At 45.4% G+C, this 70765-nt stretch overlaps 4 protein-coding genes across 8 annotated transcripts; 3 read left to right on the top strand and 1 right to left on the bottom strand.

Moving 5' to 3' along the window:
- Window positions 1-6956: 6956 nt before the first annotated feature.
- Window positions 6957-10161, top strand: LOC100676374 (chymase-like). 2 transcript variants are annotated; one of them, XM_023540116.2, is made up of 5 exons: window positions 6957-7088; window positions 7713-7863; window positions 8804-8939; window positions 9164-9310; window positions 9831-10161. In XM_023540116.2, the coding sequence occupies exons 1-5, from the start codon at window positions 7010-7012 to the stop codon at window positions 9972-9974; spliced, it is 657 nt and encodes a 218-aa protein (XP_023395884.2). In that variant the 5' UTR covers window positions 6957-7009; the 3' UTR covers window positions 9975-10161. The 2 variants fall into 2 exon arrangements, with proteins under 2 accessions (XP_023395884.2, XP_003421056.3); XM_003421008.3 differs by having other exon boundaries at window positions 9164-9418.
- A 28366-nt stretch (window positions 10162-38527) lies between these two features.
- SDR39U1 (short chain dehydrogenase/reductase family 39U member 1) lies at window positions 38528-43239 on the top strand. The gene is given in 7 exon segments (XM_064292355.1): window positions 38528-40078; window positions 40365-40471; window positions 40555-40639; window positions 40642-40714; window positions 41019-41140; window positions 42044-42187; window positions 42481-43239. Coding segments are annotated over 7 exon segments (960 nt in total). The 5' UTR covers window positions 38528-40062; the 3' UTR covers window positions 42894-43239.
- A 1399-nt stretch (window positions 43240-44638) lies between these two features.
- KHNYN (KH and NYN domain containing) lies at window positions 44639-56463 on the bottom strand. Of its 4 annotated transcripts, none has more exons than XM_003420970.4 (8): window positions 56295-56461; window positions 55407-55624; window positions 53294-54387; window positions 53027-53157; window positions 52847-52943; window positions 47385-47492; window positions 47079-47180; window positions 44639-46035 (listed from the first exon to the last, which is right to left on the bottom strand). In XM_003420970.4, exons 1-8 carry the CDS (start codon window positions 56314-56316, stop codon window positions 45786-45788), a joined length of 2022 nt encoding a protein of 673 aa, XP_003421018.2. In that variant the 5' UTR covers window positions 56317-56461; the 3' UTR covers window positions 44639-45785. The 4 variants fall into 4 exon arrangements, with proteins under 4 accessions (XP_003421018.2, XP_064148424.1, XP_064148422.1 ...); XM_064292354.1 differs by having other exon boundaries at window positions 53027-53196; window positions 56295-56457; XM_064292352.1 differs by lacking the exon at window positions 47385-47492 and having other exon boundaries at window positions 53027-53196; window positions 56295-56462.
- CBLN3 (cerebellin 3 precursor) lies at window positions 56439-62821 on the top strand. The gene is made up of 3 exons (XM_003420969.3): window positions 56439-57850; window positions 58178-58297; window positions 58590-62821. The coding sequence occupies exons 1-3, from the start codon at window positions 57551-57553 to the stop codon at window positions 58785-58787; spliced, it is 618 nt and encodes a 205-aa protein (XP_003421017.1). The 5' UTR covers window positions 56439-57550; the 3' UTR covers window positions 58788-62821.
- Window positions 62822-70765: the final 7944 nt, after the last annotated feature.

Below are 70765 nucleotides of genomic sequence, written 5' to 3'. Positions count from 1 at the left end.
TCCGGCAGCCTATGATATTTTCAATATTCTCCACCAACCTCATAATAAAAATGCATCAGCTCTTCAGTCTTCCTTATTCATTGTCCAGCTTTTGCATGCATGTGAGGCAAGTGAAAACACCACGGCTTGGGTCAGGGACACCTTAGTCCTTAAAGTGATATCTTTGCTTTTTAATACTTTAAAGAGGTCTTTTGCGGCACATTTGCCTAATGCAGTACATTATTTGATTTCTTGACTGCTGCTCCTATGGGCATTGATTGTGGAGCCGAGTAAAATGAAATCCTTGACAACTTCAATCTTTTTTCTATTTATTGTGATGTTGTTTATTGGCTCAGTTATGAGGATTTTTGTTTTCTTTATGTTGAGGTGCAATCCATACTGAAAGCTGTAGTCTGATCTTCATCAGTAAGTGCTTCAAGTCCTCTTCACTACCAAGTAAGGTTGTGTCATCTGCATATCCCAGGTTGTTAATGAATCTTCCTCCAATCCTGATGCTGCATTCTTCTTCATATAGTCCAGCTTCTTGAATTGTTTGCTCAGCTTACAGATTGAAGAAGTATGGTGAAAGGATATAACCCTGAACCACACCTTTCTTATTTTAAACCATACAGAATCCCATTGCTCTGTTCAGATGACTGCCTCTAGGTTTATGTACAGGTTCCACGTGAGCACAATTAATTGTTCTAGAATTCCTGTTCTTGGCAAAGTTATCCATAATTTGTTCTGATCCACAAAATCAAATGCCTTTGCATAATCAATAAAACACAGGTAAACATCTTCTTGGCATTCTCGGCTTCCAGCCATAATTCATCTGACATCAGCAATGATATCCCTTGTTCCACACCTCTTCTGAATTCTGCTTGAATTTCTGTCAGTTTCCTGTTGATGCATTGCTGCAACTGTTTTTGAAATATCTTCAGCAAAATTTTACCTGTGTGTGACCTTAATGATACTGTTCAATAATTTCCACATTCTGTTGGATCACCTTTCTTTGAAAGGGGCACAAATATAGATCTCTTCTAGTCAGTTGGCCAAGTAACTGTCTTCCAAATTTCTTGCTTCAGCATTGCACCCATTTGTTGAAACATCTCAGTTGGTACTCCAATAATTCCTGGAGCCTTGTTTTTCACCAATGCCTTCGGTGCAGCTTGGACCTCTTCCTTCAGTGCCATCAGTTCTTGATCATATGCTACCTCCTGAAATGGTTGATGGAGCCCTCGTGGTATAGTGGTTAAGAGCTTGGCTGTTAACCAAAATGTTGGTGATTCAAATCCACCAGCTGCTCCTTGGAAACCCTGTGGAGCAGTTGTACTCTGTCCTGTAGGGTCAGTATAAGTCAGAATTGACTCAACGGCAACAGGTTTGGTTCTTTATTTTTGAAATGGCTGAACGTCCACCAGTTTTTTTTGGTACACTGACTCTGTGTATTCCTTCCATCATCTTTTGATGCTTCCTGCATGGCTCAATATTTTGCCTGTAGAATTCCTCAAGATTACAACTCAGGCTTAAAATTTTTCTTCATTCTCACAAACTACCTAATAAGCTCCCCCTGCTTGCTGAAAGAACCAAGGAAAAAATTCAAGTCTTGAGTTGCAATAGTGAAGGATTCTATAGGGAAAATATTAAATGGCCCAGGAACCATCAAAAGACGATGGAAGGAATACACAGAGTCATTATACCAAAAAGAATTAGTCGATGTTCAACCATTTCAAGAGGTAGCATATGGTCAGGAACCAATGGTACTAAGGGAAGAAGTCCAAGCCGCTCTGAAGGCATTGGTGAAAAACAAGGCTCCAGGAATTGATAGAATATCGATTGAGATGTTTCAACAAACGGATGCAGCACTGGAGGTGCTCACTCATCTATGCCAAGAAATATGGAAGAGAGCTTCTGGGGCAACTGACTGGAAGAGATCCATATTTATGCCTATTCCCAAGAAAGGTGATCCAGCCGAATGTGGAAATTATAGAACAATATCATTAATGTCACACGCAAGTAAAATTTTGCTAAAGATCATTCAGAAATGGCTGCAGCAGTATATCGACAGGGAACTGCCTGAAATTCAGGCCGGATTCAGGAATATCATTGCCGATGTCAGATGGATCCTGGCTGAAAGCAGAGAATACCAGAAGGATGTTTACCTGTGTTTTATTGACTATGCAAAGGCATTCGACTGTGTGGATCATAACAAATTATGCATAACATTGCAAAGAATGGGAATTCCACAGCCACTTTGGAAATCGATTTGGTGCTTCCTTAAAAAAACTAGAAATAGAACTACCATACAATCCAGCAATCCCACTCCTTGAAATATATCCTAGAGAAATAAGAGCCTTTACACAAACAGATATATGCACACCCATGTTCATTGCAGCACTGTTTACAATAGCAAAGAGTTGGAAGCAACCGAGGTGCCCATAAACGGATGATTGGATAAATAAACTAAATAAGAATTGGAGCAACAGTTTAAACAGAGAAGAAAATATTCTTTGATGGTTATGACAGGGGGGAGAGAGGTAGGGAGGGAGGGAAAGGGGTATTCACTATAGTAGGTAAGTTTTATTTTAGGTGAAGGGAAAGGCAATACACAATACATGAGAGGTCAACACAACTGGACTAAACCAAAAGCAGTTTCCTGAATAAACTGAACTCTTCAAAGTCCAGTGTAGCAGGGGCGGGGTTTGAGAACCATGGTTTCAGGGGACATCTAAGTCAATTGGCATAATAAAATCTATTAAGAAAACATTCTGCATCCCACTTTGGAGAGTGGCGTCTGGGGTCTTAAATGCTGCAAGCGGCCATCTAAGATGTGTCAATTGGTCTCAACCCACCCGGGTCAAAGGAGAATGAAGAACACCAATGACGCAAGGTAATTATGAGCCTAAGAGACAGAAAGGACCACATAAACCAGAGACTACACCAGCCTGAGACCAGAAGAACTAGATGGTGCCCAGCCACAGCCAATGACTGCCCTGTTGGGGAATTCAACAGAAAAACCCTGACGGAGCAGAAAAGCAGTGGGATGCAGACCCCAAATTCTCATAAAAAGACCAGACTTAATGGTTAGACCGGGACTGGAGGGACCCCGGAGGCCATGGTCCCCAAACCTTCTATTAGCCCAGGACAGGAACCATTCCCAAAGTCAACTCTTCAGATAGGGATTGGGCTGGAATAGGGGATGGAAAATGACACTAGTAAAGAATAAGCTTCTTAGATCAAGTAGACACATGAGACTGTGTTCATATCTCCTGTCTGGAGAGGGAGAGAGGGCAGAGGGGGCCAGAAGCTACCTGAATGAACACAAGAGAGAGTGGAGGGAAGAACTGTGCTGTCTCATTGGAGGGAGAGCAACTGGGAGTGTATGGCAAGGTGTACGTAAATTTTTGTAAGAGAGACTGACTTGATTCATAAACTTTCACTTAAAGCACAATAAAAAATAATTTAAAAAAAAAAAGGATGGGAATTCCAGAACACTTAATTTTTCTGAGGAACCTTTACATAGATCAAGAGGCAGTTGTTCGGACAGAACAAGGGGGTACTGATTGGTTTAAAGTCAGGAAAGGTGTCCGTCAGGGCTGTATTTTTTCACCATACCTATTCAATCTGTATGCTGAGCAAATAATACGAGAAGCTGGACTATGTGAAGAAGAACGGGGCATCAGGATTGGAGGAAGACTTATTAACAACCTGCGTTATGCAGATGACACAGCCTTGCTTGCTGAAAGTGAGGAGGACCTGAAGCACTTACTAATCAGAGACCACAGCCTTCAGTATGGATTGCACCTCAACATAAGAAAAAAAAAATCCTCACAACTGGACCAACGAGCAACATCATGATAACCGGAGAAAAGATTGAAGTTGTCAAGGATTTCATTTTACTTGGATCCACATCAACACCCACGGAAAAGGCAGTCAAGAAATCAAATGATGCATTGCATTGGGTAAATCTGCTGCAACGGACCTCTTTAAAGTATTGAAAAGCAAAGATGTCACCTTAAAGACTAAGGTGCTCCTGACCCCAAGTCATGGTATTTTGAATCACATCACATGCATGTGAAAGCTGGACAATGAACAAGGAAGACCGAAGAAGAATTGAAGCCTTTGAATTGTGGTGTTGACAAAGAATATTGAATATACCATGGACTGCCAAAAGAGTGAACAAATCTGTCTTGGAAGAAGTACAACCAGAATGCTCCTTAGAGGCAAGGATGGCGAGACTGTGTCTTACATACTTCGGACATGTTGTCAGGCGGGATCAGTCCCTGGAGAAGGACACCATGCTTGGCAAAGTACGGAGTCAGCGGAAGAGAGGAAGACCCTCAACGAGGTGGATTGACACAATGTCTACAATAATGAGCTCAAGCATAACAACGATTGTAAGGATGGCGCAGGAACAGGCAGCGTTTCGTTCTGTTGTGCATAGGGTTGCTATGTGTCCAAACCAACTCAAGAGCACCTAATAACAACAACAAGCTTTGTATATATAAGCCCTCTCCTACAATTCCAGCTTGTTTTTACCTTATACTTGAGTGCGACCCTGCATGTGGTCCTGCATCATGGCATGCTGCACCTCCTCGTCTCTGGGAACTGTGAGAATAATAAATGCAGTTACTTTTCATGGCCACCTTGACTCCTCTTTCCTGCATCCCACATGACTTACCATTCCACAAATGGTAAGAACAGAAAAGAAATTATGTAAATATAAAAGATAAGATAAATGTATATTTTCTCTCCTTTCTTCTCTTACCTGATTTAAAAAGCATTTGTATAAAACAATACGTACATTTGACAAAATCCAACACACTTTTATAATAAAAGTAGTTGGTGTCTTAGTCATCTACTGCTGATTTAATAGAAGTAACCACAGCCGAATGGCTTTAACCAAGAGAAATTTATTCCCTCACAATCTAGTAGGCCAGAAGTCCAAATTCAGGGCATCAGTCCAGGGGAAGGCTTTCTCTCTGTGTCAGCTCTGGAGGAAGGTTGTTCTTATCAAACTTCCCCTGGACTAGGAGCTTCTCCTCGAAGGAACTCCAGGTCCAAAGGAATCGCTCTTCTCCCAGCACTGCTTTCTTGGTGGTATGTGGTTCCCTTGTCTCTCCGCTTGCTTCTCTCTTTTTACATCTCAAAAGAAATTGGCTTAAAACAAAATCTAATTTTGTAGATTGAGTCCTGCCTCATTAACATAACTGCCATTAATCCCATCTCATTAACATCATAGAGATAGGATTTACAACACATAGAAAATCACAAAATGGTAGACAATCACACAATACTGGGAATCATAGCCTAGCCAAATTGATACACATATTTTGAGGGAGGCACAATTCAATCCATAACAGGTGGCAAACTAGGAACAGAAGGGAAATTATCCAACATGACAAAGGGCATTTATTTAAAAAAAAAAAAAATTTTTGCAGCAGGCATCATACTCAATGGTGAAAGGCTGAAAGCTTCCCCCTTAAGGTCAGGAACAAGACAAGGGTACCCACTTTCACCGCTGCTATTCAATGTTGTACAGGAAGTACTAGCCAGAGCAGTTAAGCAATAAAAAGAAATAAAAGGCATCAAAATTGGAAAAGAATAAATAAAACTCTATTTTTATGTAACATAATACTATATAGAGAGTATACAAATGAATACAGAAGAAAGTTATTAGAGCTAATAAACAAATTCAGCAAAGTTGCAGAGTACAAGATTAATACACGGAAATCAGCTGTGTTTCTATACACCATCAACAATCTGAACAGGAAATTAAAAAAAAAAAAACACTGTGAAGCGACAGTAATATTATTTCCCAGGATCGTTGAGGGAAAAAAAAGAAAAGTAATACCTCAGATACTGACACTGCGTATATCCTATTTCTGTAAAACCAAGCATTATTTGTAATGTGAGAGTAGGAAATCCCTGCCCCACTGGATCAAACCACCCTTCTCCTATATATATAAATTATCTGTTTCTCTTTCGTGGTAGAGCGGAAAGGGCATTTGATTTCTAATAAGAAAAATTTAAATCTGAACCATAGGACTTGATAGCCAGGTCCATAAAATTGTGATAATAATACCTATTTCACAGGGTTGTTATGAAAGTAATAATATATCTAAGAGTTGTGACAACAAAGTGTATGCATAGCCACATACTAGGCTCTCAAAAATGCTCATGAAAATCCCATTTGCTTTTGTGACAATGTATGTAAAATCCTATCATAGTGCCTGTCCCCTCCCCTGTCTATTCTCCTTGGATCTCTCTCCTTCTACCAATGAACATTTAGTTCAGAGGAAGAGAGAGATCCAGATCAATGTTTTTCAGATGTTGCTCACATTTTAACATGGAGTGGAATGGAAACTAACAAAGAGCATTGTACATAAACCCGTTGCCTTGAGTCAATTCCAACTCATAGCCACCCTGTAGGACAGAGTAGAACTGCCCCATAGAGCTTCCAAGGGGCACCTGGTGGATTCGAACTGCTAACCTTTTGGTTAGCAGCCGTGGCTCTTAACTACTGCACCACCAGGGTTACCAGCATTGTACATGGTAAGGATAAATATATTTCCTGAAATTTTGATTTGTGTATTTGTTTCTGCTCTTGTGCTCATACACGTACATGTATGTGTATTGGGTCATTTTGCTAAATGCATTTCTTAATGTAGGCCATAATCATAAAAGTTTGTATGCTTCAGATTCTGCCCTCCTCTCCCTGACACCACACCCATATTTCTGATGGGCCTTTAACCAGCTGCCCTAACTGGGTAAGACATGGTCCCTCCCCTTTATGGGACACCATGGTTGAGGGCTCATCCTGGGAACCAGCACTTGGGAGTTCAGGCTTCAACTTCACGTCTGGCAGAACAGATAGAAATTCTAGGAGAATTGCTAATCAGAAAGTCAGCCAGCTTAAAATGACAGACGAAAACATGACCAGGCAGTTCCTGTGGTTAACAGCCCTGCCCCTCCATCACTTGCTAGGAGCTATAAAACCTAAGACTGGAAAACAACACCAGCACTTGCCATGGATGGCTGCTCTGAGAAGATGCGTTTTCTTTCTCTTCTCCTGCTCGTCTTTCTCCTATCACCTAGAGCTGAAGCTGGTGAGTCCTGGGGTCCTTCTCTCTGGAATCTAGAGGATCACCCTCCTAAACCAAAAAAGCTTGATGTGAATATAGCTGACTATTAAACAGAGTCCCAGAATCTCCCTTTAAGAGTCCCAGAGTGAAGTCTCCACTTGGAATATGCCCACTCCTAGGCCTATGCCCACCCATGTAGTCTATGATAGTTCCCAGGAACAAGGAATTCCACGTTGATTGGGGAAAAGTTCAGAGTAAGTGAGAAGAAGGGTATCCCCGAGAAAACAGGCATATCCTCTTAATCTTCTGAGCTTCAGGATTACTTGTTATCTTGTGACTTGGTTCAGTGACATTACTCATGGGCTGTGGAGAAGTCAGGACAGGAACCTGGGGAGATAGTCCTGCTCAGTGACACAGGAGGGAGGTGTGTCTATGAGGGGAAAATGCCTAAATGACATTCAAGACAGGGTTAATTGTTGCATCCTGGAAGAAGGAACAAGAATTTATAAAGCAGATACTAGAGACACACGAGAGGGGAGATGAGTAGAAAACAGGGTGAGGATGAGATCCAAGGGAAGCCTCTCTCAACTTTAACCCAACTTGTGCATTCTCTGTATAGAGTATGTTGCCTGTGTTTCTCTGTTCCAGGGAAGATCATCGGAGGCAAAGAGTGCAAGCCACACTCCCACCCTCACATGGCCTACCTGGAAATTGTCACTTCTGGGGGTCAGCTGGGTAGTTGTGGTGGTTTCCTAATAAGACGGGACTTTGTACTGACGGCTGCTCACTGTGCAGGAAGGTGAGAAGATAGGTTCTTGTTGATCTTCAAGTGGGGGAGAAATGGTAGGAACCCATGGTGTGGCCTGAGGAGGGGCTCCTAGACCTGGATAAACTTTAAGGAGTAGGAGGAGTTGGGCTTGAAGAAACGAGCCTCATACTTGAGTAATGCCCTGAACCTCAGTCACTGGGCTTGAGGAAAGAGATATTCCCTTCAAGGGCCTCTCCTCTAAAAGTAGCACCCCTTCGCCCCCACCCCAACAAAAATACATGTGACTCACTTTGGGGGCCCTGGTTTACTAGGCTGCTTCCTCTATACTCTTTTCGAGAGCCATGGTCTTTAGCTCTTAGGGGCCAGAACTCATCTTATTTATGGGAAACAGAGAACAAGGTTCACATGGGGCTCCACCACTTCCCCCTTGCTTTGTTATCCCTAGCACAAGAGGGTTGGTCCTTATATAATGTCCCTGGATTAGGAAATGCTAACACCATCCCTGTCGTTCCTCCATGACCAGCTCAAAAAAACCAACCCCACTGCTATCGAGTCCATTCTGACTCATATCAACCCGATAGGACAGAGTAGAACTGCCCTATAGGGTCCCCAAGGCTGTAATCTTTGCAGAAGCAGAGTGCCACATCTTTCTCCCTCTAAGTGGCTGGTGGGTTCTTCCTACTGCCAACATTTCAGTTAGCAGCTGAGCATTTAACTACTGTGTCACCAGGGCTCCATGACCTTCTCAGTCCCCAGCAATTCCTGAGAGTCCTGGAAGTTGTCCCTGTTCCCTGGAAAAGCTGTTACCTAAGTAAACCTGAGCATTCCAAGCACCACAAGTGCCCCAGAAAAAGGCATGAGTAGAGACCCAGTGACAGAATCCAATCCTCTTTTCTCAAAATGGGTTCATCTCAGGAGAAGAGCCAAATCATCATGATTTCCCCTTGTCCTTCTTTCTCCATCACAATAGCTCTATAACAGTCGTGCTTGGAGCCCATAACATAAAAGAGAAACAAGACACGTGGCAGAAGCGCAAGGTCATAAAACAATTTCCTCATCCAAGATACAACAAATCTACTTTTCACAATGACGTCATGTTACTAAAGGTGATATCTTTCTTCCCCTTCTCTGCTTCTTGTTCTCTTAGGCTTCTCCTTTAGGTCCCCATTGCCCTGAAATTTCCCTGGCTTCACTCTAAACTGTACCCCCGCCCAGCTCACCCGTTTGAACTTAGCTCTGGTGGGAAGCTATTTGCCCTGATCCTCCCTGGTTGCCTCCAACTGTTCTGTGACTCATTTCTAGCACTGACAGCCCCCCATTCCCTTCACAGTTAAAGGAGAAAGCCAAACTGACCCTGGCCGTGGGAACACTCCCTCTCCCATCCCAATCCGATTTTGTCCCACCTGGGAGAATGTGCCGGGTGGCCGGCTGGGGAAGAACAGGAGTGGACAAACCTGCGTCCAACACTCTACAAGAGGTGAAGCTAAGACTCATGGATCCCCAAGCCTGCAAACGCTATGCAAATTTTGACCACAATTTCCAGCTGTGCGTGGGCAATCCCAGGAAGATAAAATCTATATTTAAGGTGACTCTCAAACTTGGGTTCTTCCCTATAAATCACTGGTTGAGTGCCAGAATTCTCCTGGGAGGAGATAGGGTCAGGAGGTTGTCGGCCAGTGAGAGGGTTTGGGATTGAAGGACAGAGAAAACTAGAACTGTCCCTTTGCAGATCCCTCCTCCCATGGTCCAGTACAGTCTCTGACCTTTCCTCCCAGTCTGCTGTATAGAGCATGTGAGCAACATGAAAAAGGCATGGTAGCTGTCCCAGGGAAGGAAGAGGGCATTGGACCTAAAATGTACAACCCCATGAGGAATCAAGGCTCCTGGGTCTAACTCTAGGTCTGATTGTAACTAGGAATTGGGTCCCACAGGCAGAAGTGGAGGACTTCCTTAACTCACCTTCTGCTCTATCTCTCTCTTTCTCTGTCCCTCCACAGGGAGACTCTGGGAGCCCTCTTCTGTGTGCTGGGTTAGCCCAGGGCATTGTCTCCTACGGACAGCAGAATGCAAAGCCCCCAGCTATCTTCACTCGAATCTCCCATTACCGGCCTTGGATCAATGAGATCCTGAAGAAGAATTAACCCCAGAAGCCTGGGTCAGCCTGAGAAAAAATCCAGACCTGGATCCAAGCCAAGTTCTCTGTGCCACTCACTCTGGACCTGCCTCTGGTTCCTACTGAAGCCTTGCCACATCCCTGAGCCTCAAGAAATTTCCTGAGGATTACAGAACTCTCAAAAAACTTCAATAAAGACCTGCTTCCAGACTTGAGTGTGTGTCTCCTCTCTCTGCTGCTCTCTTCTCCCTACACATAGCAACCTGATTCCTAGCACAAGAAGTCTGTAAGATTTGGAAGGATTGTGGGTGTGTGAGTGTGTGAGAGAGAGAGAAGACAAGGAGGAAAAAATAGAGAAAGAAGTGGAAGGGTTTCCCTACAGAGGCAGAATTCACATATCCAACTTTGACAAGAAATTACACCAGATCCTCCCTTGCCTTAATCATCAACCCTATACCAATTTTGACGTATCTTTAGTGATATTCAGAAACAATAAGAACATTCTGAATTTCAAATGAAATATAGGATGTTGAGCACCATCCCTGGCCTCTCGACCAGATGCCAGTAGCAATGCCCCCCTCCCCCAAGTTATGACAACTAAAAACATCTCCAGACATTGATAAATGTCCCCAGGGGTGCCAAATCACCTCCAGTTGAGAACCGCTGGTTTAGACATATGACATAAAAAAGGCCGTTGTTGCCACACAGGGCCTCCCTCAAAGTCCACCTAGATAAGAGAAGATCTAGCATCTGTGGAGCTTTGAATTTGTGTTGCAGAGAAGATTGCCTCTCACTCACAGCTGTAAAACAGATACTGGGAGCAGATATGAGGAGCAACAGCATCACAAGGTCAGCATGAGCAACACTAAGTCACAAAGGGCTTCACCCACACCAGCAGAAAGTAGAAGCCTAGATCCTGCCCAGCACAAACTCTTTCCAACTGCCCTGGCTGCAAGAGAAAAAGCAGGGCAGGACAAGGACAGACTACAGGAATCTGAGGCTGATAATACTCGCCACTTCCAAGGATGTGGTGAATCCCTTTGACCAAGTGAACTATTTCTAGCAATTCATCTTAAAGAAATAATCAGAGATATACACAAAGATTCATGTATGAAGATTTTAATCTCAGCATTTTTAATAATAAAAAGTGTTAGAACCACAGCCATGAAATGAAGTTTAAATGGTAAATTCATATGGTTGAATATTTTGAATTCATTAAAATTTTGTTTCCAAAAACATTTAATGATGTAGGAAATTTCAATATAATGTAACATTTTTAAAAGAAATATAGAAATCTTCCCAGAGTAGAATCTCCATTTTGTACGTATATATTTTATGTTTGCATCAGGAAAGACTGAAGTAAATTATACCAAAATAATTATGGTAGTTATCTCTAGGGGATGGGATTAATAGCTATTTTATTTTGTTTATATACTGGCTCCAAGCCCCAAATATTTTAACTATTGGGGACTTAGCACAGTATATCAATTGGGCAGAGGATTAGCACATATGACCATCTTTCACCTTCCATTGGTCAAGGTTTGCTCCAAGGGGAGTGAACATTCCTGCACTTCCAGACAAAGAAAGAAAGTCATATCTAAAGTAGATGTCAATACCAATAAGAACAAATAGCTGCTCCCTCCAAAGTAGAATAAGTCTGATGTAATCTCACTAGGTGGCTGCCTGTTCTCCCCAAGCAGAGTGTCATCTCAAGGGCTCAGCAATAGTCTATGCTACTGGGATATTGAACATTCAGTGTTGGCAGTAGCTGAATCAACCTTGGTGAGAGAAAGCTCATGCCAGAACTGGTGTGATCAAGAAAAAATATGGCTAATGTCCACAGGACATATCACCCTTCCACCTAGTCTTTGATACCGTCTGTGAGCCCAGTGGGCCAGGGCTCAGGCACAGCAATCTCTCCTTATCAGGCATCACTGTGCATGAGGATTCCTTGGTCTGTGCTGACAGCAATGACTAGGGATTTATGACCATGGGAACAATGTGAGCTGTCACTAGAGCTACTCCAGCCTAAACCCAAAGCGAGCCATCAACTAAGTGGGGTCCAGAGAATCTGAGGTAGTACACAAACTGGGCCAGGTGCACTGGCCCTTCCCCCAGAACTTTTGTTAGGGCTTCCCATGAACCAAGCTCACTTTTGCCCTATTAATAATGAGGCCATCAGCAGGATAAGAACATGACATCAAGTATCAATACAAAAGTCATGTGTTAGAGGGGGTGGGGCAGAGTTAGGGATGGGGTTGGAGAACTGATGTAGTGGGTGAGGAGATAATAAAAACTTCACAGTTGTCAGCTAAACTGATATTCCCAACTATGTTCTCAGAATATTAACCAAATTAGAACAAGACCCAGAAGGCCACAAAATTGATTAAACATCCTCCTCTACCAACTAACATGAGTAATCATTGCTTCTTTACTAAGAGCAACACTAAAAAACCAAACCCACTGCTGTCAAGTCTATTCCAACTCTTGGCAACCCCATGTGTTACAGAATAGACTGCTTCATAGTGTTTTCTTGGCTATAGTCTTTGACGACAAGGGTCATCAGGCCTTTCTTTTGCGGAGCCACTGAGTGAGTTTGAACCATCAACCTTTAGGTTAGTAGCCAATGTGCCACCTAGGAATCTAGGACAACTCTAGCTCATATTTAATCCCCCAACCTCCTAGATAAAACTAATAAGTAAAATAAAAAGAATTAAGATACCCAGTCAGGAGGCAGAGCCAAGGTGGCAGAATAGACAGACGCTTCCGGCGAGCCCTCTTTACAACAAAGACCCGAAAAAACAAGTGTAATGAGTATATTTGTGACAAGCTGGGAGCCCTGAGCATGAAAGGCAAGCTTAGACAATGAACTGAGGGGCAGGGGGAGGAAGAGACCTTTCAGAAGTGGAGAAGAGTTACCAGACCTGAATCATGGGGAGCCCTCAGGCACCATTCCCGGAGCGGCAGCGGCAGCAGCAGTGGTGGCATGCTGGTACTAGTGTTCGGCCACAGTTTCCTCAGGGAGAAGCAGACAGCCACACAGCCTACTCACACCTCTGGAGCCTGAGAAGAACGGCACTCTCGGCAAAAGCTAAGTACTGGAGTATATTTTACCATGCCCCGCCACCCCCAAGCTGGCTTCAGTGGCTGAATCTCTGGGCCTGAGATAGACCCTGCTGAGCACCTAGAGCCATTCTCCCAGGCTTGGGGAAGAAAAAAATTTGCAATTGGGGGAAAAGATAATTTGCTAGCTCCATTATCTGGGGGAGCTCAGGACAGAAGCGGCTCCTGTCCAGGCATAAACCATCCATGGACCTTAAGCACCTTTCTCTTCTGCATGGACCTGTGTGGGCCTATTTCGGGAGAACAGGCCCTTATTGGCAAACTCCAACCATTTCAGCTGTGCGGTGGAGAGGTGGGTGTTTGATGTTTGACATTGCTTTGCCTATTAAACAAGGTCCTCACCTACCCACATCGGGGATCTAAGGACTGATAGCTCCACTCAGGTCACCCAGCCACCTGCAACAGGGTTCCAAAGGTAACTGGTACCTCCCAGTCCTTATGACCAAAAACTTTGGGTGCCCATGGTCCATCTGCAGAACCCACCCACAAGCATGCTCTAGGGAACAGGGACGTGTTTTCCTCAGAGACACTCGGGGGTCAGTTCTCAGGCCCCTGCCTTGTTCAGAGCCTAACCCCCTGCTGCAATCAGATACCAGTAAATACACCAATCACCCCTGCCCTCTAAGACTGTAGGACAGAGCCTGTACCACACACTTGATGATCAGCTACCTGGAAACCTGAGCTGAATTCATACAAGAAAACTGATTGGACTCCTAGACTGATATACCTGATAACAGCTCTAGCCAGCTGGGAACAGGACACCAGAGCTCCAAAGGCAAAAATAATCAAGCTAGCTCACTCAAGCAACCCATAGGGGTATACCAAAACAAAACGAAGCAAGCAGCTACAACACAGTAAGCAAGCATAAACTAATACAATAACTTATAGAGGGCTTGGAGACAACAGTCAATACCAAGTCACATAAAGAAACAAGACCATGATCACCTCAACAGGCTCTTAAAACAAAGAATCCAGGGATCTTCTAGATGAAAGTGCATTCCTGGAATTACCAGATGCAGAATACAAAAGTTTAATATACAGAGCCATTCAAGATATCAGAAAGGAAATGAGGCAATACGCAGAACAAGCCAAGGAACACATAGATAAAGCAATTAAAGAAATTAGAAAGATTATTCAGGAACATAATGAAAAGTTTAATAAGCTGGAAAAATCCACAGACAGACAGCAATCAGAAATTCAGAAGATTAACAATAAAATTACAGAATTAGACAACTCAATAGAAAGTCAGAGGAGCAGAATTGAGCAAGTAGAAGCTAGAATTTCTGAACTCGAAGATAAATCACTTGGCACTAATATATTTGAAGAAAAAACCAGATAAAAGAATTTTAAAAAATGAAGAAGCCTTAAGAATCATGTGGGACTCTATCAAGAGAAATAACCTATGAGCGATTGGAGTACCAGAACAGGGAGGGATAACAGAAAATACAGAGAAAATTGTTGAAGATTTGTTGGCAGAAAACTTCCCTGATATTGTGAAAGATGAGAAGATATCTATCCAAGATGCTCATTGAACTCTACATAAGGTAGATGTTAAAAGAAAGTCACCAAGACATATTATAATCAAACTTGCCAAAACCAAAGATAAAGAGACAATTATAAGAGCAGCAAGGGATAAATGAAAAGTCAGCTACAAAGGAGAGCCAATAAGAATAAGCTCGGACTACTCAGCAGAAACCATGCAGGCAAGAAGGCAATGGGATGACATATTTTAAAAAATTGAAGGAAAAAAATTGCCGGCCAAGAATCATGTATCCAGCAAAACTGTCTCTTAAATATGAAGGTGAAATTAAGACATTTCCAGATAAACACAAGTTGAGGGAATTCATAAAAACCAAACCAAAACTGCAAGAAATACTAAAGGGAGTTTTTTGGTTAGAAAATCAATAATATCAGGTATCAACCCAAGACTAGAACACTGGGCAGAGCAACCAGAAGTCACCCCAGACAGTGAAATCCAAGAAAACAATGAAATCATACACCTTCTATATGGAGAGGAAGATATGGCGATACAAAGAAATAAAAGTTACATTTAAATTTAGAAAAATAGGGGTAAATAATAAGGTAACCACAAAGGAGACAAACTATCCCACTCATCAAAATACAATACAAGGGAAAAATACAGACTCAGTAAAATCAACAACAAATATGGGGTGGCCCAGGGCATTATTGCCTATGGGCAAAGTGATGGACAGCTACCAGTTGTTTTCACTCAAATCTCCTATCGCTGGTCTTGGATTGATCAAATCCTGGTGAAGAACTAACCCCAGAAACCTGACCTAGCCTGACCAGCAGGGGTTTCCTCGCAACTCACTGCTCTGAGGTGTCCCTACACCAACCACGGTCAAGGAGAGGCTCTCAGATGCACACAGAGACTCTTGATGGTTATGTCTCCAAAAATCCCAATAAATTAGTTTTTCCAGGCTTGTGTGTGTGTCTCCACTCTCTCCTGCTCACTTCTCCCTAAGTCATTCCCTGATCCACTCCCCCAGTGGACAGTGAGATTTGAATGAATTTCTCTGGACTGACAGAATCCACATTTATTATACTCACGCCTTCCTTGACTCATTCGTTTTCTTCAGAACTGACTACTTTGTTCCTTTCAGTGGGATCAGGATGAGTGAGGGGAACACTTTGAACTATACAACAAGAATTCTCAACACAAACACACACACGCACACACAAGTCAAAAGATGGAAAAATCATGACAATCTCCCCAGAGTGATCCCATTAAAATATCCCTGGGAATCAAACTTTTCTACCACCCCACTTGCCCCTTCATGGGCCCAGCTCCACCTCCATCCTAGCAGCCAGCCTAAGCTCCAGACATACCCTCAGGAAAAGCAAAAGGGATCTGCAGTGCCCCTGAGGGGAGAGGTTTTCTCACGTCCTGCTACCTCACTCCTACTCTACAAATAGCCCACAAGCCTACTTGACTTAACTTTGTCCCTGAAATACTATGACAGGCTTCCCATGAAGGAGCTGTTGGTGCTTCCTCTCTGTGTATACAGTGAGTACATGTGTCTAAATTTGGCAGCAACCAGGAACTCAATGAACACTGGTTGAAAGAATAAATAGAATATCTCCAAGGGTTGGGCCTCAGGCCAGGAGCTTATGCTTTGTGACCAATACTTGCGAAGTATACACTTTCCTGCTACATCATCCCCATCAAAACAGCCAAGATGTTATCTGTAATCAAAAAGGTGGAGGAATCTGCTGCCAGTAACAGGATTTAGATAGCAAAGGAAAGAATAAAATCTTTGCAGCCCTCTGAGGATCACAGTCTAGAGCAGTCACATTAAAAGAAGACAATTAGACTACTCAAGGGTCTTACAGAAACCCAGACTGAACTGGACCCACAGCCACCTCAGTTGTTGTTGTTGTTAGGTGCCACCGAGTCGGTTCCGACTTATAGCAACCCTATGCACAACAGAACAAAACACTGCCCGGTCCCGAGCCATCCTTACAATCGTTGCTATGCTTGAGCTCATTGTTGCAACCACTGTGTTAATCCACCTCGTCAAGGGTCTTCCGCTTTTCCGCTGACCCTGTACTCTGCCAAGCATGATGTCCCTCTCCAGGGACTGATCCCTCCTGACAACATGTCCGAAGTATGTAAGACGCAATCTCACCATCCTTGCCTCTAAGGAGCATTCTGGTTGTACTTCTAAGACAGATTTGTTCATTCTTTTGGCAGTCTATGGTATATTCAATATTCTTCACCAACACCACAATTCAAAGGCATCAACTCTTCCTCGGTCTTCCTTATCCATTGTCCAGCTTTCACATGCATACGGTGTGATTGAAAATACCATGGCTTGGGTCAGGCACACCTTGGTCTTCAGGGTGACATCTTTGCTCTTCAACACTTTAAAGAGGTCCTTTGCAGCAGATTACCCAATGCATGCTTCTTTTGATTTCTTGACTGCTGCTTCCATAGCTGTTGATTGTGGATCCAAGTAAAAGGAAATCCTTGACAACTTCGATCTTTTCGCCATTTATCAGGATGCTGCTCTTTGATCCAGTTGTGAGGATTCTTGTTTTCTTTATGTTAAGGTGCAATCCATACTGAAGGCTGTGGTCTTTGATCTTCGTTAGTAAGTGCTTCAAGTCCTCTTCACTTTCAGCACGCAAGGTTGTGTTATCTGCATAACGCAGGTTGTTAATGGGTCTTCCTCCAATCCTGATGCACCGTTCTTCTTCATATAGCCCAGCTTCTCGTATTATCTGCTCAGCATACAGATTGAATAGGTATGGTGAAAGAATACAACCCTGACACACACCTTTCCTGACTTTAAACCAATCAGTATCCCCTTGTTTTGTCCAAACAGCTGCCTCTTGATCTATGTAAAGGTTCCTCAGGAGCACAATTAAGTGTTCTGGAATTCCCATTCTTCCCAATGTTATCCATAATTTGTTATGATCCACACAGCCAAATGCCTTTGCACAGTCAATAAAACACAGGTAAACATCCTTCTGGTATTCTCTGCTTTCAGCCAGGATCCATCTGACATCAGCAATGATATTCCTGGTTTCACGTCCTCTTCTGAAACAGGCCTGAATTTCTTGCAGTTCCCTGTCGATATACTGCTGCAGCCATTTCTGAATGATCTTCAGCAAAATTTTGCTTGCATGTGACATTAATGATATTGTTCTATAATTTCCACATTCGGTTGGATCACCTTTCTTGGGAATAGGCATAAATGTGGATCTCTTCCAGTCAGTTGCCCAGGAAGCTGTCTTCCATATTTCTTGGCATAGACAAGTGAGCACCTCCAGCGCTGCATCTGTTTGTTGAAACATCTCAGTTGATATTCCATCAACTCCTGGAGCCTTGTTTTTTGCCAATGCCTTCAGAGCAGCTTGGACTTCTTCCTTCAGTGCCGTCAGTTCCTGACCATATGCCACCTCTTGAAATGGTTGAACATTGACTAATTCTTTTTGGTATAATGACTGTGTGTATTCCTCCCATCTTCTTTTGATGCTTCCTGCTTCATTTAATATTTTCCCCATAGAATCCTCCACTATCGCAACTCAAAGATTGAATTTTTTCTTCAGTTCTTCCAGCTTGAGAAACACCAAGAGTGTTCTTCCCTTTTGGTTTTCCATCTCCAGCTCTTTGCACATGTCATTATAATACTTTACTTTGTCTTCTCAAGACGCCCTTTGAAATCTTCTGTTCAGTTCTTTTACTTCATCAATTCTTCCTTTTGCTTTAGCTGCTCGACATTTTAGAGCAAGTTTCAGAGTCTCATCTGACATCCATCTTGGTCTTTTCTTTCTTTCCTGTCTTTTCAATGACCTCTTGCTTTCTTCATGTATGATGTCCTTGATGTCATTCCACAACTCATCCGGTCTTTGGTCACTAGTGTTCAATGTGTCAAATCTATTCTTCAGATGGTCTCTAAATTCAGGTGGGATATACTCAAGGTTATATTTTGGCTTTCATGGACTTGCTCTGATTTTCTTCAGTTTCAGCTTGAACTTGCATATGAGCAATTGATGGTCTGTTCCACAGTCGGCCCCTGGCCTTGTTCTGACTGATGATATTGAGCTTTTCCATCGTCTCTTTCCACAGATGTAGTCAATTTGATTTCTGTGTGTTCCATCTGGCGAGGTCCATGTGTATAGTCGGCATTTATGTTGGTGAAAGAAGGTATTTGCAATGAAAAAATCATTGGTCTTGCAAAATTCTATCATTCGATCTCCGGCATTGTTTCTATCACCAAGGCCATATTTTCCAACTACTGATCCTTCTTCTTTGCTTCCAACTTTCGTGTTCCAATCACCAGTAATTATCAATGCATCTTGATTGTATGTTCGATCAATTTCAGACTGTAGCACCTGATAAAAATCTTCTATTTCTTCATCTTTGGCCCTAGTGGTTGGTGCATAAATCTGAATAATAATCGTATTAACTGGTCTTTCTTGTAGGCATATGGATATTATCCCATCACTGACAGCATTGTACTTCAGGATAGATCTTGAAACGTTCTTTTTGACAATCAGTGCAACACCATTCCTCTTCAAGTTGTCATTCCCAGCAGAGTAGACTATATGATTGTCCAATTCAAAATGGCCAGTACCAGTCCATTTCAGCTCACTAATGCCTAGGATATTGATGTTTATGCGTTCCATTTCATTTTTGACGATTTCCAATTTTCCTAGATTCATACTTCATACATTCCAGGTTCCAATTATTAATGGATGTTTGCAGCCGTTTCTTCTCATTTTGAGTTGCACCACATCAGCAAATGAAGGTCTCGAAAGCTTTGCTCTAGGTCGACTCTACTTTGAGGAGGCAGCTCTTCCCCAATCATCTTTTGAGTGCCTTCCAACCTGGGGGGCCCTTCTTCCAGCACTATATAAGACAATGTTCTGCTGCTATTCATAAGGTTTTCACTGGCTAATGTTTTTCAGAAGTAGACTGCCAGGTCCTTCTTCCTAGTCTGTCTTAGTCTGGAAGCTCAGCTGAAACCTGTCCTCCATGGGCAACCCTGCTGGTATCTGAATACCGGTGGCAAAGCTTCCAGCAACATGCAAGCCCCCACAGTATGACAAACTGACAGACACTTGGGGGAGCCACCTCAGGACACCTCCAAAATCCATCTGTCCTCATCAATAACACACCATCTCAAGTACTGTATTCCAGACCAGTAATAATTGGGGCTGGTCCAAGCCTGAGAGGAAATAGCATCCTCCAAATGCAAGCAGCACCACCTGCCTTCACCCCAAGGCCTCTGAACACTAGAGTAAAACCACCAGTTGCCATCGAGTGGACTCCAACTCATGGTGACCCCATGTGTCTCAGAGTAGAACTGTGCTCCATAGGGTTTCCAATGGCTGGTTTTTCAGAAGTAGGTCACCAGGCCTTTCTTTCAAGGCACCACTGGGTGGACTTCAATCTCCAACCTTTTGGTTAAAAGCCAAGTATATTAACTGTTTGTACCACTCCGGGACTATTAACACAAGAGTAATAAACTAAAAACCAGAAACATATCTTTTCTGTGCTCATTTTGATAATTGTGTTATATATATTTGTGTGCACAAAAAATATTATTGCTTTATGTGCTTTAAATTTTACAGAACTGGTGACAAACAGTACATATTCTGCCACCTGCTATTTACCAACATTAGATTTTTGAGATTTATTCATGTTAAAAGGTTAAGAAATGATTTATTCATTTCTAACTGATATTAAAAGATCATTATAGGATCATCTCACAATTTATTATTTTATCCTCCTATAGGGTCACTAGTTTTTAGGTCGCTATGAGTTGGACTGGAATCGGTGGCAATTGGTTATTTTGGTCTACATAGACTGTTTTCAAGTTTTTGCTTTTACAGTGCTGTTAGAGCATTCTAAAAATATGCGTCCTTGTGCACATGAACACAGGCAAGAGATTTTCTATAACATATTCCTAAAAGTGGAATCATGGATTGAAGTGTATGCCAACTTCAAATTTATCAAACATTGTGAAATTACTCTCCAAAATGGTCGTGCCAATTAACGCTCCCACCAAAAATATGTGAGAATTCTCCTTGTTCCATATTATTTCCAATTCTCGGTGTTACCTAACTTTTAAACTTTTGTCAATCTAGTTATTCAACCAAGTTCCTATATATGAATAATATGTACACATCTTTGATCCATTTTTCTATTGGGTTTCTCTCATGTATCGAACTGTGTCCCCAAAAAATATGTGTCAACTTGGTTAGGCCATGATTCCCAGTATTGTGTGGTTGCCCTCCATTTTGTGATTATAATTTTCCTATGTATTGTAAATCCTAATCTCTGCCTGTGGTTAAAGAGGCAAGATTAGATTATGTTAAAGAGGATTAAGGTGGAATTGTAACACCCTTACTAAGGTCACATCCTTGATCCAATGTAAAGGGAGTTTCCCAGGGTGTGGCCTGCACCACCTTTTATCTTACAAGAGTTAAAAGGAGAGGAAATTGAGCAGAGAGTTGGGGGCCTTATACCACAAAGAAAGCAACGCCAGGAGCAGAGTTAGTCCTTTGGACCCGAGGTTCCAGGGCAGAGAAGCTTCTAGACCACAGGACGATTAAGGACAAGGACCTTCCCCTAGAGCCAACAGAGAGAGAAAGCCTTCCATTGGAGCTGATGTCTTGAATTTGGATTTCTAGCCTATTAAACTGTGAGAGAATAAATTTCTCTTTGTTAAAGCCATCCTCTTGTGATATTTCTCTTAGAGCAGCACTAGATAGTTTGTATTATCTTCTAATTATTGTTTTGTAGGACTTTTTTATACATTCTGGATACTAATCATTTTTCAGCTATAGCATTGCAAATGTCTTGTCCCACTTCATGGCTTTTCTTTTCATTGTGAATGTGGTGTCTCTGGTACGAGAGACTTTTCATTTTTAATGGAGTTAAAGTTATCAATTATTTATTTTATAACTTAATTTTTGTGTCTTGTTTAAAATATCCTTCCCCTATGCCAGATTCATATAGATTTCTCTATTTTTTTCATTTAAAGGGTTTTTCTTTTTCTTTCCTTTCCCTGCCCCCTTAGGTCTTAATATAACTTGTTGTCCTAGTTCTGATCACAAAATAATTCCTCTTTTCTGACTTTCAGTCCATGGAAGGATTATACTTCCCCATCCTCTTTGGAGTTAGGCGTGGCCATGTAACTAACTTTGACCAATGAAATGGGAATAATACATGAGCCATGGGTCGCTTCTAAGAGGAATCTTTGAAATCCAGTGCACAATCTGCTACATTCTCTCTTTCACTCTGCATAGCATTGGGCAACAGATAGTGGTCGTTTCACCAGCCTGGGTCCCAGAGTGAAAAAAACACGAAGTTGAACCCCAGCTAACCCATGATGGACATGTGCATGAGCAAGAATAAATTTTTATCTTGTTCTAGATACTATGACTTTTGGATATAACCTAGCTCATTCTCATTAATACAGAAATTGATATCTGGAAATGAGATACTGCTACTAAAAAAAAACTAAAACATGTGACATTGGATTAGTTTGGGGCAGCAAGGCAGCAAAGAAACAGTTATGTTCTTTGTTATGTTAATGAGACAGGATTAGTATTGGGTATGTCTTAAATCAATCTCTTTTGAGACATAAAAGAGATTAAACAAGCAAGTGAGAGAAACAGAAATGGGGGAAGAGAGATGTCAAGCCACATGAAGACTGCCCAGGAGCAAAAACTCAAAACAGACAAAGACCTTCCTCTAAAGACAACAGAAAAAGACTTCCTCTAGAGCTGGCACCCTGAATTTGGACTTCTAGCCTCCTAAACTATGAGAAAGTAAACTTCTGTTTGTTAAAGCCATCAAATTGTGATATTTCTGTTATAACAGCACTAGATGACTAAGACGCCAATGAAAATGATGAGCTGGGTAGGAAACTAAATCAACATGTGTAAACTGGAACTTTCCTAGGCAAAAAATGATGTATGGTCACTTTGATGCTGGAGCATTATTGCCTAAAACTGAACCTGAGTATGATCTGATCTAGTTTTTTAATTTGTAGAAAACACAGGTGACAGAAGAACATGTCAAATGACACCACCGAAGATGCTATCAGCAAAAACCAAGATGTGAGGACTGTCTAAGACAAACCACCTTGATTTCTTCAACATAAACTGCAAGGAAAAAAATAAAATAGGGAGGTCCATCCCATAAATCAAAAGATACTTAAGAGACATATCACCCAAAAGCAGTGTAGGAGCCCTGTTTGATTCTGATTTGAAGTATGAAAAAAATATTATGAGATGATCAAGGAACTGAAGACAAAAGAGATATTTGATTATATTAAGGAATTATTGGTATTGCTTAAGGTGTGATAATGATGTTGTGGTTATGTTTTTTCAAAAGAAGTATTCTAATTTTTTGGAGCTACAAACTGTAGTTGCAAATGACAAAAACCCATGAGGTTACTAACTAGCTTGCAAAGGTATACACTCAAAGATTTTCAAAAGCAAAACACTATTTTAAGCTAAGTAATAGTCTGTTCCTTGTAGTTCTTTGTTACAAAGAAACAAACCAAAATCAATTTGCATAACATATTTACTATTGAGTAGAACTCATTCCCAGAGAGGAGCTAGAAGGCATATTATTTTCACAGAAGGATATGAGAGAATAGAGATGGGGAAAATACTGAAATAAAGATAACTGTGTAAAAATGGAAAACACTGATGAGAACACCCTGGTAGGGAGACCCGCCCAAGCAATCCAGAACATATGTACAAAGCCAGGTACTCATAGACAACCAGAAACCTAGATGAATAAAAGGAGGGAAGGCATTTTTAACTTCTGGTATAGCTAAGAAATGCTACAAATCCAAAACAAAAAAAAATTTTAATTATAAAACTTGGTCATACAGGGAGAATCAATGAAGTAAAATATGAATACAGAAAGAAGAAAGAGACAGCACAGAGAAAGGAATGGGAAAACACATGTTGGTAGAAGAAACAAAAACACAGGCAGGGGAAGTGAAAGAAATCTACAGAAATACAGAGAGAGAAAGGCTTAGAAATCTGGAGAAAGCAGAGTTTCCATTCTCGTTCTTAATCTGTTTTTTTTACATAGCCTACCCACGTCATCTTCTACCTCTGCCTAAGTCCCTCCCATAGAGAACGGTCAAGATTGGCGCTCTATCTCTAAAAAGGGTTGTAAAGTCCCAGATCAAAAGGGTGGGAAAGGAAAAATAATTATGCTTTACTACATAGTTGTACATTCTTCCATCCCTGCATTCCTACCCCAACCCAGCCATACCCAAAGAAGACCATGGGAGTACTGGTAGGGTGGTCTGCCTATACAATTTCCATCCAGGCTACCTAAGCTGAGGTCTTGGGCTCACAGCATTCTCTGATATGGAGGCTGGGAATTGGGTCTCTCTCTCTCCTGGTCCCTTCTCGTCAGAGAAGCTTCCTCCCTGTTCTGAATTCAGGCTAATTTCTCTGTCTCTGTGACTACCAATGACTACTTAACTGCATTAATTAATCTTGTAGCTGGGAGGGGAGAAGGAGGAGCTGGTCACAGGATGGCCATGCTGTTTGCACCTGAACAAAAGTACCATTGTAATTACAGGATGGCTGTGCTACCTGCTCCTAAACAAAGGCAGCTTCCTCTTAACCTGCCTCCTTCCTTTTGCTTCCATGCAGTCTAGTACATACACCCCTCCAGCTTACACTATATAAGCCCCAGACCCGAGTCTCCCTTTGTTGTCTCATCCATGGTGCATTGAGGGGAACATATGAAAGTGACAGAACATCCCACCCTTGGATGGGAGACTTTTGGGAGAAACTGGTAAACATCTGCTCTGTTTATTGTTGTCCTGATTACTGTAAGTAATAAAAGCCTGTGACCACATCAATGAGTAGTGTAATTATTTGTTCTGATCCAAAGAGCCCTGCATGGTTCCATCTGATTTATTTCACACAGCACATTGCAGAAGGTGACCTTTGCCTTCCCTCTTTAGCCTGAGGTATCAACACTGGTGTCCAGAGAGTAGACTGTCGGCCCAAATAATCCATGGGCGCCTAGAACCACTGGGGGCCGGCTCTGATGTCCCAAGATTTCTGATATGTGGAACACGCTCCCCTTCTCGCTGTTGTGGTCAAGGCCCTGACAATGAAAATCAGTTTTTTACAACTTTCTTTAGCTGGGTGAGGAGCTAGTAAAGTAAAAACCATCTTTGCACTGGCTCCAAGTCCCAGCAGGTGAGGGGAGCAAGGTGAGCCTCAGTCAACTAAGGCAACAGGCCATCCACCAGGCTCTGAGGCTCACCCCACCCTGAGAGCTGGGTCATATGAAGGGAGGGGTGGCATGTAGTGTGGGGAGTCTCTCATACCAGCCCTCAACACGCCAAGATAAAGGTGCAGTGGCCAAGAGTTAGGAAGGAGCAGTTGCAGACCTGCTGCTATCCCCAGCAGATGAAGCAACCCTAGAGATAAGAAGTTTTCCTTCCAGGTCAGTGCCACAGGCATATTTTTAAGATTAGTATTGCCCCAGGAGACAAAGTGACTCATGGGAACCATAGAATTAGACTTTACCCACAAGTCCCAACAACCAGAAATTTAGAGATGAGAATTGGGGAGCCCTCCATTGGGGCATTGAGTAGTAAATGAGGACCCCTCCAAGTTAGGCTGTGGTCCTTACCTATCCCAAAGTAAATAATTCGTGAGACTCCCTCGGAGGGGAAGAGTGGATGGCTCAAGGAGCCAGCAAACTGGGGCTGAAGTGGTCAAAAGGGATAGGCAGGACTGGAATCACAGCACCTAACAGAGTCCCTGCTCAGTTTCTGGCCGTCCTCTCCCTCTTAACCTCACTCACACACTAGCAGCAAACTGAGCCACTTCCTCAGCCCCTTACTTAGGGAAGAGGAAATAGAGTTAACAAGAGGAGGGGTCTCTAGCCCAGGGTATTCTCTTTATGTCTCAATTTTTTTTTTTCTTTTTCTGTTTCTTCCCAACAGAGTAGAGCTCAGGGCCCCTCCTCCTATCTTCTCTCAGGTTTCCATCTTGCTTCCCTGGGTAAAGGGAGTGCCGAATTCTCTCAGCTACAGCAACCCAACTCGTGGCTGAGCCATATTCTGTGCAGCAACTATCCCCAAGGAACATTCTAAATTAGAGTGTGAACAGTTCTGTTCCTCCTCACCCATCCCAATTCCCCATCTGTGCCCCCAGGACCCTCTCAACCCACCACAAAACCCTACAGGTGTGCACCCATTTCTAACCACACCCTTGCATGCCAGATCTCTCTGTTAGGGCTCCTCTTCAGGAAAGTGGAATTTCCTCCCTCTGTTCTCACCCATCCCACCTCCTTCGAAAGGCAGAGATAGCTGGGATGGAGTGAGAAATCAACCTAAGGTGGGGCAGGCTGTGAGGCATGGCTTGGAGTCTCTTCAGGGCCCTGCCCCAAACCACTGGGGAGAGAGTGGAACCTTCCTGCCCAGGGGCAAGGCTCTCTTCCACAGCTAGACCAGCTGGCCACTGGGAAACCCACACAGGTCTATCTTCCATGCCCTTCCCTTCTCTGCCCTGCCTTGCCACCTGCTGCAAGCCCAAAACCCAGCTCAGCCTTAGGTTTCCCTTGATGCCTATCCTCCTTCAGCCTGGTTGTCTCTGCAAATTGCTCAAAGTACCTCCTTCCTTCCCAGCCACCAGCTCCTATCCTCTCCAGCTCATCTTGACTTGAGCAAGTTCCTCCCACACCTCCTCCTTTCCAGGCTCCCAGAGCCCCATGTGGGCTGCATCAGGACCTCTCCATTGCCTCATGCTCTAGTCTCTGGGGTAGGTGGGGCTTCACCCCAGAGGCTACTCAACGCTTCACAGCTAGCCCTGGACTCTCCGTGGGCTCAGAGCCCACTGACCACCTAATTACTTTGAGCAGCCCTGTCCCTTGTACTGAAACTCACCCCATCTGGCCACCTGGAGTATGGCACCTTTTAAGTAAGAGAAGGCTCCTTTCTGCCACAGCCAAAAATTATTGCACGCCTACTAACTACATCCCAAGCATAGGGATACAGCAAATAAGACAGGCTCAGTGCCTACGCTACTGACAATCACGGCCCATCAGACTTTTGCCTGTGCTAATATCCCAGGAGGAACACAGCTTATCCAAGATCTGTGTTTGAAATAAATTTTTTTTAATTAATGACCTTGTTTTGAGATAAATACAGTCATATAGAATAATGCAAAGTTTGTATATATTATCTCATTTAATCCTAGAGGAGGCAGAGCCAAAATGGCAGCTTCGTCACATGCACCATAACATTCTCCTGCACCAGAGGCCCAAAAAACCAAGCAAAACAGAATCAGGTAACAATCCAGGAACCCTGAACATCAAAAAAGAAGGCCTAAGAACTGAACCAAACACTGACTAGAAGGAAAAAGAGAGCGAAAGCAGTGAAAGAGGAGCAACATGGAACAGAGGAGCTCAGTCAGCCATCCCGCCTGACTCAGCCATCTTAGGACAAAGCCAGCAGCAAGCCCAGGTGAAGAAAATAGCAAGGCAACTTTACAACTTCCCAAAAGGGACAGAGAACCTCTACAAAGACATACAGAAAGAAGCAGAGATAGGGAGGGTGCCAGGATTCAGAACTGGAGATACTCAGGAGCACTGACCTTTGACCTCAGGGGTGAGTGGTGCTCACAAGACAGTGGACTTGCAGAGTGTCACCAGGGGCTCTCCCACACAGCTGGTCTCCAGTCAGCCCCCTGCCTTGTACTCAAGACAGGACAGGTCCCACTCACTGGCTGCAGTGGACTCACGGTGCCCCAACACCAGCGTATCCTAACCAGAGGGATGCATTCCCCCCTCACCCCATCCTCCTAAGCAGAGGCAGCAGAGGGTCAATACCCCTACCCCCTTGCCTGACTGAAAGACCACAACACAAGCCTATCCACTACCTACCCTTGTCCACCAACGAGCAAGACTAGGCATGCCCTTGTGCATGTGCCCACTTGCCATCTACTGCCCCCCACGGGCCCAGTGGAGGGCAGCAACAGCAGGACAGCAAGAGAGCTCACCCACCACTCCCTCCTCATTCCCCCACCCAGCATAAGGTGGTGGCAGCAGCACCACTGTGCATGCATCCACCAGACTCAACTCTATGCCTTAACCCACCCAGCAAGAGGCAGAGGAACCACAACTGTGCACATCCCTCCATAACCCCTTCCTACCTCCCCCTGACTAGAGGCAGCACCACTATGTGCGAATCCACCAGTCACTACTCCACCCCTTAACGCACCCAGCAAGAGGCAGAGAAGCCATGACTGTGCACACACCCATCCACAGCACCTTACCCCCTTCGCCCACCTGACTTGAGGTAGTACCTCTGTGCATATCCGCCAGGCTCAACTCCATCCCTCAACCCACCTAGCAAGGGGCAGGAGAGTAGCAACTGCACATGCAGCCCCCCTTGGCCCCTTCCTCCCTCCCCTCCCCAATGCAAGACAGCACCACTCTATGTGCATCTGCCGGGCATGACTCTCATGACTCCATCTTTTAAGCTGCCCAGTTAGGGACAGAGGAACTACGACTACATGTGCATCACCCTGAGGCCCTTTCCTCTCTCCTCCTGCCCAGATGCAGGGCAGGGGAGTAAAGGATGTGCATGCATCCACCTACTGCACCTTCCTCCCTCTTCCCACCACTGACAGACATATGCAGCAAGGCTGCTTAAACATCCAACATCTGCCTGCCATTCCTTCCTCCCTCCCCCTGCCCAGGAGGAGGTGGAGGTAGAGCAACTGCATGAACACCCACCTGCTGTACCCACTCTACCACCATACCTCCCCCCCAACCAGCAAGAGGTGACGAGCATGCTCCCACTCACCCACCATACCCACCACACCAGCTGCTCTACCTGCACAGGAAGCACCATTCCCGGCTTCTGCTTCACCAAATGCAAGACAGATGGAGGCCAAAGCCCAACCAACCCACCCTCAGCTACCCGGCAAGACCAATAAAACAGAGGCCGGAGCTCCCACGCCTACCCACCACTCCACTAGCCCAGAGACAGGTAAGGAGCACTCCAGCACAGCCAGTCCAATGACCAGAGCACCACTCCAGCCACACCTGCCAAGAATCATCAAAACAAAACAAAAAAGCAGGACCCAGCAAATAATCATACAATTAAAAAATAAATGCAATAATCCCTTAATGTCCCAGAGACAACAAACAATAGCAAACTACCTAAAAAAGTGGGGCAAGATGGCCCCAGCAAGTGACCATAATAAAGAACCAGAAATCCTTCCTGAGGAAGAAAATGTAATGGAGCTTCCTGATAAGAAATCCAAAAGGCTTATGTATAGGGTCCTCAAAGGAATCCAGGAAAACACAGACAAAACTATGGAAAGCACAGACAAAACCGAGGAAAGCACAGACAAAAAGCTACAAGAATTCAGGGAAACAATACAAGAACAAAATGACAAATAGACAATTGGAAGCCATACAAAAACTGCAACTAGAAATCCAGAAGCTTAACAATAAAATTTCAGAAATTGATAATGCAACGTAAAGTCATAGGAGTAGAACTGAAACGACAGAAGGCAGGATCAGCAAAATAAAAGACAAATCCCTTGACACTAATCTGTTTTCTAGAAACAATAAAAAAAAAAAAGAACAAAGAAAGCCTAAGAGTTATGTGTGACACCATCAAGAGGAATTACTTACACATGACCAGAATCCCAGAAGCGGAGAAGCCAACAAGAAGCACAGAAAGAATTGTTGAAGATATGCTGATAGAAAACTTCCCTAATATCCTGAGAGATAAGAAGATAACCATACAAGAAGCACACCAAACCTCATGCAGGATAGATCCCAAAAGAACAACAAGACACATAATCATTTAATCCTAGAATCACAGTTTGATTGGAGCTAGAAGGCTCAAACACATCTTTGAAAGGTAGTATGGTGTAGTGGGTTTTTCTTTTTTGGTTTTTTTTTTTTTTATGGTGTAGTGATTAAGCACACTGGAACCAAATTGTCTGGATTCAAATCTCAACTCTACCACTGTGTGACCTTGGGAAAAATACTTAACTTTTTTGTGCCCCAGTTTCTGCATCTCTGAAATGCAGATAATAATAGCACCTATCTCATACAGATATTGTCAGCAGTTAATGAGCATCAATACTTGCTTTAATTTTTTTAAATACATAAGAGCTCAATAGACATTAACTACCATTGCTATTGCCTAATTCAGTACTCTAATTGTATAAGTATGACACAGAAAGTTAAAAGGACTCCCATAGTCACACAAAAGTTCCTGACTCTTACACCAAAGATCTTTCCTCTGTGTCATTGATCCCTTTAGGAACTAGAAAACTCAATGGAACCAAGTTAACTTACCCACCTAGCACCCTAACCAAATGCTTAAATCCTCCTACCTCATCCTCATCCAGTGATCACTAAGCCTGGGTGGCCACTTCACTTCCTGACTACTCAGATGATTAGAAAGTTCTTAAACTAAAATCTGCTTGCTAGTAACTTCTGCCCAGAGGTCCTAGATTTTCTGTCTATATTCACAAGAATGGTTCTAATACTTCAAACCCAAGGCTACCCTCCAAATGTTTCAAGACAGCTGTCATAACCTCTCAAGGGCACCCCTTTCCCTGACTAATTGCTCTCATTCCTTCAACCACTCACTTCTCTGGACATAGTCCTCAGAGTCCAGGGCAGACATCTTTCTGGGACAGATGTTTTCCCCCATGTCCAGCTGTTGTGAGACAACACGTGCAAAGACAAGAGACAAGTGCACCTGCCCTTTTCCTGAGCCCCTGCAAAGAAAAAGGTGGACAAAGTGAGGTTTTGATATGAGGCCACTGGAAGAGTGGGGCCAGTCAAGGATATAAACTAAAACAGAGTCACCCCTTGACCCGAGACTCATGTGTTCAAGTGTAAGAACAGTGGCGTAGCTGATGAGTGTGTTGTTGATATCTGAGATTTGGTTCAATACAACCAAGGACCAGGGAAGGCGGGGAAATTGGCATGGAAAGAGTAATAGATAGATTGAAGTACATTGGGTTCATTGTACAATCCTCCCTACTTTTGTTTATGTTTGAAATTTTCTATAATAAAACATTTTTAAATGTTTCTGATACAATATCTAATACAAAAAAATGACCCCTTCCTTTCTCCTGGAAATAGAATTCTTCTCTAGTATAGGAAAGGATGATAGCCAGGCTCCTGAAACTTCTCCTGTCTCCCACATGGAGACATTTTCTTGCCTCTAAACCAAAAAACCAAACCCATTGCCATTGAGTCAATTCCAACTCATAATGACCCTATAGGACAGAGTGGAACCGCCCCATAGAGTTTCCAAAGCTGTAAATCTTTACGGAAGCATACTGCCACATCCTTCTCCCACAGAGCGGCTGGTAGATTCAAACCACTGACCTTTCAGTTAGCAGTAGAGCACTTGAACCACTGCACTACCAGGCTCCTCTTATCCTGCATCTAGCCTTTAAAAAAAAAAATCCATTGCCGTCGAGTCAATTCCAACTCATAGCGACCTTATAGGACAGAATAGAACTGCCCCATAGGGCTTCCAAGGAGTGGGTGGTGAATTCAAACTGCCAGCCTTTTGGTTAGCAGCAGAGCTCTTAACCACTGCACCACCAGGGCTCTGCAAAATGTAATGCTGAGGCATTACATATGTGCACTGTTTTAGTTATCTAGTGCTGCTGTAACAGAAATACCACAAGTGGATGGCTTTACCAAAGAGAAATTTATTCTCTCACGGTTTAGGTTTAGGAGGCTGTAAGTCCAATTTCAGGGTGCCAGCTCCAGGGAAAGTCTCTCTCTTTCTGTTGGCTCAGGGAGAAGGTCCTTGTCACCAATCTTCCCCTGGTCTAGGAGTTTCTCAGCACAGGCACCCCAGGTCCAAAGGATGTGCTCCCTTCCTGGTTCTTCGTTCTTGTTAGTAGGAGGTCCCCCTGTCTCTACCTGCTTCTCTCTTTTACATCTCAAAAGAGATTGACTCAAGATACAACCTAATCTTGTAGATTGAGTCCTGGCTCATTAAGATAACTGCCTCGAATTTTGCCTCATTAACATCATAGAGGTAGTATTTACAACACACAGGAAAATCACGTCAGATGACAAAATGGTGGACAATCACACAATACGGGGAATCATGATCTAGCCAAATTGACACACATTTTTCAGGGACATGATTCAATCTATAACATGCATCATACCTATAATAGTGTGATAGTGGGTACTTGTTTGTGATATTATGGGTAATTATGTGTTTTTTAATTAATTTTAAAATTATTACATAGATTTGTATAATCAATGTGACTAAATATAAAACACAAAGGAGCAAGAGACTTTTTCTGAACCACCTTCATAGGGATCCAGAATATAAACTGAGGTAGAGCACATATTCCAGAAAGGACCCTCTCAGAATGCTGTGGGACCAGAGCACAGGGGATCCAGATCCCCAGGGTAGAAAGTGCAGGAAAGATTCATGACCCTCCAGACCCAGTGCTGGGAACCCCTCATGGGAAAGGCAGTAGAGGGGCCCAGAGTCTAGACGCTGCTGAGCCCTGCCATCCATACCTGCAGGAGTCTGCCAAGGGGCTAGGGTGGGATCCTGGACTGCAGGCTGACTGAGATCCCAGAAGCCAAATGTCCTAATGGAGCCATGACTGATCCCATCAAACAAGCCACCTGTGGGCACACAGTCAGAGAAGATAAGCGCAGCCAGCAGTAGAGATATGATTCTGAGATTGGGGGATTATTGCCTATTACTTCCTCCTGCCTACCGATAACTCATTGCTGTCAAGTTGATTCCAACTCATAGTGACCCCATGTGTGTCAGAGTAAAACTGTGCTCCAGAGAGTTTTCAATGGCTGATGTTTGGGAAGTAGACTGCCAGGCCTTTCTTCCAGGGTGCCTCTGCATGGACTCAAACCTCCAGCCTCTGGGTTAGCAGCCAAGAGCATTAACTGTTTGCACCACCCAAGGACTCTTCCTCTTGTGTGGCTGGTGCTAAAAGCCATCAGGGGGAGTTGCATGTGATTCATCCCTCACCATAAGAGGCTTAACCCAACCAATGGGAAGGGAATGTCCCACGCCTGCCCAGCACAAGCACTGGGCTGTGCTAAGTCCCCTATGCTAAGGGAAAGAGAAAGAAGTTAAACTGATCAAGTCAAACCATTTTCTGAGAACTGGCCATGTACCAAGACATGGTGTTGTGCATGAATTAAAGAGAAGGGAAAAGAACATGTGTTAGTGTGTGGGATTTGTTTCTCCTGGGAAAATCCTGGACTTTCTCTCTTCTCACTGTAAGATATCTCATGAACGATCCTCCTACAAACTATCTAAGGCTGCCCTTCTGACATCAGCCCACTCAGCCAGCCAGGCCAGGGAGAAATGGAGAAGCAAACAGATCACTACCCAGAGGATGTGATTTGGGCTGGGGCTATCATTTACTAAGCCTGTGTTTTTGATTAAATGATGAGAGGTTTCTTCCCTTACTCAATTTTTCAGTACTTTGAACATATTTGTACAGTTTAAGCATTTTGGGGTTTTTGTTTTTCAATACATGGCTTTAGGGCTATCAAACTAGAACCAGGGCGACACTGCCCCTCTGCCCAATGGCTCCCCAGAAGAGAACGTGGCTGTGTTACTTTGGGTTTATTTTCTCATAGATCATTGCCTCATTAGGCAGGGGTAGCCAGGAAGCTAAGATCTTTGTCAGTTTTTCTGATGGTTTTACTGATGAAAAATCTCTGATTTTCATCTAGCACATGACCTTATCATCTGAAAAGTGCACTATGTCCAACTGCCTGTTTTCTATCACCAACTCCATCTCTGGGCTCTTGAACAGTCACATTGATCTGTTCTTTGGGCCTTTCTCCTCAAAGGGCCTTTCTGCCATGTCCTGGCAGTGACATATAGCACAGTCACACATGGGTAATTTAGGAAAAGCTCAGTGGTGGGTCTGTATACAAAGTAGGCAGGGTTAAGGGAAACCAATAGGGGATGATGATGCAGCACAGAGCAAACAACAGTGAGAAGCCACACAGTCCCTTAGGCATGAAGGGCCTGGAAAGAAGGCCGAAGCTCTAACCCTCCTGTGGTTGTAGCTGCAGGACAGGAGCTGTGGGCTATGGTAGAGGAAAGAACCATTTCTCATCAGTGGCCTAGCAGGGAGGGATTGTGTGAATAAATTCCATGGCTTCACCCTCCTCCTGCCCCCCAACTCCTGCCAGCTCCAGCTGAAAGCCCCAGGGAGACTTTCAAAACAGCCAACAAAGCTGGGCGTCAGACCTGGGTGGAGGGTGGATCTAAAGTGGTAAATGGAGAATAACCATGCAAAGCCTTTTTCCTCTCTGAGCCCAATCCTTAAGAGAAGCTTCTACAGACTTCTTTGGCCTGTTAAAGACATTTAAACCATGTCTTTGGCTTGAAGTTCTAAAATACCCACCCCCCATTCTATTCACAGTAGGTCCCTCAACTCTTCCTTTTCACGGGCAGAAGAAAAAGGAAAAAGTCACATCCCTTAGATATTCTCAAGCCAGTGCTAAAGTAGTTTTTGTGCAGGAAAGGCAGCAGGCCCACAAGGGATACTACTGTGACTTACTTCCACACGGGATGCAGGAAATGCTACTTGTTAAAGCCAAATCCCTCAAGCGGAAGACCTCTGGTCCTCAGGTGACAGGGGCCATCGAGAAGGTTGGAGTTTTTTAAGAGCCAGAGAGAGGTCTTTTGGTCACTCAGTAACAATTGTCTCCTACAAACAGTAATTTAACCTGGACCTCACCATGCCACTACAGAGAAGGAACACTGACCCATGCCAGGAAACGTAGGGTGACATTCATCAAAGTTCAGCTAACAGCTTCACGAGAACAAAATATTTGACATCTATTCTACCATGTATTTCGCCCTCTTTACTCGGCATTTTATAAACATTTTCTCTGGTTCCTCATTGGCCCAAGTGATTTGAGAGAATTGCTGGCCTCAGGTCCTCCCACTCTACTGGAGGGTTGCGACGAGTCAGAATCAGAATCAACTCGAAGGCAGTGGGTTTGGGTTTTTTTTGGTTTTTTGTTAGCCCTGGTAGCGTAGTGGTTAAAGCAATCGACTGCTAACCAAAAGGTCTGTGGTTCGATCTGCTTCCACAGAGATTTATAGCCTTGGAAACCCTATGGGGTCACCATGAGTCAGAATTGACTCAACCGCAATGGGTTTGGTTTTTGGGTTATTAATGTAAAGGTTGGTGGTTCACCACAAAAGAAAGACCTGGCAACCTGCTTCCCTAAAGATTACAGCTAAGAAAACCGTACGGAGCAGTTCTGCTCTGTAATACGTGTGGTCGCCATGATAAAAAAAAAAAAAAGTGTAGTCGCCATGATACCAACACTAAAACCAAAAAAACTAAACCAGTTGCCATCAAGTCAATTCTAACTCACAGTGACCCCGTAGGACAGAGTAGAACTGCCCCACAGGGTTTCCAAGGCTGTAATCTTTACAGAAGCAGACTGCCACATCTTTCTCCTGCTGATGGGTGTGAACTGTCGATCTTTCAATTAGCAGCCAAGCACTTAACAACTGTGCCACCAGGGCTTCTTATACTAACACTGTTGTTAGTAAGCGCCATCGGGTCCGTTCCAACTCATATTGACCCTATAGGACAGAGTAGAACTGCCCCATAGGCTTTCCAAGAAGCAGCTGGTTGATTTGAACTGCTGATCTTTTTGGTTAGCAGCTGAGCTCTCAACCACTATGCCACCAGGGCTCCATACTAACACTAACCCCCCCCCCCAAAAAAAACCTATGGCCAACCTGTTAACAGTTGAGACTTACAGATGCAAACGAGTAGCCTAAGGCAGCAGGTGGGTCTATTGCGTCCTTGAACCCACTCTGTAGTCAATTCCGTTTCCTGAGTCATACTGGGGGAGGTGCTACTGCCATCTAGTGGCTGGAAGTCAGCGATGCTGTTAAACATCCTACCATGCACAGGACAGCCCCCAACAAGAAACATTTATCTAGTTCAAAATGTCAGTTGTGTGAGCCTGAGACACACTGCTTTAAGGTTAGTGCTTTTGTGTTCCTTGAAGAAGACTTTTGTTTTTCCTATTCTTAACTGAGCTAATAGGTGACTGTTTTATCAAAATAATAATAGCAACAATGTATTGGATGATTATAGCTTATGGATAAGTGAAATGAATAATAGCAATGTTAAAAAAAAAAAAAAAAGAGGGAGGAATTTTGAATACTGTGTTATAAGGTACCTGCGCTACCCGTGAAGTGGTAAAATGCTATTTGAAGATGAACTTAGATCAGTTGATGTATATTGAAAACTCTAGACCAAACACTATGAATCTAAGAACAGGCTTCACACCTTTCACAAAATTTAACTCAAAATGGATCACAGACTTAAATGTAAAAGGAAAAACTATAAAACTTTTGGAAGATAACATAGGAATCTATGTTATCTTCTAGTTGTCTTTGAATTCAGGGAAGAGATTCAGGCTGGAGACAGAAATTTGAGATTCATCAGATACTGTTTAAAAACATAAGATCCATACTAGGGAGTAGGCACAAGGACCAAGCCTGCAGCGTTCCCATGTTTAGAAATCAGGAGACAGGCAAAACCAGCAAAGAAGACTGAGGAGTGGCTAATGAGGTAAGAGGTAGGAAGATAGAACAATGTCCTGAAAACCAAAGGAAGAAAGTGTCCCATTGTAAACAAATGCTGCTAAGACACAGCATACATGGACTGAGAAGAGATCAATGAATTCTGCAACGTGGAGGTCACTGACAAAGCTCTTTCAGCAGAATAGGGGAAAGGCAGCGGCCACAATACCTCTAAGATAGAACCTAGGCTTTCTTCAAAGATTTTATTTCCCCTCCAAGAGTTCTTCAATCCCAATAAAATTAAGTCCCTGCTCTGCATACCAGCATTTCATCTAAGAGTTAATACTCCAGCGCTTGCCTCAATTGGAGTTCTGAGAATGGTCCATAAAATTTCCTGGCTATGACTTTCTTCCTCACAATTTGTGCCAAGTATTTGGAGCCTCTCACCTTCACTCCTGTCTTAGGCTGGGTTCTCTAGAGAAGCAAAACCAGGGAAATATGTATATATGTGTATAGAGAGAGAGAGAGAAATTTATATCAAGGAAATGGCTTGGGCAGTTGCAGAGGCTGGAAAGTCCCAAGTCTGTGAGTCAGGTGTCAGGCTGGAGGCTTCTCTTGACTCACATAGCTACACAGGCTGACAAATTCAAGATCGGCAGGTGAGACAGCAGGCTGCTGGCTCAAGTCCCAAGAACCAGTGGTCAGATGATGACAAGCCAAATGCAGAATCCAGAGCAGAGCAAAATCCACTGAGCTTTGCCACAAAGTCCATATACATTGGATGCAGGCCACACCCCTAAGGAAACTCCTTTTCAACTGATTGGCTGCTCATCAGAGATTTCATTATGGAGGTGATTACGTCATTACATAACGAACAGAGTACATCATAACTGCCAAACCACAGAGAATCAGGGCCTAGCCAAGATGACACACAACCGTAACCATCATAACTCCCATGTCACTAGTCACACCCTCAGCCTCACTGTCCCTTCTCACAAGGGGCACAAAGCTCTGGAAGAGAGTCCCACCTTGCCTCCATGAGGATACTGATATACCTCTGCTGTCTTGAATCTATGGCCTAAGGCATCTGATTCAGGAGAAATCCCCCGCCACCCTCCCCCCCGCCCCGCACCTCCACCAGCTCACTGAAAGGAACAACAGAGCAAGGAGAGTAAGAAAGGTGTTATTAATAACAAGGGTATGAAGAGGGAGGGAGTTCCTTTCAGAGCTCCAGCTGGGACTCCACCCCACAGAAGGTCCAGTACTAAGTACATGACTCAGGTATGGGCAGTCAGAACACCCCATAGTTGCCCAGAATGATATTAGATGGACTTTTTCATGTTCACCTTTTCCCGGAGGTCGTAACCCACCGAGAGCTTTATGCAAGGGTTTCAGTCCCAGTCTTGCTTGGGTCCCAGGCATTATCTTCTGTTACCCAAGCTTCTGGATTACTAAGACTCGCAAATAACAACAAGATAGCTCAGTCCCAAGGCATGCTTTGCTTTTGGTCCCTGGGGATTTCTAACTAACTCAGCAATGTATTTATGTGGGGTCTGTTAAATTTTATCCAATGTATTCAGGCATTCTGTACTGGGAGTTTTTTAGGATATATAAGCCGCTGTAACATTTCTCCTACATGTTTTTATCACTCAGCTTGCCATATGTGGAAGAGTTTGCAGGGGAGAAACACACATAAGTAAAGAGACCTCTTTGGAGACTATTATGGATTGAATTGTGACCCCTCCCCCAAAGAAACAATATACACATGTCATGCATTGAATTGTGTCCCCCCAAAAGATATGTCAATTTGGTTAGGCCATGATTCCCAATATTGTGAGGTTGTTCTCCATTTTGTGATTTTCTTATATGTTATAAATCATAATCTCTGCCTGAGGTTAAAGAGGATTAGGGTGGGATGTAACACCCTTGCTCAGGTCACAGCCCTGATCCAATGTAAAGGGAGTTTCCCTGGGGTGTGGCCTGCACCACCTTTTATCTTATGAGAGAAAACGAAAGGGAAACAAGCAGACAGTTGGGGACCTCATGTCACCAAGAAAGTGCCAGGAGCAGAGCATGTCCTGTGGATCCAGCGTTCCCGCTCGGAGAAGCTCCTAGTCCAGGGGAAGACTGATGACAAGGACCTTCCTCCAAAGCCCACAGAGAGAGAAAGCCTTCCCTGGAGCTGACACTCTGAGTTTGGACTCCTAGCCTACTCAACGGTGAGAAAATAAATTTCTCTTTGTTAAAGCCATCCACTTGTGGTATTTCTGTTGTGGCAGCACTAGATCACTAAGACTACATATATATATGTATACTACATATATATATTATATATATAAAGTGTGTGTGAATCCTAATCCTTATACCTCTGAATGAAATCCCGCTTAGGAATATGGTTTTCTTTGTTATGTTAATAAGGCCATATCAGTGTAGGATGTCTCTTAAACCTAATGGCTTTTAGGATCTAAAAAGAACAGATTAGACAAAGAAAGAAGCAAGCACAAATGGGAGAAAGATAGATGCCATGTGGAGATTGCCAAGAAACTGAAGGATGAGTTACAGAAACTGAGACAAGAATTTTCCCCCAGAGCTGACAGAGAGAGAAACCCTTACCCTAGAGCTGGTGTCCTGAATTCTGACTTCTAGCTTCCTAAACTGTGAGAAAATAAATTTCTGTTCATCAAAGCCACCTACTTGTGGTATTTCTGATACAACAGCACTAAGTAACTAAGACACAGACTATTGAAAAAAGTTAGGCAAAAGAGAATAATTAAACAAGAGTGGTGGCGGAGACAAAGAGAAATAGATGAATCTGGGAGATATTTAGTAAGCAAACTCAAGGGAGTTTCAGACATCCAAGAAGAGATGTCTAGTAGGAAGTTTTAAATACAAGTCAGGAGCTCAGTGGAGAGATGTCAACTGCATATGAAATTTGAGAACTCTTCCGTGAAAAACTGATAACTGAATTCACAATGCAGATAAGATTGCTTGGGACAAAGTGCAGAATGGGGAGAGAAGGATCCTAAGACCCAGCTTTGAGAACTCTAACGTTTTGAGCCGACTGAGAAGGAGCAAGCAAAGGAGACTGAAAAAAGCCAGAAGAAAAAAACCTTTAAGCTAGGAGAAAGATCAGACTGTGGCTTAACTAAGGCCAAAGGAACTTTCTAGAAAAATGACTGAAAAGTAGCCATTGGATTTGGTGACATGTGGGAAATTGGTGATTTTGCAGAGAGGAGAAATGAAAAGTCAGAAAGGGGGTAAACTGGGAAGCAGAAAATGGAGACCACTCTTGAGAAGTTTGGCTGTGAAGACAATAGAAAGGACACTAAGCAGGAGAAAGAAGCGGACTGGAGAAGTAATTTTAAGATGGGGGAAACTTTGAAGTGTTAAATGCTGATAGGAAGGAGCCGGAACAGAGAGAGGAGAAGATAAAATAATTGGCTGAAAAGAAAGAAATCCAAAGAACAGGGGGACGGATTTTCTTGGATTACTGACCCACCAAACCGAACCGACAGCCGGAATTCGGCGGTTTGGACCGCATCGAGTTTTAGATTAAGGGTATTTTCCTGCACTAAGACCTTCCCTCCTCCGCCTCCTATCCGTCTTTCCGTGTCCCATGGCTCTAATCCCACATCGCCCCGCCTCGGTGAAATAAATGCCTTGTGAACATGTAATAAACGTCCTAACCCCATTAATAAACGTCCTAGACAATAAACTCTTCCGGGACACCCGGCAGGGCCGCGCCCATTTCAAGATTTCCCGTCCCCCTAATTTTTTTTATTGAGACGCGCTTCCGGAGACGCATGCGCAAAGAGGTCGTAGACGCGCTCAAGGCAGGAAAAGTTGGGGGGGGGGACTCTAAATCTTGCACAGGCGCGTTAGGTTCTGGTCGCTATGCGGGTGCTTGTGGGTGAGGGAGGCCAGAAAAGGAGTGGGGGTCATGTTTATGGAAGAAAATCTAACCTGAGATGGCGGGCTCGCACTGACTGTCTCGTGCGCAGACAGCTTGGCCTTGGCAACCTAGTCCTAGAAGCCGAATTCCCCTAATCCCTGTGACCTTTGTCACCTCTGCATCGCGGGGAGGGAGGGAGAAAAAAAAAAAGTCTGGACTCCGAAGGGGTGGCACCAGAGGAGGGGTCACATGCGGGGATTAAAGGAGCCCCTGGGAGGATAAACAATTCGTGTTTCCCGGCCAGGTGGCGGGACGGGCTTCATTGGAACAGCCCTAGTCCAGCTGCTGAAAGCCCGAGGCCATGAAGTGACGTTGATCTCCCGAAAGCCTGGGCCTGATCGGATCACATGGGTATGTCCAGCCGCAGGACGCAGGGTGGGAAGGGGCGGCTTGGCAGGGCGGAGCCTTGGGGCACTGTGCGCCTTCCCTCACAGGATGAGCTCGCTAGGTCGGGGCTGCCCTGCTGTGATGCCGCTGTCAACCTGGCTGGAGCAAACATCCTCAACCCTCTCCGAAGGTCAGCCGGGTCCTGAAGCTGATATCCTCCAGAGCAGAGGGAGGAGAGGGTCCGTCTCTGAGGAGAGCCTTTGAGCTGTGGGTACTAGAACTCCCAGATCGAGAAACCAAGTTGAAATCTCTCCGTGACAACTTGTCCTCTTACCCCTTCCCACCCACCTACTAGTCTCCTCAGTCAGCTCAGTTGACTTTAGTCCTCACATGTAACTCAGGATGCCCAAGATAAATACGTCTGTTCTCTCTACCGGCGGCATGGGCCATTTCTCTAAGCCACAACACAGTGTTTTATTAGAAATGGCTACTGAACATGCCCTAGGGAAAGAGAGAAAGGCATGTGCATGTATGCATTTTAGTAACTTTTTGTTTCCCGTTTCTCCTGTAGGTGGAATGAAGCCTTCCAAAAGGAGGTTGTCAGCAGCCGTCTGGAGACCACCCAAATGCTGGCAAGCACCATCTCCAAGGCCCCACAACCGCCAAAGACCTGGATCTTAGTCACAGGTGTAGGTATGCCTTAAATCACCAACCTCTTACATTGGGAGTGGGGTGGGGAATGCAGAATGAAGGGGTAGTTCAGTCCTTTTAGTTATATCCAGCCCAGAGCCATGGTCTCCTTCCATAGGCACAACAATTTCCTAGGCCTTCAACAGATGTATGTTTCTCCTGACCTTGTATTTACTTTCACTGAGAAACGGGGGCCCTCAGAGAAAGAGCGGGGGAGTGACCTTCCTCTCAGTGCCAGGGAAAATTCCACCTACTCCAAAGTCCCTTGCTTCTCACACCACAATTCTTCAGGAACAGAGTTCCTGATTGTCGTATTTCACCTTTGGGGCCAAATAACTGAAAACAATTATAATGTATATACCAAACCCATTGCCATCAAGTCAATTCCGACTCATAATGACCCTGTAGGACAGAGTAGAACTGCCCCATGAGGTTTCCAAGGAGTGGCTTGTGGATTCAAACTGCCAATCTTCTGGTTAGCAGTCAAGCTCTTAACCACTGTGTTTTATACATATTACATCATTTAGTTCTCACAACAACCCTATGAGGTAGCTATTGTTATTTTTCCCATTTTAAAGATGTGAAAATCCTGCACAGAGAGGTTAATGACTTGCCTAAGGTCGCAGAGCTAATAAGTAGTGGAGCTGAGATTAAAACTCAGAAGCCTGGCACTCAAGTCTTTGTTCTCAACCACTACACTCTGGCAGCCTCTCAGCTTAGCCCTGCAACCAAAGATCAGCATCCCTCTAGGACAGTTACAGGTCAGTGTCATGGAGAAGTTAAGGGGAAAATATCCATGACTCTGTCTTCCCATGGGGAGACCCTAAGGGCCAAGGAGAGCCTTGACCTCAAAAGGCTAGGCAGGACCAAGAACACCCAGGCAGACGAATGCTGTTTCGCTGGCAGCTTACTACCAGCCCAGCCTGACTGCGGAGTATGATGAGGACAGCCCCGGAGGGGATTTTGACTTTTTCTCCAACCTCGTAACCAAATGGGAAGCTGCAGCCAGGCTTCCTGGAGATTACACACGACAAGTGGTGGTGCGCTCCGGTGAGAACCAGGGGCCTGGGAATCAGACAGGGTTGGGGTATCTTCTCCGGGCTGGGGGTCAGTGGGATCAGGGAAACTGAGGTTACAGAGGGTGAGAGAGTGCCACTGCTTCTGGCCAGCCTTCAGATGGGGGGAGGGTGGGAAGTCCCAAAGGGAGCCACGCGCCTCAGCAGTTACGGAGCTACACTGGCGTGGGGAGAGGATGAGGAAGAGTAAACAGAAACAGAGAGGAGCAGTGGGACTGCTTGTAGGCTGAGGAGCCTTCCCCGTACCATCCTTCCTGCCTCCTGTAGGAGTTGTGCTGGGCCGTGGGGGTGGTGCCATTGGCCACATGCTGCTGCCCTTCCGCCTGGGTCTGGGAGGCCCCATCGGCTCAGGCCGCCAATTCTTCCCCTGGATTCATATCAGCGACCTGGCGGGAATCCTGGCCCATGCTCTTGAAGCAAGACACGTGCAGGGAGTCCTGAATGGAGTGGCTCCAGCCCCCACCACCACCAATGCTGAGTTTGCCCAGGCTTTGGGTGCCGCCCTAGGCCGCCCAGCCTTCATCCCCCTTCCCACCACTGTGGTGCAGGCCATCTTTGGGCGAGAGCGTGCCATCATGATGCTGGAGGGCCAGAAGGTGGTCCCACGACGGACATTGGCCACTGGCTACCAGTACTCCTTCCCGAAGCTGGAGTCTGCCTTAAAGGCAGTGGTAGCCTAAGTAGGGAGGCTGATGGCAGGGGCCTGAGGCCATTCCCTCCAACAGTGACTTCCAGCGTAGATACTGTGAATAGGTTCGAGTGTGCCTCTACTTGAACTCTGAAGTCATGCATTCTTAGGGATTCCTTCTCCTACTTCTCTCCCATTGTTTTGTTGCTCCACCCTATTTAATTGAGAGACTGCCCACGGTCTCAAGATTGTAAATCCATGAAGTTAGGACCTCAACCCCTTCCCAAAGAAATTTCCAAGCCTGGTTTCCCTAAGCGTCCCACTCCTGCCTCAGTTCTCCTTTATGCTATATAGGGAATGCTCTGTAGTTCAGGCAATAAAGACAGATTATCTCACTAGCTTTGGCTCATCTCTTTGGCCTAGGTTCTCCCAGAATTTATTTCAAAGAATGTCACCTTAGATTGACTCTTTCCCTTATATGGGGCTTTGGAAGTTGCAATGGACAACATCTCTCCTCACCCATCCCCTTGGCCCCTCAATTGCCACAAGTGTTGGGCACAAATTTGGGGCATGAGGTTGTGATAGACTGGAAGAAACAAATGAAGACGCATTTCCAGTAGATCCGGTGGTCACCCTGCATACCTGTTCATGGACTGCCACCATGATGCTGACAGAGGAAGAGGTGAGGCCAGGTCTAGGAGAGCCTTCAGTCCATGTCACCAAATGGTAAGGAATTGATAAAAAAATCACATGTTGGTCCCAATTCATCAAGCTGCAGCAGGACAAAGTCAACATATCCGCCTGTGAAAGCACAGGACTTGCCTCTCAGCTGAATGGGGCCACTTCGGTCAACAGGGGCCCATAGCACAAAAGAGTAGAAGATACCTCTGGCCCACTCATACCCCACCATACTGAAAGTGAATGGGGCAAGGATATAGCACCATTAAATTCAACCCAATGGGGGGCGCGGGGGAAGGCCCAAAAGTTCATCTAGGACCTTTTCCCTTTTTATCTACGCTGTAGGTTTCTGCCACAGCTTGACCAGAAGTAGCCTGCAATTCAGGTCCTATTAGCCAGTCTCCTTTCTTCCCAGGGGATTATGGCTATCTTTGAGTCACTGTCACCTCCTTGGCCAGAAACTATCTAACACATCCATCCCCAGCCCAGGTCAATACTGTCTAGTGGTGTAAATCATCAGTCATGGGAGGGAGGGTAGTGGTAGGAGGAGGCGCATGGGACCCAGCGACCCTGTCCACCATCATCCAGCTCCCCATGGTAGTTACTAGAATGAGGGACAGGAGCAATAGCATTCAACACACTGTGCCTCTCAGAGCGAGGAAGTCCAAGCCCGAAAAGGATTGGGCCCAGAGACTTGCTGCAGCATCTAGACAGAACTCAGGGCACCTGTCCTTGTTCCTTCTCCAGTCTTAGAGTCAACTCTAGGAATTTGACTGGCTCTGTTGTTCCTGAAGGAATGACTGGCCTCAAAGTAATAGAAAAGCGTATTTCGGGGCTGCACTAAAGAAAGGACTAATGACTAATACTTCCAAAGATTGAACATGCTACATTGTGAGGCAGTAGCTTCTCTGGCAAAGGAGGACTTCAAGCAGATACAGGATGGTGCCCTCCAGGAATCAGGGTGGAGAGAGAATGTCCTGATGTGACAGAGTTGATCTAGTGGCCAGTCAGATACCTTCCAACTCTTGATTCTTTGGTTTTCATTTTCCAGATAATCAGTTCATTGAGATACAACCTCTATAAACCCTCCCATCCCCATACACACACATACACACAACAGAAGTGTGCCTCACTTTATGAAATATATGTATTATGTAGAGAAAATGTTAGGGTCAAATCACATCGTCACTGTAGAGCATGTCTTCGTTGGATTTGTGATTGCTCCCAGCATTTCAGCAAGTGCATCTAACAGGGGACTTTCTGACACATTCGTTAATCTGTAAACACTTGATTGCAATGGGAGAGCTGCCATTTAAAAGAACCCTGAGAGTATTTTGGTAATGTAAAAAGTCACCCCCTAATTTAACTATTTTGTAAGTGTGGATTTTGAGGTTGCCCAAAAGGGACGCAGCCATTATAGGGCACGTTATACTGAGAACTCTGTTAAAAGCCAGGGCACAGGTGGATGCCCAGGGGACAGACGACCCACAGCTCTCTGAAAGTTAGGTCTTGGTTAAGAAACATGCGCAGTCAGATACACCTGAGACGGTCAAAGTACCTTTCTTCCAAAGAGCTTTCCAGTATGTTCTCATTGCTCCTCCCAATGGGTATTTCTACCCCTAATTTACAGGTAGAAATAAAGGCCAAGCAGCTCGATCTGATCCCAGACAGGCATAGCTAAGACCAGAAGCCAAGTCTCTCCTTGCCTTCACCAGCTTCTGGCTCTCCCACTGCGACAAGCCCACCTAACACTACAGCCTTTCCAGGGCCCAGCATTTCTGCCAGTGATCTCAGAAGCCTAACCAGGCCTGGACAGCACCTGTCCTCTGACCACCCAGAGCAACAGCCAGGGGAAGGAAAGGCTTAGTTTCCTTGTCACCGTTCTTTGTTTCCCACCCTGACTCGGCTTAAAGGTAGAGCTGGTAGTCCCAGTCTCTACGATTTAGCCTTTCCAGCAGCCCCCACTCCCTACAGAAACCGTGTGCTAAGGCAAAGTTGAGAAGTCAAGGCTGAGCAGAACCTCTTGAGAGCTGGTTGAGGTCCTGACTCCAAATGACATCAGGTCACTTTATGGACCTATCTCCAAAGTGACCCAGGCAAAAGCATTCCCAACTCTTGAACGCTCTTCCTTAGTGCTTCCCCAACCCAAAGTACCAACTTAGGGTGAGTCTGGGTCAGGCTCTGAGCAGCAGAGAGACTCTCACAGAAGGGACCGAGCTGGGTGGGACTGGAGCTGATGGGTGGCAGCCACTCAGGCAGGTGAGGCTCAGAAATTGAGACTGAGCAGGGCCTCAGAGAGTTGATTGATGTCCCGGCAGTATGGCTCCCGCTGCAGGATAAAGTCCACCTTGTGATCCTGGCCCCAAAACACCTCCAGCAGCTGGCGCCGGAGCCGCTCTGTCTCACGGGTCTTCCGAATGCCACTGCTGCCTTTTTCCTCTTCTCTCCCCTGCTGCTGATGATTGTGTTTTGTGATGCCCCTGGAAGGATGCTGAGCCTCAGAAGACCCCTGTGTCCTGGGAAGAAGCAGAGAAAACGTGAAAAGCTGATGAATGTCCAGGAAGGAAATAAAAGCACAGTGGGCCTCCCTGCTCCCCCCCGTTAATTGGCCTGCCTATTTTTTTTTATTCCTGGCTCAAGGAGCCCTGGTGGCGCAGTGGTTAAGCACTTGGCTGCTAACTGAAAGGTCAGCAGTTTGAACCCATCAGCTGCTCCATGGGAGAAAGATGTGGCAGTCTGTGTCTGTAAAGATTTTTTTTTTTTTTTAACCCATTGCCATTGGGTCGACTCATCTTTCTCCTGTGGAGCAACTGGGGGGTTCGAACCATCAACCTTTCAGTTAGCAGGCTAGCGCTTAACCATTGCGCCACCAGGGCTCCTTTCCATAAAGATTACAGCCTTGGAAAACCTATGGGGTGGCTCTACTCTGTCCTATAGTGTCGCTATGAGTCAGAATAGACTCTAAGGCACAAGGTTTTTGGTTGTGGGGTAGAGTCCTGAAGTTCTCCAAGATGTCCACTAAGTGGCAGTATCAACCCACCTCTAAGGGTAGACAGTTCCTCTGGAACCAGGAAGGTGAGCTTTACCATTATAATCTAGATCTAGTCTAGTAAATTAATCACTTAAGGGTCCAGCAGAGGGCAGAAGTAAAAGCAGCCATGTTACAAATAACTGTCAAAAGCACTGGTTAGGGGAAACAGGATCTCCCCTCCCAACCAGGAGGTTCTAAGGATTCCCCACCAAACCCAGCCAAAACCAAAAACCCATTGCCATCTAGTTGATTCTGACTCCTAGCGACCCTATAGGACAGAGTAGAATGGCCCCATTGAGTTTCCAGGGAGCACCTGGTGGATCTGAACTGCCGACCTTTTGGTTAGCAGCTGTAGCACTTAACCACTACACCACCAGGGTTTCCCCACACCAAGCCCAAGGCAATTCAAACTAGAACATAATTAAGCTGGCCCAAATCGAGGTCACACCCAAGCCCCCAGGCCTACAAGGCTTCCCTGCAGAGAAGGTCAGGCTGGGAAGGTCTCTGCAAGAGAACCTGGGGCATTACCTGACTGGCTTCTTCAGGAACTCATCCAGGGTAGGGCCATTTCGCCCCAGCGGGTCATCAGGGACCATGAAGAGGTTTCCCACAAAGGTGAAGGGCAACAGGCTGGATGGGGACAGAGAATGCAGAGTCACAGAGGGAGCCCTTGCCCACCTCCCAGGCAGCTGAGACCAATACCACCAGAAACTGCTGGCTACCATCCTTGAAAGCAACTTCAACCCCTTCCCATAGTCCCCACCCAGAGGCTAGAGCAGAGCTGGTTTTAGAGAAAGATGAGTCCCTGCCCTATCTCAGGGAGGGCTCCCTTACCGCTCTCTGATGATTGCCATCCATTTCTCAGACTCCTCTGCCAGGTCCCGGAACTGGTCATTGGAGACAATGATCCCATCCGTCTCCTCAGCCAACTTTACCATGAACCTGTCTCAAAAACCAGGGTAGCCATTCTTGGATTCTCCAAGGCTCCAACCCCAGAGAGTATTATGGACTCCCACGACCTACTTCTGGTGATGATATCTAGCCCTCACCTCACCATAACCCAGCCACCAGGTGACTGACTGGCTATAGGTGCCATGGGTTAGAAATAAAACAAAGATGAATCCAAGCTGGTCTCCCCAATAACATCCCCTCCACTCACTACAATCCCTCACCAACACTATGCCTCTGTAATAAAAGTAAGATCTGGCTCTGTCACCTTCTGCTCTTCCCCACCAGTCAGTCACAAATCCAATATGTTCTTTGTTTGAAAAGCCTTTTACCTCTACCCCTTTCTTTCCAGTTCCACCATTATCACCCTATTCATTAGATTATTTCAATGGGGATATTGCAAGGTTCTCCAAATGGGTCCCCTACCTTCAGCCACCTTCCAGGCTATTCAGCCCTTCACCAAAAGAACATGCTCTTCCCCAACACAAAACTCTCCTACAGTTGCCCTTTATCTACCAAATAAAGTCCACGTGCCCAAGCCTGGCGGCCAAGGCCCTCCGGGACCCAGCTCCAAGCCATCTTTACAGCCTTCTCTGCCAATATTACCTAATGTACCCTCAAGACCAAAGTGGATGTCAGAAGAGACTGTGAAACTTGATCTTGAACACAGAGTAGCTAAAGGAAATGGAAGAAATGATGAAGTAAAAAATGATGAAGATTTCAAAGAGCAGCTCGAGAAGATAAAGTAGGTATTATAATGAAATGTGCAAAGACCTGGAATTAGAAAATCAAAAGGGAAGAACATGATCAACATTTCTCAAGCTGAAAGAACCAAAAAAATTCAAGCCTTGAATTGCAATATTGAAGGATTCTTTGGGCGAAATATTGAACGACACCAAACCAAAACCAAACCCAGTGCCGTCGAGTCGATTCCGACTCATAGCAACCCTATAGGACAGAGAAGAACTGCCCCATAGAGTTTCCAAGGAGCGCCTGGCAGATTTGAACTCCAACCCTTTGGTTAGCAGCCGTAGCACTTAACCACTATGCCACCAGGGTTTCCATTGAATGACACCAGGATTTCCATTGAACAACACAGGAAGCACCAAAAGAAGATGAAAGGAATACTCAGAATAACTGTACCAAAAAGAAGTGGTCGATGTTGAACCATTTGAGGAGGTTGATCAAGAGCTGGTGATATTGAAGGAGGAATTCCAAGCTGCACTGAAGGCACTGTCGAAAAACAAAGCTCCAAGAATACCAATTGAGATGTTCCAACAAACGGATGCAATGCTGGAAGTACCTACTCATCTATGCCAAGAAATTTGGAGGACAGCTACCTGGCCAGCCGATTGGAAGAGATCCATATTTGTGCCCATTCCAAAGAAAGGTGATCCAACAGAATGTGGAAATTACCGAACAATATTATTAATATCATATGCAAGTAAAATTTTGCTGAATATAGCTCAAAAACAGTTGCAGCAGTACATCGACAGGGAACTGACAAAATTCAAGTAGGATTCAGAAGAGGACATCGAAGAAGGGACACCATTGATGTCAGATGGATTTTGGCTGAAAGCGGAAAATACCAGAAAGATGTTTACCTGTGTTTTACTGACTATGCAAAGGCATTTGACTGTGTGGATCATAACAAATTATGGATAACATTGCAAAGAATGGGGATTCCAGAACTCTTAATTGTCCTCAGGCAAAACCTGTACCTAGACTAAGAGGCAGTCATTTGAACAGAACAAGGTGATACTGTATGGTTAAAATCAGGAAAGGTGTGCATCAGAGTTGTTTCCTTTCACCATATTTATTTAATCTGTATGTTTAGCAAATAATCTGAGAAGCTGGAGTGTATGAAGAAGAACATGGCATCAGGATTGGAGGAAGTCTCATTAACAACTTGAGATATACAGATGACACAACCTTGCTTGTTGGAAGTGAAGAGGACTCGAAGCACTTACTAATGAAGATCAAAGGAGTATGGATTACACCTCAACATAAAGAAAACAAAAGAAACAAAAACAAAAATCCTCACAACTGGACCAATAACCAACATCATGATAAGTGAAGAGAATATTGAAGTTGTCAAGGATTTCCTTTTACTTGGATCCACAATCAATGCCATGGAAGCAGCAGCCAAGAAATCGAACGATGTATTGCACTGGGCAAATATGCTGCAAAAGACCTCTTTAAGGTGTTGAAAAGCAAAGATGTCACTTTAAGGACTAAGATGCGCCTGACCCAAGCGTGGTATTTTCACTTGCCTCGTATGCATGTGCAAAAGGGGAAAATAAATAAGAGAGATGGAAGAAGAATTGATTCATTTGAATTATCGTGTTCGTGAAGAATATTGACTATACCATGGACTGCCAGAAGAACAAACCAATCTGTCTTGGAAGAAGTACAGCCAGAATGCTCCCTAAAAGCGAGGATGATGCAGTACTTTAGACATGTTACCAGGAATCCCTGGAGAAGGACATCATGCTTGGTAGAGGTTCAGTGGAAAAGAGGAAGACCCTCAACGAGATGGACTGACACAGTGGCTGCAACAATGGGCTCAAACATGGCATTGACTGTGAGGATGGCAAAGGACCGGGCAGTGTTTCACTCTGCTGTACAGTGCGTCACTATGAGTGAGAACCAACTAGACGGCACCGAACAACAACAACCCTCAACTCCAGGCAAAATCAATGGTCAGATTGCACACCGTTCTCCAAATATGCCCTGTGCCTTCTCACTTTCATGTTTCGTCAACTATTCCCTTTATCTGGAAGGCAGTTAGCAAACCTCACTGGTGAACAGAATCATCACAGGAACTTTAAAAATATCCCTGCCTGGGCCTCACTTTAGTAATTCATATTTCCTAGGGCAAGGGTAGGACTCCTGAGCTGGTGGGTGGGGTCTTTTTAACAACTAAAAAAATCAAGAGATTCAGAACATCCGACCTCATTCTCAACCAACAAAAAGCACACAAATACCTCCCTTCCCACACAACCGCTGCCAGAAGTGAGCTCCTCTGAGTTCTTGTAGAGTTTGATCTATAGTTTATTTTGACTCTTTGAAGACAAAAATCAGGTTTGTTCCCAGAATTCCCACCTCCTTCTGCAGGTCATGTACCTAGTTATGAACTGGGCAGTTAATATTTGAAAGTGTGGTACAGAGGAGACAGGGATTCAGGATTAGGTGTGACAGATGTCTAGTTCTGAGTTCCTGTCTGGGAAACAAATTGAGGGAATGACATATAAAAGTATATGCCCAATATTTCCATATTTTACTGTTATGTTGTGTCTCGTTCAGCAATAGCCTCACAGGAGGCCTATGCTATGCGCCACTCTGCTTATTCACTGTTAACAGGCCAAATTCCAAATTCATATCATGTTGTCTGCCCACCAGGTCCTACACAACTGTGCAAACCTTTAAAATTTGTTAAAACTGGCTCAACCTTCACTTTCAGTTCTTTTTCACTGCAGGTGTGGAAAGAATGGTCCATACTTGGATAATCTGTGAATCTGGGCATAAAACAGAATAATATTGGAAGAAAGTGAACTGCCTTTTTGTAGAATGGCACTTACTTGTTAAGGGGGCGTTACGGGTTGAACTGTGTCACCCCAAAATGATTCCCAGTATTGTGTGGTTGTCCTCCATTTTGTGATCTGATATGATTATCCTGTGTTGTAAATCCTAACCTCTATGACGTTAATGATGCGGGATTACAGGCAGTTATGTTAATGAGGCAGGACCCAATCTACAGGATTAGGTTGTATCTTGAGTCAATTTCTTTTGAGATATATAAGAGAGAAGCGAGCAGAAAGAGGGGAACCTCCTACCACCAAAAATGAACCAGAGGAGCACACCCTTTGGACCCAGGGTCTCTGCACTGAGAAGCTCCTAGACCAGGGGAAGATTGATAACAAGGACCTTCCTCCAGAGCCAACAGAGAAAGAAAGCCTTTCCCTGGAGCTGGCGCCCTGAATTCGGACTTCTAACCTACCAGACTGTGAGAGAATAAATTTCTCTTTGTTAAAGCCATCCCCTTGTGGTATTTCTGTTATAGCAGCACTAGATGACTAAGACAGGGGGTAAAAGTTAAGTATTTGAAAAGGCAAAATATGTAATCACTACGGTTTAGAAACTGGTTTTTCATTTAAAACTGAATGGTATCCTAGAGAATAAAGAACTTTTAATTTTTTAATTTTTAATTGGTTTATTAACTTTCAAAATCTGTCCATTTTCCACACCATGTATGTATACCAGGGAGGGAGTGTGCCCTTTGGGGGGGTGTGTGTGTGTGTGTGTTTTAAATATCTGGCAACTCTACTCAGAGTTTTGACTTCTAATTTTTCCTTTGCCAAATACTAGCTTTTGCCAAGACAGTCAATCACTCTTACCCTGAACCTCAGTAACCCACTGCCATCAAGTTAATTCCGACTCACAGAGACCTTATAGGACAAAATAGAACTGCCCCATAGGGTTTCCAAGGCTATAATCTTCACAGAAGCAGACTGCCACATCTTTCTCCTGTGGAGCAGCTGGGTGAGTTCAAACCATCGACCATTTGGTTAGCAGCCGAGCGCTTAACCACTGCACCATCAGGGCCCCTTCCCTCAGCCTCCACGTCTGCATAATAAAGATACCCTCCTTCCACATTTGTTTGAATTCATGCAGTTAAGAGGTAATATCACTCTGCTGTTGCCTAGCACCTTGACTTAGGCAAGCACATACCTTATCTTCTTTTGATATTCACAAGGAGCGTGAATGAATGGAGGAGAACCCTGAGACAAAGAGGTAAGTCACTAAGAGAGTGGTCCACAAAGTCAATGAGTAGTGCAACTTGGGGCTCAGATTCAGATCTTCAAATTCTAAGTCCAGTGATTTTTCTATTATGCTTTGTAGAATCTTATTACTCATGGATCATGTTCTTCATTTTATTCATTATTTTGAAGGTTTACCAAATTGTTGGGGAAATTTCTCTATGTGTTTAGAAATTTAGGTTGTAAGAAGGCATCTGTCAGCAGTCATGCCACGAGCTTTTCCACCTTTCCATTAAACCAGTATGTATTTTCTAGACTCTAAGGCACCATAATATGAGGGATCATTAAGTAGTTTGATGAATAAAAACTGAATGGTGAATGGGCCAACAGCTGCTCACAGTATACCCATTCTCTCCTGTAGAGCAGGTTTACCTATCCAGTCACAAGGACACACTGAGGAATAACTAGCCCCCTCCCTGTCACCCATGCATGGAGACAGTGCAAAGGGCCCGAGATTCTCCCTCTCTCCCTCAGTTTCTCACTGGGCTCCCCTGAATATCAAGTGCAGTCTGGGAGAGGAGCAAGTACCTGTCATCATAGGAGGAGATCCTCTTGCCATCCATGACCCTCGAGGGAGTGAGGGAGAGCAGACTGAGAGAATACAGCTTTTGCAGGAAGTGACCCTCTATAAAAAGAGAGGAACACAAAGAGTTACCCCAAGGTAGAAACAGAGCCTATCCCTGGACACGTGAGACCAGTCCAACTCACCTCTGACCCTGGCATCCTTACTGAAGCGCCACTGAGGCACAAAGACGGTTATGTCCCGGTGGCCGCGGTCCCAGAAGTACTGCACAGCAATGGCAATGCCTCGGCTGGAGAAGTAGTGCTGGAGGCCGTGCCTGCAATGGGAAGAAGTCACCACTCTGGGGGCCCAGAGCCTGGTGGAATGCCAGTCCCTCAGCACATGTCCCCAAGGTGGGTAGATGCCTGTCTCATCCCCCCTCCCTCATGCTCTTTGCCCCACAAGGTACTCACACCATGGCCACGTTGCTGCCGTCAATGACAATATGGCGGAGGTCTGGCTGGCCAGGCACATTGGCAAGGCACAGAGTGAAAGGGTCCTGTAGGGCCTCCTGGAAACGCTGCGTGCCAGTCACCAAGTTGCTGCCCCGGGTGCCCCGTTTCCAGGGAGACCCCCGACCTCGAGTCACAATCTGCTGCTTGTCTCCCTTGTCTCCCCTGTCTCCCCGGTCTCCACAGTGCCATGGGGGTTCAGGTGCAGGTGGAGGGCTAGGCACTCTTGGAGGTGAGGCTTGCCCATTGTGGAGCCGCTGGAGGAGGGAGGCTCCCCGGGGCTGACTTGCTCTCTGAGAGGGGCCATGAGCCCCAGGAGGCTCACCCTGGGCACAGAACCCTCCTCTCTCCTGAGGCAGCCCCTCCTTCCCCATAGCCTTCCCCTTCAAGGGCCCTGATATCCCTACCTCTCTTCCCCCTGACTGTGACCCCAAGGCCACATCTCTCTCCCAGGCCTCTTCCCCAGGTAGCTCCTTCCACCCCAAATCCATCTCCCTGGAACTACCTTGTCTGTCTCCCCTTGACTCTCCCCGCCCCACAGATCCAGTATCCTGGGACTCCCTGCCTTCACTTAGGGGATCACTGACTTCCAAGAGCTGAGCACCCAGCAGGCCTGGGCTTCTCCCCTCCCAGGAAGAGCATGCTTGTGGCCCCTGTCCCCTGGATGCCTCCTGCACCAGACTCAGCAGTTCCTCTTGGACAGCTGGAGGCAGCTGCAGTAGGGCCTCTTTGTGGGTATCCCCCCAGGGCTGCAGCAGGGCAGAGAAGTCTCTCAGGACACCAGCAAACTGTGAAGTTCCAGCGGATGGCCTTGGCTGCAGGTTCCAGCTCAGCCGCTCCACCAGTTCCTCCACGTGGCTCTGAGCCATGACGAAGGCCTCAGTCAGGCCACTGATCATCAGTGAGCCAGGCGCCCGGGGAACCAGGTGGGCTGTTGTGCTCCAGGCCAAGCAGTCAAGGAAGAAGCCCTGGGCTCCGAGGAAGATGCAGTGCAGTTTAGGCGGATAGTGGATCTCACCCTGCAGTTCTGGGCTGCAGAGACCCTTCAGGTACTCCTGGGGGGTGGGGGAAGGAGGTGGAAAAAAGGAAACTGCTGGAATCCTAAGTGGCCCTGTCGCCCCATCTGCCTCATAGCTCACCCCTGAGCTCCAGGATGCCAGTGCAGAGCTCCTGACAAAGGTGGGGGTTGAAAAGAAAAGGTGTAAAGAATCTCAGTTCTTTCCCTTTTTAGCTGACAGCCTGTGGCTGTCCACCTAGGACTTGACTCAATTTGTTATTTCATTAATTGGCTACGAGGCTAGCTCCTTCAATATTTATGTGTGTGTGTGTTGTATATTTTCCTAACAATGATCATCATTGCTAACTTTTACTGAACTCATGTTTTATATGCTTTACATGCTTCATCTCATTCACAATAAGCCCAATGAGGTGGATACTGCTTTTATTCCCATTTTATACATAGATAAGGAAACTGAGGTCACAAGGTTATTAGGTGGTAGGGCCAATACTGGAACTCCAGCCTGCCTGACTCCAAAGGAAGCAATTTAGCCCAGCCTCAGTGGCACCAAGGGTCAAGCGCTCACTTGCTTTGCTAACTGAAAAGTTGGTGGTTTGAACCCACCCAGTGGCTCCTCAGGAAAAAGATCTGGTGATGTGCTTCCATAAAGATTACAGCCAAGAAAGCCCTAAGAGGCAGTTCTACCCCAACACATGGGGTCATTGTGAGTCTCATACCACTCCTCACACAACCACCACTCACCCCATAGCAAATTCCTTGGTGGAGCCTGCTTGCTCCGTCAGACTATCTTTACTCTTCCCAAGTAGCACAACCTGCTTTGAACTGAATCATCTGCCCCTAAGTCCTGGCAGAGCCACCCAGAACTAGGCTGGCCTCCCGGCAGAAATGAAACCAAAACTACAGGCAAATAGAGAATTGGGAAGTTCCTCAAAGCTCAGGGGCACTGAGGTTGCCAGTGATACAACCCAGGAGTCAAGTACCTCCCCAAGCCACTCCTCTGCCCCCTCAAGGAGGGAGTCATAGTTCCCCCGGAAGAATCCGGAAAGGGGCGTTTACCTTGGCTCTGCTGGCGTTCTCCTTGGGGCCCTCAAGCTGCAGCCAGATGTGGGGGTTCTCGGGACAGTCCTTGGGAAGGATGCTCATTCCTACGCTGAAGATGCGCTCCACGTTGGGCTGCTGCTCCCGCACCTTGTCCTCCGCCTCAGCACACACCGCAAAGCGGTCAGGTGACAGGCAGCCGGTCCCCCAAGTAGGCATGGTTGCTTCACTCAGCCCTGGGAGGTGAGAAGGGAACTCAGAACCTCCTGTCCCGTCAACCCAAAGAAATCTTGGTCTCTTGGCCTACACCAGCTATCAACAGGCGCTGCACATAGTTACTAGTTCTGGTAAGCAATCCCAGGGTGTGACAGGCATCTGAATCCATCATGGACGTAGGGAAGGAAAGCCAGGTTACCTGGACAGAGGATTTCTTTCTGGAAAGGGAGTCATGGATAAACTAGGCTGTCTCTCTGGGATGGGCATCTGGCCTTTTGGAAATGATGGCCACAGCCCTGAGCTGGAAGGGTGGGGGACTCCAGCTTGGCCTGGAAGCCAGAAAGAGTGGACAAGTGACGAAAGACTCCTGAGGGAACCTCTCCTTGGGGAACTCTGCAATCTCCCAGTCCCAAACAGCTCCTTAAAGACGACTCCTCACCGGGACTTGAACTGGGCTGTCCTCCGGGGTCCCTGTCTGCATTTCCAAGGTCTTAGCCACTCCCACCCTCCCCCAGCGGCCCGCCTCCCCCGCGCGTCACGCCACGTTCCCCACCCCGGGCCAAGGGACCACGACGTGCTCCGCCCAAGGCCGCCGCCCCCGCGCGGTCGCCTGGGCAGCCCCAGGAGCTGTCGCACTCAGAATTGGGCCTCGGGGTCCCTGCGCCTCCGCAGAGAGGGAGGGGCGCCTACCCGTCGCGGCTGCCCGCTCCATCCTTGTCCCGCAGGCGCCTCTCGGTGCCCCGGACCCCCAGCTTCGCCCAGGGAAGAAGGGCAGGCAGGGGGACCCGATTTGGGCAGGCCTTCCCGGACTCTTCACCCAGCCGGGCCCTCTCGTCCCCACATCGCAAAATGTTTTTTTGAGTCACTTCCTGGCCTTGGGCGGGGTCAGCCTGGCTCCGCCTGGGGGCTGGGCCTGCGCGACCAGGGGCTCGCTGCCCGGCGGGAGGAGGCACCCCGCGGCGGGCTCCCCCTCCGGCAGCGACCGAGCCCTCCTCGCTCCGCCTTCCTTGGCAGGCTGGCGGCGAGGCCCAGCCCACTCAATGGCTCTCCCCACCTCCACGTCGGCTCTCTTGGCTCCTCTGGGTTCTTGCTCCTTCTGCGCAGCTGTTTCTCGCTAAAGAGGAACCACTCATTGAAAGTTGGGGGTGAAGAGAACCTTAAAGTTCATCTAATCCAGACCGTTCGGATGAGATTATGCAAGGAGGGAAAGTGACCAGCCCAAGGTCACCAGTTGGTGACACTCTTGGCCTAAGCACTATCCACCAAAATAATTGTGGGAAAAAGACAAGGGCAGGCTTTTCTTCCAACAAATGGAAAAAATGCCACGGAGAAGGGCTGTCGACTTGTGAGCGATTTTGAAAAAGAGGAGGAAGGGACCGTGGAGCTGTGGCCACACACACACTCATATGCACACTCTCAACATTCACACACATTCTCTCATATGTACACACACATTTTTACAGCTCACATTCACACACATTCTCACACACAAATACGTACTTTCATACACTCACATATTCAAACATGCACACACACTTACATACACGACGCCCATGCTCAAACACCCATGCTCTTTATTGCCCCAGTTCCAGCTTTTGTTGCCATCAGAAAGGGCTGCCCTGGGGTTCCCGCTGTGGCTCTCCTGTCCGGCAGCTTCATCCCTCCTCTCCCTCCCAGGGCCCAACTGCTGTCATTTTATGCTCTGCCAAGGGGGAGGGAACTGCGGTGACAGCAGGAGTAACTGAGTGAGAGGCAGGACAGACTCTTGGGGCACAGAAAGGTATGGAGAGGGAGGTGCCGAGGCCAGATGACAGTGAAACCAGAGAGAGGGCTGAGGAATAGGGTGAGGGGTGGTGAGAGCCTGCAGAAGAGGAGGGGAAACAGAAAGGATCAAGAGTGAGGGGGCAGAGGACAGGGGGACTGGTGAGTCGCAGAGCCACTCAGTCATGCTGGGGACAAAGCGTGGCTGGCTACCAGGTTCCCCACCCAGCCCCAGGCTGCCCTTGGCCCTGATGCTTCTGGCCCTGGGGGCTGGGTGGGCCCAGGAGGGGGCAGAACCAGTGCTGCTGGAGGGGGAGTGCCTGGTGGTCTGTGAGCCTGGCCGAGCCACTGCAGGGGGGCCTGGAGGAGCAGCCCTTGGAGAGGCCCTCCCGGGACGAGTGGCATTTGCTGCAGTCCGAAGCCACCACCATGAGCCATCAGGAGAGACAGGCAATGGGACCAGTGGAGCCATCTACTTTGACCAGGTAACTCCCTCCCACCCTCTGGAAGGACTCTGCCAGGACCTGGAATAACTGTCCGAGCCTACTTTACTGCCCCTCAAACTTTAAGAAAACAGCCTTCTACATCTCCCCTAACACAACCACCTGCCCCGCTATTTCCCTTGCCTACACTCACTCATCCACCCTCCTTGACTCTTCCCACCATTTCTTTAGAATCTATACATTCCCACTGTTTGCTCCTACTTGACACCCTCCTTCTTTTCCTTACTCATTGCCCCTTCCCCCAATCCAGGGGTATCCCTGAGCCTCAGACATCCTCTAGTCCCACTCAGCAGGCTCTGCCTTCCCCAGGTCCTGGTGAATGAGGGTGGTGGCTTTGACCGGGCCTCGGGCTCCTTCGTGGCCCCTGTCCGGGGTGTCTACAGCTTCCGCTTCCACGTGGTGAAGGTGTACAACCGACAAACTGTCCAGGTGACCTGAGCGCTGGGCCCCATCCTAGCTCAGGAGTGGGGTCGGGGGGTAGGTAAGTGGAGCTGGACTGTCCACTGGGCAGACCCTCCACTGACCTGTGTCCTGGAGGGCTAGGGGGAGGGAGGAAAGTAGGAAAGGTCCAACCTGGCAGAGTGTGGGAAACATGCAGCTCAAAAGGTGGCCACCCCCGGGGTTTCCAGAATTCCACAGACTCACTCACTGGGGCTGGGGGTCCTGAGATAAGGGGAACCTAGGGCTGAAGGAGGGGTGCTAACCAGGCTCCCCTCCCCAGGTGAGCCTGATGCTGAACACATGGCCTGTCATCTCAGCCTTCGCCAATGACCCTGATGTGACCCGAGAGGCAGCCACCAGCTCTGTGCTGCTGCCCCTAGACCCCGGGGACCGGGTGTCCCTGCGCCTGCGTCGGGGGAACCTGCTGGGGGGCTGGAAGTACTCAAGCTTCTCTGGCTTCCTCATCTTCCCGCTCTGAGGACCCAGGCCTTTCAAGGGCAGGAATTTAGCCCCTGGCTGCTGCCCTCTGCCCTCTGCCCTCTCCTGCCCCCAGAAACAGCATCTTTGGGACAGGGGAGAGGTTCCCTCTGGCTGCCTGTATCCCACCTCCTTGCATGGGACCCTGTGCCAAACACTCAAGACTAAGAGGAGAAAAGTGTAGAGCTGTGGCATCTCCGGGCCTGCCCCCTCTCACTCCGCCCTCTCATCTGCCTTCCCAGCCTCCCCCCTGCATCTCTTCATGCCTGCAGCCCCAGGATCTGGGCAGGGTTTGGTAGTGAGGGTGGCCTGCATTACTTTGCTGTCTCTGTTCCTCCTGCTTCCCCTACTCAGCTTCTTGCTCAGTGCTGTTTGGAGACAGGTGGCACAGGTGACCCTGGCAGGCCCCCACAGGGGACAGATGGACTAGCCTCAGCATACCCTGCAGGCTCCTTCCTGTGAGAAGTGCCAGCATCCCGGATCTCGACCGACACAGTCAGGAGCTGAGCCAGCACTGTATGGACGAGAGCAGGAGGCTCAGCTGTGAGCAGCACTGTGGGGAGGGCCACAGAGCAGCTCAGAGGCTGTGGCTGGTGGGGCAGGAAGGGGGAATACACCTCCCCCGAACTTGGTACATGTTCTGCGTGTGCACGGACAGCTGGCAGGGAGGGAGCCCAGAAATCCATGGTGCCAGGTCCCAGGTGAACTCTGGCCTTCACCTCCCCACCCGAGATATGGGATGTGTGTGTTTGCTCTGGCATTGTTCATGAGTGGAGCTGAGTGCGTGTGCACAGAGTCACCTTGGGCAGCTGGAGGTGAGGGTGGAGGGTATCCTTTCTCTTGGCCACCTCCTGGAACAGCTCCACCCCTGCAGTCTGAACTTTGTCCCTATACACTCTGACTGCCATCTCCTTCAATTACCTTCGCTGTACCTGTTCCAGTCTCTCCCATGACTCTCTTCTTTTTCCTGATCTGTGTTGTCTTACCCTCCTTCTTAAACTTCCTTCCATTCCATGACCCATCCCTCTAACCACTCTCCTACCAATACCTTCAACGCTCTCTCTTTTCCTCACTCCACCGTCCCATTGGCCCAGCATGGATGAAGCTATCAATAAAGTGACCAGAGAATGAGGATCGGTGAGACACTGAAGAGAGGGGATGCTGTTACAGTTTTTATCAGGGTTAAATAACATAAGCAAGTATGCTGTAGACAAAATAAATGTAAAACTGTATACTTGAGTCAAATAAAAAAGGATTTAGTAAAATTGAGCTAAATAGGAAATACTAGTGTGAATTTGTGGTTTTAAAAAGAAATTTTTTTTTGAAACTTTGTCACTCGTGTAACTTAGAAGCATCAGAGACAATCTGATACACAGCCTTAACACCTGGATTTTGATCTAAAATACCATTCACTTTGAAAAGGACCTAGAGTTCTTTGGACTATAGTTCCATGCCTTAGATAACTACAGGCCTGGGACATGTTGTTGATAACAGAAAGCAAGGATAATTTTTTAAATGTATAGAGTAGAGCTGAAAAGACAAAGGAAGCAACTTAATGAGGCTCCCACTTGCCGTGTTGTGACAATTTCATCATCAAACGAAAATAATATCATTAATTGGAACAAGGTAAATTTTTAAAATCTATGAACCCATAATGATATTCAAAAAGGAAGACTACGCCATGAAGTGTGCAAAAAGATATAATAAAACTGAAGAAGAATGACTATAATAGGATGTTTTTCAATGAACTTCGAAAAGTAGAAGAGGGTAAATATAGTGGATATTTTGTCTAGTCATAAAGCACATTTATTTTTCTTTATTTGTATAAATAGGCAAAGACAGATACAAAGAAAGGATCACTGGTAGCACAAGAGTTAAGCACTCAACTGCTAACCAAAAGGTCAGCAGTTTGAACCCACCAGCTGCTCCTCAGGAGAAAAGACCTGGCAATCTGCCGCAGTAAAGATTACAGCCTAGGAAACCCTATGGGGCAATTCTACGGTGTCACAATAACAACAGATACAGAGAATAGTGAATAAGCCAAATAATTCCAGAAAAAAATTAGAACTGTACCAAGAATGAAAGGAACTGGTCAACACAATTTGATCATATGTTATCATCAGAAAAAAAGAGTCCTACAGTGTGTTACAAGATGATGAATTAGTCAAACGTCCAGAAGAGAACTGCTCACTGCTCAGACTTGATCCCACAGCTCCTAGGAAATGAAGCCTATATATTTACTCAAGTAATTATAATGAGATTTTAAAAAGGTAAAATGATTAGATTTGGTTTGGCTGAAACAGTAAAAATCCCAAATAATAATGGCTTAAACAAGAGAGCATATTATTTCTCTCTCATAGGAAAAAACTGTAAATAAAGAGTTCAGTAATGGGATGGCAGACCAGCTTACACTCCTGTGTGGAGTGAGGGACCCAGTGGACCCCATGTTGGCTGCAGACAGCAATAGAGATTCAGGGAGGGCTAAGGGTGGAGACAGCATCTGAGCCTCCAAAGGGCAGGGAAGCACTCGGGAAAGGCAAAGGAGGTCTCTGGAATGGGGGAGTGGGCAGGAGTCCTGGGGCAGGGGCTGGGTGACTCTACCACAGACCAAATCCCACACACATCACACTGCAAGGCCTGGAAGCCACCTCCTGATGGCTGATGGACTCAGAGCCAAAGCGTTTTCTGGGGGCAAGTGACGAGGACGGTGCAGCAGATCACAGCGGGGCTTCACGTCCAGGGGCTGGCCAGAGAAGGGCCTTTGGACCCCTCAATGGTATGGCTGTATAGCAGGAAATTCCATGGACAGAAGGACTGAGCTCGTCTTGATGAGCATCAAAGACCAGTTTCCCTTCTTGCTGTTCTACCATTCTTAGCATGCCACCTCATGACCCAAGATGGCTCTTTGAGTTTTAGCCTTTACATCAGCCTCACAGCCACCAAGAAGAAAGAAAGGCACATCCCTTTCCTTTAATGAAGGTTTCTGAAAGGTGCACCCAACATTTCTGATTGCATCTCATTGACTAGAATTTAGTCACATGGCTACACCAAGCCAAGGAGGGGGGCTAGGAAATGGTCTTTATTCCAGGCAGCCATACCCAGCTGAAAGTCAGTTTTATAATAAGGAAGAAGGCGATATTAAATATTGGGGTAGGCAAAGTAGAAGTTTTTTTAAATGAAAATGGACCAGATCAATTTGTAAATAATGACAAGAAAGTCATTGTATTAGTTTTCTATTGCTATGTAACAAATTACCACAAAATTAGTGGCTTAAACAACACCTATTTATTATCTCATAGTTTCCTCAGGTCAGAGTGCAGCAGGGCATGGCTGAATTCTCTGCTCAGGGCTTCCCAAAGTCAAAAGCAAGGTGTAGGCAGAGCTGTGTTCCTTACTGGAGGGGAAGAATCCACTTCCAAGCTCAGTCAGGTTGTTGGCACAATTCAGTTCCTTGTGGTGTAGGACTAGGGTCCTTGACCCACTCCATCTTCAAGCCAACAATGGTGGATCAAGTCCTTCTCACACTTGAATCTCTCTGACCTACCCTTCTGCCACATCTCTGTGATTCCAGAGAAGAAAGCTCTCTGCTTTTATGGGCTCATGTGATTAGATTGAGATAATCCAGATTAAGAAAAAAAAAGTGCCATCGAGTTGACTCCGACTCATGGTGACCCCGTGTGTGTCAGAGTGGAACTGTGCTCTGTAGGGTTTGCAATGGATGACTTTTCCAAAGTAGATTGCCAGGCCTTTCTTCCCAGATACTTTGGGTGAATGTGGACCTCCAACCTTTCAGTTGGCAGCCGTGGAGAGTCAACGCTTTACACCATCCAAGGACTCCAATCCAGGATGTCCTAACTCGACGGCACTGGTTTTTTTTTTTTAACTTTAATAAGGAAACCCTGGTGGTGTAGTGGTTAAGTGCTACGGCTGCTAACCAAAGGGTCGGCAGTTCAAATCCTCCAGACGCTCCTTGGAAACTCTATGGGGCAGTTCTACTCTGTCCTATAGGGTCGCTATGAGTCGGAATCGACTCAACGGCACTGGGTTTGGTTTTTTTTTTTTTTTTTTGGTTTAACTTTAATAAGGAGCCCTGGTGGCACAGTGGTTAAAGTGCTCAGCTGCTTACTAAAAGGTTGGTAGTTTGAACCCACCAGCTGCTCTTCGGGAGGAAGATGTGGCAGTCTGCTTTTGTAAAGATTACAGCCTCAAAAACCCTATGGGGCAGTTCTACCCTGTCCTATAGGGTTGCTATGAGTCAGAATCCACTTGATAGAAATGGAAATGAAACTTTACATCTGCAAGGTCCCTTTTGCCATGTTGCATAACATATTCTCAGGTTCTAGGGATTAGGGCATGGATATCTTTGGGGGGCCATTCTACATATCACAGTCATTAAATATCATTTAGAGAAAATACAACCAGTTACAAGACACTAAAATGCATGCAAAAGGTGAGGTCCTAAAAAGTCCCCATGATGTACAAGGTGAACACTGGCTCAAGTTTTAATCATCTTTGAAGATGAACCAGTTCCCAGATCCCAATCAAGAATTCATTGATAATCTGAAAACTGGTTTCAGCTGAGATAATGTTCCTCTTTTAAATAATCCAAATCTGAAATGTAGTCTGAACTGACATAGTGTTTGTCTCTTGGGTCTACAAACCCATCTTTACAATGGGTTAAGTGTAGGTGTAATAAATTTTATAGTCCTAGTAATGATTTGCGTGTGTTACCAAAATGTTTGAAGCTTTAGAGAAGACGACCTAATAGACTGGTGATTCTACTGAAATACATAGGAGGATTTTACTGATTAAGTTTGTAATCAATGTTAAAATAAGGTGATTTGTAAAATGTACATTTTGATTTATTGTTTAAATGTGTTTATATACATAAATACTGTTTAAATGTCTAGAAAATTTTTACTTAAGTAGATTTATGAAGTAAATAGATTGAATAATAAATAAATAAAGGTGGTTAATGTTCCTCTCCATGTACCAAAAAAAAAAGAAACTCCTCATACATTAACCAGTGCCGTCCAGTCGATTAAGGACCCTAAAAATAGAATACAGCTGTCCACTTTCCCTACACCCATGCCCTGACAGCTGAGTACTACAGAGAAAAGTCCCACCAGTGAACAATTCAATACGGATTTAAATCCATGGCCTCCAGCCACGCCTGACCCTCAGTATTCCAAGCAATTCATCTGTGGATTCCTTTGCCAGCCTTATTCCTTATCCCCCCAGAATCCAGTTGAAGTCTTCTGTTCTCTCCTTAAGGCTTTTCAACTCTGCCTCCAATGTCTACAGCATACGACCTCTCCTTCTACTTCACTGAAAAACCAGGAACACCAGGCAGGAACCCTTCCTGCTACCACACCTGCAAACTCACCTTCATCCCCATCTCTGCTTCTTCCTGTCAGGTTCCATGGAAGATGAGTCCCTCTTGTCAAGGCAGCTATCTTCATCCACCAGCCACGGATCCCATTTTCTCCAAATATACTCTGATCTTTTATTTTCCTCTCCCCTGAATGCTCAGCTTCTCCCTTTCGATTCATACTTCCCTTCAGCATTCGGCTCAAGTCTCTAAAATCTAAAATAAAAAAGATAGATGTGGATATAGATATCTTCAGTCTTATGTGCCCTTGCAGCTAGCTAGCATCATCTCTCCTTGTTAGAACCAAATATCTTAATAGAAATATCTGTGCTAACCAATTGCTCACCTCTTAAATCACTCGTCAACTATGGTCTCCACTGCTCCACCTAAACTGCCCTCCGCTGATCACTCACAACTTCCTTATCACTAAAGTCTAGAGACACTTCCTAGTCCTTCTGTTGCTCAGTCTCTCCCTAACATTTGACCCTATTAACCACTCCCTCCTTCTAGAAGCCCAGCTTCCATGGCTTTGTGCTCTCTATTGTACCCCCCACCTTGACTCTGGCCGTGCTCCAATTTCTGTCCATTTCTTAAATGTTAGTTTTCCTCAAGATATCGCCCTACGATTTCTCCTGTCCTGACTTCTACATTTTTACCTCTAGCCAGGATCTGCCCCCTAAACCTCAGACAAGTACAGAAATGCCCCAGCTACAGTCAATATGCTTGTTATGTTTTTAGGTGCCATCAAGCCGGTTCCAAATTTAGTGACAAAAAAAAAAAAAAAATTTTTTTTTTTTTTTTAAATGTACAATAGAACAAAACAATGCCCGGTGCTGCACCATCCTCACAATCGTTGCTATGTCTGAGCCCACTGTTGCAGCCACTGTGTCAATCCATCTCATTGAGGGTCCTCCTCTCTTTCGCTCATCCTCTACTTTACCAAATATGATGTCCTTCTCCAGGGGTTGGTCCCTCCTGATAACATGTCCAAAGTACATGAGACAAAGTCTTGCCATCTTTGCTTCTCAAGAGCATCCTGGCTGTACTTCCAAGACAGATTTAGTTGTTCTTCTGGCAGTCCATGGTATATTCAGTATTCTTTGCCAACACCACAATTCAAAAGCATCAATTCTTCTTCAGTCTTCCATATTCATTGTCCAGCTTTCACATGCTTATGAGGCAATTGAAAACACCCTGGCTTGGATCAGGCCCATCTTAGTCCTCAAGGTGACCTCTTTGCTTTTTAACACATTAAAAAGTTCTTTTACATCAGATTTGCCCGTTGCAATACGTTCATTGACAAGTTCGATCTTCTCTCCATTTACCACGATGTTGCTATTGGTCCAGTTGTTTTCTTTATGTTGAGGTGTAATCCATACTGAAGGCTGTAGACTTTGATCTTCATCAGTAAGTGCTTCAAATCGTCTTCACTTTCATCAAACAAGGTTGTATCATCTGCACATCACGGGTTGTTAATGAGTCTTCCTCCAATCTTGCTGTCACTTTCTTCTTCATACAGTCCAGTTTCTTGCATTATTTGCTCAACATACAGATTGAATAAGTATGGTGAAAGGATACAACCCTATTGCACACATTTCCTGATTTTAAACCGTGAAGCGTCTATCTCCTTGTTCTGTTCGAACAACTGTCTCTTGATCTAAGTACAAGACCCTTGTGAGCACGATTGTGTTCTGGAATTCCCGTTGTTTGCAATGTTATCCATAATTTGTTATGATCCACACAGTCGAATGCCTTTGCATAGGCAATAAAACACAGGTAAACTTTCTGGTACTTTCCGCCTTCAGCAAAGATCGATCTGACATCAGCAATGATATCCTATGATAGGCTAAAACCTAAAATTATAGTTTTTCTTCCTCAAATCTGTTCTCTCTCCCTTGTTCTCTGTGTCTGTAAAAGGAACTTCCCTGTTGCCCAAACCAACAAGTAGCCATTACACTTGATCCCTCCCTCTTCCATAACCCCCACATCCACTGCTTTCCATCCACCCTGCCTCAAACCACCAATCTCTCAACTTGATTTCTACAAAAGCCTAACTGGCCCCTTGGCCTCTAGTTTTTCCTCCATTCATTCTCCAAACTGAGGTTGCCATAGTGATCTAAGTGAGCTTCACTGCCTAAAACCTGTTAGGGGTTCCCAGTGGACCTCAGAATAAAATTTATATTTCTTAACATGGTTTGCAAGGTCCTTCATGATTTAGCACTTATATTCCCTCTGTTTCATTTTTTTATCATCTACAAGAGCGCAGAGACATAAGAAATTGCACCACTTATTAACTGAGGGAAAATTGTTCCCTTTGGGAAAAAAGGTATGGTATTTGAATCGAAACTTATCAGGATGAATTCTGGAAAGATGGCAGCATAAACAGACCTTTATCCACAAACACAACAAGAAATACAACAAGAGCACCCAGCTTTGAGGGACTCTGAATCGGGACCAGAGGAAACCAACAGGGAATTAACTGCAGAGAGGCAAGTATCACCGAATCAACAATGGGTCACATACAGTAGGAAAATCTTTTCTCCCACCATCACTGCCCCTCCCCCAAGTTATGCGGGCTGCTGGCTGCTGTGAACTGAGGAACTGGCCCCAGAGAAAGAGCCTGTTTCCCTAACCACCACATCCCTTGCCTGTACAAGGAGACAGGACCCCAAGCTTCTGCACAAAGCTCAACAAGGCAGACCTTCCCAGGGGCCCATTTGGAGTGTACCAGCACCTCCCCCACTGGGACATTGTCCATTGCAAGCCCACTGTGAACTGCTACAGAAGGTCCCCTGCAGTGGAGTCTGCTCTCATAGTCAACACTCTACCTTCCTCCCTGTACACCCTATAGATCAGACCTTTGAAATCAACAGGACACATCTCCTGGGGAATCAGTTTAGGTCTGCCTGCTCCCTCTTGGACTCCCTGGGAGGTACGTCCTGTTGGTCAGGATAGAGGCTCCTCCTGATTCCTGTAGCCATAAAAAAAAAAAAAAAAAAATTTTTTTTTTTTTTGATAAATCCAAGATCTGCAGGCCAGACAGCATGGATCTAGTTCACAGGCTCTGCAGATTGCCAAATCCCAAAATCAGCAGGCAAGATGGCAGGTAAGCTGCTAGCTCAAGTCCCAAAAGCCAAACTTCAGGCGTTCCTACCTCTACAATCTTGTTAGCCATTTCCTTGATATAAATCTCTGTATATATGTTTATATGTTTTACTGGTTTTGCTTCTTAGAGAACCCAACCTAAGACATTTGGTACCAAGAGCAGTTTTAGAGAAACAAAATTTTAAGTATGAGTTTTCTGAACTGGTTCTCAAATCTGCTTAAAGATGTTGATGACTCTGCTTCCATTAGTAAAGAGGACACTGCTAATCCATAGCATGAGGTGGCAATACAAATACCCAAAATATCACCACCAATAGATGAGGTGTTGATGAGAGGCAAGGCTCTGGGTGATTGCATATTTGATACCTCTCTACAATTTTGTCATAATGACAAGTGTAAGGAAGCTGGCTGGCTGGTCCTACTTTCGCTAGATGAGCTGGTGAAAGAAAGAGATGAGCTCAGGACTTCAGAGTCAAAGCTCAAGAGCCACATAAACAACCTCAAAGTTTCCACTTGTGCCTTGAAAGAAAGCCTTATTTTTTGTAGTAACAGAGCTGATATTGCCAAAAACCAAACCTCAAGTCTTATCTTAAGAGTGGTTGAATTACAATACCAACCAACTGAATTCCCAACATCAAGTGTATGAAATTGAAGTGAGGGCATTGGTTGGGAAGAAATGGGATCCTGAAACTTGGAATGGGGACATATGGACAGATACTCAGGGAGCTGGGGACACTGAGCCCTTCAAGTCCATTGAATCGCTCCTGCCAACAAAACTAGCCCTTTCACTCTCATCTGAAGATATTACTCAACCTTTGTCTATTAAGCCACCCTCCCCATTAAACCATTAGCCCCTCCACACTCATCTAATGAGATGAACCCAGCTCATCTAATGAGATGAACCCAGCTCATCTAATGAGATGAACCCATCTTCTGAGGCAGCTGCCTTACAGAAAAATGCTAAGTGTTCTCAAAACACATCCCCACCACGGATTTTGGCTTCTAGACCTTTAACTAGACTTAAGTTCCACCAAGGCCCAAAAGGTGAAGTACGAAGTGTGACCCAGGAGAAGGAACACTATACTCCAAAAGAACTGCTTGATTTTTCTAATAAGTACAAACAGAAACCTAGGAGATATGTGTGGGAATGACTATTAAGGGTGTGGGATAATGGCACAAAGAACATAAAGATGGATCAGTCTGAGTTTACTGATATGGGCCTCCTAAGCATGGATTCATTTAGTGTTTCAGCTCCAGAGGTTAGGAAAGGATCTAATAGTTTATTTGGTTGGGTTGCTGAAGCATGGATTACACTATGGCCTACACTAAATCAAGTTAGGGAAATTGGCATGCTAGAGTGGATTTACCAGTTTAGACCCAAGACCCACACACGAAGTGCCCAGAGAACACACCTTTTACCACAGCTGTAAGGAACAAATTTGCAAAGGGAGCCCAGGCATCCTTGAAGATTGCTGTGATTGTTATTTTATGGGAACTGCCCTAATTGAATTAAGACACCTAACTACAATGGGGCTGATTGGACTTAGGGTTGGTAGGGCCCAAGTGGCAGCAATCAATCTACAAAGAAAAAGTGGGTGTGGTTACCATAATGGACAGCAGAGTTAAAGCAGTAATCAGAATAGTATGACTCATATGGACTTATGATGTTGGCTACTTAGTCATGGTGTCCTTAGGAGTGAAATAGATAGGAAATCTACTAAATATTTACTTGATCTGTACAAGCAGAAGAATCTAGGTCAAGTGAACAGCAGTCTAACTCAAATTGCCAGAGAGAGAGTCAAGGCCCCCTCAATCAATTCCCAGACTTGAGCAATTTTACAGATCCGCAACCCCTTGAATGAAAGGGAGGCCAGGTCCTCTTGAGGAAGTGCTCCATTTCATTCCCCAAAACTTATACTGTTAATCTCTCTCCCAGCCTTCCCCCAAAGGGGTTTATGGCATTTTGCAACAGTGACTGTTCATTGGAGAAAAGGAAATAATCAGACTTTTTAGAGATTACTGAATACTGGCTCTGAAATGACACTAATTCCAGAATACCCAAAACTTCATTGTGGCAGAATAGCCAGAGTGGGGGCATATGGAGGTCAGTTTATTAATGGAGTCTTAGTTCATGTTTGTCTAACAGTAGGTCCAATGGGTTCCCAAAACCATCCTGTATAGATTCCCCAGTTCCAGAAAAGCATAATTGGAATACATACAGTCAGCAACTGGCAGGACCCCCACACTGGATTCCTGAGAAGTGGAGTAAGAGTTATTATGGTAGGAAAAGCCAAGTGGAAGACATTAGAGCTACCTCCACCTAGGAAAATAGTAAACCAAAAGCAATACCGCATACCTGGAGATATTGCAGAGATTACTGCCACCATCAAGGACTTGAAGTATGCAGTGGTGGCGATTCCCACCACGCACCCATTAAACTCACCTATTTGGCCTGTGGAAAAAACAGATGGATCTTGGAGAATAACAGTGGATTATTGAAAACTTAACCAGATGGTGACTCCAATTGCAGCTACTGTTCTAGATGTAGTTTCATTGCTTGAGCAAATTAATACAACTCCTGGTACTCGGCACACAGCTACCAATCTGGCTAATGCCTTTTCCTTCATACCTATTTCAAAGGAACACCTGAAGCAGTTTGCCATCAGCTCGCAAACTGGCAAGGCCAGCAATATACCCATAGTGTCCTACCTCAGAGCTGCATCAACTCTTCAGCCCTATGTCACAATTTAATCCTCAGGGACCTTGATCACCTTTCTCTTCCACAAGATATCACACTGGTCTGTTACACTGATGACATTATGCTGACTGGACCTAGAAAAGAAGAAGTGTCAATGACTCTGGACTTATTGATAAAATATTTGCACGCTAAAGGATGGGAAATTAATCCTACAAAAATTCAGTCTCCTTCCACCTCAGTGAAATTTCTAGGGGTCCAGTGGTGTGGGACATTTCAAGATATTCCTTCTAAAGGGAAGGATGAGTTATTGCATCTGGCTCCTCACACAACTAAAAAGGAAGCACAATACCAGGTGAACCACTTTGGTTTTTGTAGGCAACATATTCCTCACTTGGGTGTGCTACTTCGGCCTATTTATCAAATGACTCAAAAAGCTGCTAGTTTTGAGTGGGGCCCAGAACAACAGAAGGCTCTGCAATAAGTGCAGCCTGCTGTGCAAGCTGCTCTACCACTTGGGCCATAGAATCCAGCTGATCCAATGGCGCTTGAAGTGTCAGTGGCAGATAGAGATGCTGTTTGGTGTCTTTGGCAGGCCTCTATTAGTGAATCACAGAGCAAACCCTTAGGATTTTGGAGCAAAGCCCCGTCATCCTCTGCAGATAACTACTCTGCTTTTGAGAAACAGCTTTTTGCTTGTTACTGGGCCTTAGTAGAGAATGAACACTTAACCATGGGCCACCAAGTCACCATGCAGCCTGAGCTGCCCATCATGAACTGGGTGTTGTTTTGACCCACAGAACTATAA

Source organism: Loxodonta africana, chromosome 10, assembly GCF_030014295.1.
Source record: "Loxodonta africana isolate mLoxAfr1 chromosome 10, mLoxAfr1.hap2, whole genome shotgun sequence".
In the NCBI taxonomy this organism is placed as follows: domain Eukaryota; kingdom Metazoa; phylum Chordata; class Mammalia; order Proboscidea; family Elephantidae; genus Loxodonta; species Loxodonta africana.
Note: the sequence above shows the minus strand (reverse complement) of the source record. Positions and strands in the feature narration are given on the sequence as shown.

Coding starts and splice junctions, on each gene's coding strand:
- LOC100676374 (XM_003421008.3), top strand. CDS start 7,010: ATGGATGGCTGCTCTGAGAAGATGCGTTTTCTTTCTCTTCTCCTGCTC. Junction 7,089..7,712: donor ATCACCTAGAGCTGAAGCTG/GTGAGTCCTGGG, acceptor TCTCTGTTCCAG/GGAAGATCATCGGAGGCAAA. Junction 9,419..9,830: donor AGATAAAATCTATATTTAAG/GTGACTCTCAAA, acceptor GTCCCTCCACAG/GGAGACTCTGGGAGCCCTCT.
- CBLN3 (XM_003420969.3), top strand. CDS start 57,551: ATGCTGGGGACAAAGCGTGGCTGGCTACCAGGTTCCCCACCCAGCCCC. Junction 57,851..58,177: donor GAGCCATCTACTTTGACCAG/GTAACTCCCTCC, acceptor TGCCTTCCCCAG/GTCCTGGTGAATGAGGGTGG. Junction 58,298..58,589: donor ACAACCGACAAACTGTCCAG/GTGACCTGAGCG, acceptor TCCCCTCCCCAG/GTGAGCCTGATGCTGAACAC.
- KHNYN (XM_064292354.1), bottom strand. CDS start 56,316: ATGGAGCGGGCAGCCGCGACGG. Junction 55,625..56,294: donor GGAGCGGGCAGCCGCGACGG/GTAGGCGCCCCT, acceptor CTCACCTCCCAG/GGCTGAGTGAAGCAACCATG. Junction 47,493..52,846: donor ATCTCCTCCTATGATGACAG/GTACTTGCTCCT, acceptor TTTTTGAGACAG/GTTCATGGTAAAGTTGGCTG.